The sequence below is a fragment of the Mytilus californianus genome, unplaced genomic scaffold, assembly GCF_021869535.1.
Source record: "Mytilus californianus isolate M0D057914Y unplaced genomic scaffold, xbMytCali1.0.p SCAF_12, whole genome shotgun sequence".
Taxonomy (NCBI): domain Eukaryota; kingdom Metazoa; phylum Mollusca; class Bivalvia; order Mytilida; family Mytilidae; genus Mytilus; species Mytilus californianus.
Window position 1 is genome coordinate 14,128,329 of NW_026262604.1, and position 72,089 is coordinate 14,200,417.

The 72,089-nt window shown below is 32.1% G+C and overlaps 1 protein-coding gene across 1 annotated transcript; it reads right to left on the reverse strand.

Annotated features, from left to right (window-relative positions):
* Nucleotides 1–643: 643 nt before the first annotated feature.
* LOC127721419 (perlucin-like protein) lies at nucleotides 644–11,827 on the reverse strand. Its single transcript, XM_052228142.1, has 5 exons — nucleotides 11,615–11,827; nucleotides 8,316–8,360; nucleotides 7,891–7,985; nucleotides 1,773–1,857; nucleotides 644–926 (listed from the first exon to the last, which is right to left on the reverse strand). The coding sequence occupies exons 1-5, from the start codon at nucleotides 11,790–11,792 to the stop codon at nucleotides 706–708; spliced, it is 624 nt and encodes a 207-aa protein (XP_052084102.1). The 5' UTR covers nucleotides 11,793–11,827; the 3' UTR covers nucleotides 644–705.
* Nucleotides 11,828–72,089: the final 60,262 nt, after the last annotated feature.

Genomic DNA, 72,089 nt, shown 5'->3' on the forward strand with positions numbered 1-72,089 from the left:
CAATATTTGCGACGACCATCTTTTACTGTAGAAAGACTGTTGTAAGAACTTTATAAAGATGTTAAGTGGTACATCGTTCTTCATGTAAATTTCTCTAAAGTGTAGGTATCCAGTTTAATTACGGAAGATTAGCATCGTCCTTCTTATGTTAACTCAAAATGAGAGAAGGACGGATTTATCATTTTCTAAAATCCGCTCATTCGTGAACGATGAAGAGGTAAATGTGGAATTAACAGTTTTGCTATGAATTTTAAAGTCTTTAGTTGGATATTGCAAAATGTGATTTTTGTATTATATAAAATCAATACTGCTGTCTGCTAAAATAACATCAAATTTGTCGCCAAAAGAGGATAATCATCTATATTAAAACTCCGGGCTTTTTGATTGGGTTAGAAACCCGTGTTCTCATCACTCATCGCATATTTGAATGTGTTGCGGAATGAATGACTGAACAGCTTACATCAATAAAATTGTGTTCTGTTTTGCGTTATCTGCATCGCGCTTTACCCATTTTCTGCAAAAATCTACAACTGCATCTATCGTGAAGTTCTTCATCCAGTTGATGTGTTTCGGATTTCTTGTTTAAAGCTAAAACATAATATACAAAAAAGATATTGGTAAAATAACTGACATATTGCTGTGATGATATATAAGGTATTATTATGATATTATTTAAATGCAAAGGTGAGTGAAGCATAATGAGTTTCATTTTTTCTCACAAATATATGATGTTCTTTCTGAACATTGATAATCATTCCATCTGTAGTTAACCGATTTACGCATGTGTACACAATCCTCATTGTTGTCATCGTTAGGTTCACCAGGAAACCAGTCCGTGAAGGTAAGATTTGTATTGTCGGATTCCCATATGAAATTTGATTCTTGCTCAGAATCGTGTGCTCCAATCCAAACAGAATTTGGATTGTCTGAAATGAAATAAAAATGGAACTCAAATATCAGGAAAGCCATGATAAAGTATTGACGAAATGATCAAATTATTATATTTTATCATTAATAGCCACAACGTATTCACCTAAATCTACTCGTCTATCGACTCAATGATTATCAGTTAAGTAACGTCATTAATGCTTGAATTCCGTTCTTAAACAAATTTGCTGAAAGCGACTTTCTACATTTACATAATGTTTGATTCTTTAAGTTTCTTACCGTATGCATTATACTTTACTTTGCCCATTTTTGTAACAGACCAACATGTACAAATATTCTTCAGATTGCGTCCAAACAAAAGTGTAAAGAGACGAGCTTCATCAGATTATCAAAATGGCTGAAATCAGCGACTCTCAAATTAATACCTTAATTCACTTCTTTACTTGAAATGTTTAAAGAGGAGACTGGAATGCAAATTTCCAGTTTTTACAGGGAATAAAAGTATAGTTTTGAACAAAAGTATAGTTTTTAAAGAAATGTATCTTCACCAATATTAAGGAATCTCGCTCCTTTTGTCAAAATTCGACACCCTAGGATCGTAGGGATAGGTGGTATCTCAGTAAAAAAAAGTCCACACGCACTGGTACCTACACAATATTACATTTTTAGTACAAAAAATGCCTTGCATAAGATTGAAATTTTAAGATGGTATTATCTAAATGTTTTGATAGATAAGATGATATGCAGGTATTTTGTATGATTTCACAATGTTCACTACCCTGTTATGAAATCTTCTTTTTTTAAATTGAAAAAAAAAAATTATATTCATACAAATATTCACTGGTGCAGTGCGTTTATTCACTAATATTTTAAATGTAACTCACGGTATTTGATATATGTTTTTAAGAACCAATTTTCAACGGCATTGTCTATTTTTAGAAGAAATCCTCCTTTTCTATGACAGTCATCCTGCAACGCAAAATCAAACATAAATAATTTGACTTCATGTTTTGGAAGGAGGATTGAGGTTATATGTTTTTTTTATCCCCGCCACATTCATAATGTGTCCTTTCCAAGCATGGGCCAGGTAATTAATTGGTTTTTGTCTGCCATACCTGTTTACCGGTTATTGCTGAAGTATTAATGAGGCTGTTGGTTTTCTCTAATAACATGTTTCACAAGTTTTGCTCATATGAAGGTCATCCTGTGATCTGTAGTCTTTTACATCTTTGTCATTTGGTCTTTCGTTGCTAGTTGTCGCATTTGTAATCAATTCGTTTCTTTTTTTTTAAATAAAGGCAAACAATGACACAAATTTATAGATGTAGACCTGGAACTAAGTGCGTAAGTACATTTATCACCTTAAGCATTGCATATCAAAATAAACATGGACACAAAAATTGATGAAAATATAAAATACACGGAAAACAAATGAATAGTATTACGATTGAACGCATCAATCGATGACAATATAGATTAAGATCACATATGAACCGTGTCATATTAATTCACGAATATCCCTACAAGCATTAAAATCTTTGATATATTAGATGTATCTCATAAACAAATCAATTTTGTTTATTATATCCTTAATTAACAATAACAGTTTTGATTACCTTTGGAAAATGCCATATAATTTGAGAAAGGGTTAATATTTATTTTTTTAAATATGGACCCAAAAAGGTAATTAAAGTTTTCATCAGATAAGACAATTGTCATTGTATATTTTTGGAACGTAAATAAAACTGTCTTATTTCCATAATTTGACCCAAAATGTTCGACAAATTGAGATTAAGTAGATGAACAATATTCAGAAAATGAATAGCACTTCATTTAGAAAGCTTTTTACAAATCTGTTATTTATTTATTTATGTATTTATTTATTTATTTAATTATTCATTCATTCTTTCTTTCTTTCATTCAATCATTCATTCATTCATTCATTCATTCATTCATTCATTCATTCATTCATTCATTTATTTATTCATTCATTCATTCATCCATTCATACGTTCGTTCGTTCGTTTGTTCGTTTGTTCGTTCGTTCTTTCGTTCATTCATTCATTCATTTATTTATTTACTAATTATTTATTTATTTATTTATTTATTTATTTATTTATTTATTTATTTATTTATTTATTTATCTATTTATCTATTTATCTATGTATTTATTTATTTACAAGTACTAATGTTTATATTGATGTGGATATATTTTGATTCGCGTACTTATATCAAATGCAGCCATTTTCTGGTCAACAAAAGAGGGTAATAAACGGGGGTATGCATTTATTGTGTTTACCTGATTTCTGAAGTTGTAATATTCAACTGCTCTACGTAAGTAAGTAAAAGAGACGGTTTACAAGTAGAGCCTAAATCAATTGGTCATTATTGTGTTGTAAAAGAAGTCCAACTCAGACAAAACATAGTGCGTTTGGTGTTTTTGTTTACTAAGACTAGCAAAAAAAGTTTTCATTTATGACATTTTTGTAATGTGAATTAAATTCAAACCAACTTAACCCACATTTACTTGTCGTTAAATTACAACTCTAGAATTAATGTGCTACATCAAATGATCAGTGACGATTTCAGAAATCAAAGTGTTAATTTTAGTATTAAGTGACTTCCGGGATATCACGTGTTAAAATACAAGATGTTAGTATAGATTGCGAATATGCACGAAGAAAGGTGATACGTGACATGTCAGATAAATAAGACCCCCTACTTGACAATATGTAATCCAGATATTTCACATCTGTCCAGATGTCTTTAACAAGGAATATTGTTTTTGGTTTTACTATTTGAAAATGCGATATGTTCCCTATTTTTTTAAGTATATATAGATACCAAAAAATATATTTATGACTGTCAATGAGACAAATAACAATGTAAAACAATTTAAAAGGAAAAAAAAAACAACGGCCTGATTAATCTTACAACAATGAACGAACAATAATTTTGGAGGAAAGGCATTGGAAAGGCACATAATGAATGTACCGGGGTTTAGCAAGTTTCCGAGTGGTATTTCTCTTTCTCCCCCCGCCCTAACCTGTGATGGTGGTGAATCAACACTATGTGAGAACAAAACGTAAAAATAATTTAGAAAGGGCATTAATCATCAGATCGGAACTAAAAAAAAAACCAAACCAAACGACACAAAGTTACAATCTAAGAATACTCTTTTTTGCTAAAAACTAGTGCAATGTCATATTTCAAAGACTAAATAGATAGCAATTGAAGTATTTTATTGTTCTACCTCCATGACAAATATGTTGTTGTCCCCGCAGATAAAGCCCCAAACAACATCGTTTTTGTGTGTAAATATCATTACATAAACTGCTTGATAAATGAATTAGGTATTGACAATTCACTTGGAAACTCAACAAATACCCTCACGACACTTACCAAAGAGGAAATCCTGGATAATCATAGGTCTGTTCTATGTTCCTTTGGAATTTCAACCAAAGATGAAGAACTGGATCTTCCATCACTGTATTGGATACCTAAACTACATAATTGCCTTACAAACAACGGTATATTGCTGGGTCTTCCAAGTGCTCCACGAAACCTCTTTCTAAATTATTAACATCTATTTTATCAGCAATCAAAGCCGGGCTCCAAAGTCATTGTGAAACTGCCTATTCTAGAGGTGGCGTGAATCAGATGTGGATACTAAAAAATTCCAAAGATTTTTTAGAGTACATACAATCTAAGACTCTCTCATCTTGCAATAGTATTAACACATTTGACTTTTCTACACTTTACACAAGTATTCCCTATTCCAAACTAAAAGACAAATTGAAAGAGTTGGTATTACTTTGTTTCATTAAAAAGTATGGCGAACGTAGATACAAGTATCTTATCTTGGGGAGGGATAAGTCTTACTTTGCAAAGAATCACTCTGATTCAAACAAAAAATTCTCTGAAACTAACAATATCAAGATGCTTGATTTCTTGATTGACAACATATTTGTTACGTTCGGAGGACGTGTTTTTCAACAGACTGTCGGAATTCCAATGGGAACCAATAGTGCCCCTCTTCTTGCCGACTTGTTTCTTTATTATTATGAGGTGACTTCATACAGGAACTTCTTAGGAAGAAAGAAAAGAAGTTAGCAATATCCTTTAACTCTACGTTCCGCTATATAGATGATGTTCTCACACTGAATAATACAAAATTTGGTGACTATGTTGAACGAATCTATCCCATCAAACTAGAGATAAAGGATACTACAGATACAGTTAAGTCTGCCTCATATCTTGACTTACATCTAGAAATTGACAATGAGGGTCGGTTGAAAACAAAACTTTACGACAAAAGAGATGATTTCAGCTTCCCAATTGTGAACTTTCCATTTCTATGTATCAACATTCCAGCAGCGCCTGCATACGGAGTATATATCTCCCAATTGATACGATATTCCCGGGCTTGTGTTTCCTATCATGATTTTCTTGATAGAGGATTGCTGCTCACAAGGAAGCTATTAAGGCAAGAGTTCCAAATGGTTAAGTTGAAATCATCCATTCGTAAATTTTACGGACGCCATCACGAGTTGGTTGACCGTTATGGAATAACCGTTTCACAGATGATATTGGATATGTTCCTTATGTCGTAACTACAATATCCTCCCCTTTTCACGAATGTGACTTACCGAATTAGACTATTTACCGGATTTGTAATAACATAAGCTACACGACGGTTGCCACATGTGGAGCAGGATCTGCTTACCCTTCCGGAGCACCTGAGATCACCCACAGTTTTGGTGGGGTTCGTGTTGCTTAGTCTTTAGTTTTCTATGTTGTGTCATCTGTACTATTATTTGTCTGTTTGTCTTTTTATTTTTGGCCATGGCGTTGTCAGTTTGTTTTCGACCTATGAGTTTGACTGTCCCTCTGGTATCTTTTGTCCCTCTTTTATCTTATTTATTGTCTTGTATGTCTCAAAATCGAAGTCTTTTAAAAGTACCTCTGTATCAGCCGGGGTCGAACCCAAGACCAATGACACTGCATATCATGGGTCTACAAACTGTGCGAAATGAGAACTTCACAATCACAACTACGTTAACCAACATGAAGAGTCTGTATACCAAACAAATCGATATCCGCTTTCAAACCCATTCTAAAGTAGCAATACACAGGTAGCATTTCAAGCTGAAATTGGGTCTCTAAGTGTAGGAACATGGACAGGCATTTTGAGATGGATAGTGCCATTTTAACATTGATACCCAAACATGTATACATATTTAGAATCCTATTTCTTAGCAGATTTAAAACCACTTAAAAAAGTTAAAACTAAATAACATAAGTTCAGTATCCATGGAAACATATGATTTTAGTTTTCTAATTTTTTCTTCAAAAATGGCTGTGAGACTTAAACCTAAATCTATTCAGACATTTGATGTATAAAAATTGTTGAAATGTATGTTTTTAGTTTTCAAAGTTGATAAATGATATTCAAATTTTAAAATGAACTCAGAATTATTAAGAAAACAAAAGTGACTTTTATCAATGTACATACATGCATTAAATAAATTGAACATGCATTCATAGAAATGATCCTTTTTAAACAAATTGTTATAACTTAAACCTAAAAAACACATCATAGTTACCTGGAATTTAAGTTTGTACGCCAGACGGGCGTTGTCTAAAAAAGACTCATCAGTGACGTTCGAATCAAAAATAAAAATGCCAAATACAGTACGAAGTTGAAGAACATTGAGGACCCTGAATCCAAAAAAAAAAAGCGAGGTATATATTGAGCAAATAGATCTTAATGGTAAAGTTGCAATCTTCTTACGGAGGCAATGTTGATTGGTTGTCCTTCGTGACATGTCTTTATCACCGATCGATTACCACGGATATTTCTACTTGTAAACACATGCAATCCCGATTTATTCCTTTGCTGTGACATCTCCGATTGCGAATTATCACATAATATTTGTTTCCCAAAGCTGCTTGCTAGTGAAGCAGAAACTACTAACCCTCCGGACCACATTAGTTTACCTAAGATACAGATGATGTTCATGTTTCTCAATCTTTGGTTTTCTGATTACTTATTTGGAGAGTTATGTTTTTCTGTCTTTCTCTGATTGGTATTTGATCTCCCCTTGGTATATTCTCCCCTTTTTATTAGCATATCCTTTCACATCTAATACAAAAATCAAAACTGCACAATATGAAAATAAGCGTTTGTAATACTGCAGTGGATATGTTTAATGCATCCGTTATTTTGAATCGATGTCTTAACAATTCAATCGCTGACATTCAAATTTGTGTTGTATTAAACATGAATTTTATTTTTCATTTTCTTTCAGTTAGGGCTATTTATTAAATAACAAAAGTAACCTCTTTCTTCAGTACAGGGGTTTTCGCAGTGCTGTTATTGGTTGGTAAAACAAACGTTAGTTTTTAATCCTATAATGAAACAGCCATTATTCGACGTTTTCACGATAATAGCACACAATAGACATTCAAAGATTTATAAAGAAAATGGAAGTTATATTTGTTGTTGTGTTTCAACTGTGATTTTATTTAATCTTTCGAGAAGCTCGTTGAAAATCAAACTCTCCATTGCTGTGTTGGGAAATAAACATTTGGTGACATGTGATAATGAATATTCGAGTAATGACCTTAACAAAATTATTCTGAAATCTATACCGTTGATAGTGCCCAATTGAGATCAAATTATTTTACTTTCAAATGCACAACTGACTTAAACTATTTGAAATGTAAATTCAGCCGGACGGATGTCTCAAAACAAGAGGTGAGTTTTGCATGTTTTGAGAACAAAATATGTTTTAAGGCCGACGTTTTAAATCACGATGATGATTCGACGAACGATGTATTGATTAAGAAGAAGCAAGGTAGCTTACCTATATATCTTTACAAGAGATGTGGTAGACTATAAATTTTCTTTAGTCTTTCAAAATGTTTGTTTTAATATTACACTTTGAATTTGGCCCATGCTATTCTATATTTATTTATTTTGCAGCACCATAAAACTTACGTTTGCCGCACTCCATGTCTTTCTTGATCTGAAATGAAAGTAATAGCAACTGCCCATATACTGTTCCCGTCCATCCAAACAAGTCCATTTTTTTCCTGCAAGAAATAAAAATTCCAGTGACATCTTCCGAGTAAGTATCTAATTATCGGTTGATATTATACTTAAGGACTTATTATGATTTCGTTGTTAGAGGGTTTCTGCTAATGAGGAAGCTACTCCTTAATGTGTTCTTTACAAGTATAAATCGTCTCTCCAACGCTTTATGGACACATATGGTTGACAATTATGAAACATATTGTTTACAAGTCGAATCAAACAGAAGGAAAATCATAATATTTGGATAAAGCATTATTATTTGACACATATTGTTGTTACGAACAATGAACTTCACTCGAAATCTAAAATTGCGGATAAGTATTTTGTACCTGATTCTCCTGGTCTTCCTTGTTCTCCCTTTTGTCCATTGTCTCCTACAATTTGATTTGAAATATTAAACCAATACAATTATATCAGAATTCCTTAAGCATAGATCATATATATATATATATATATATATATATATATTACGATTGATGAAAACGTAAAACCCTAAATCAAAAGTATCTTTTTATTTATTCAAGATTTGTCAGAGATAAATAAAATATGAAAAACCAAGAAAGGTAATGTTAATAGTCAAAGAAGGATAGACTTTGTTATGTCTAAAAGAACAATAACAAAATCCATGCCAAAAGTAGACAATTTAAGGTTTGGTAATGCTAAAATATAAATATCGACAAGATGCATGTAGGAGCATGAGTGTTCATAACTGTACAGCCTAAATATGAAGTTATGTTTTCATTTCTTATAAACGATATCAATTATAGTACCGACAAACACAATGTAAAGGTCTACATCAATAACTGTTTTACATTGATAACCTTTCAGAATAAGTTTATTCAAAGGATCATTATTTTATGACCGCATCTACATTATCGGGCTCTGTAAACATCATTACCGTAATATCTTCCCTAATTGATGATAAGTTCTTAGGTTAATCATTCTCATATCAATCATTGCAATTTTATCTGATATATATTTTTTTTAATTCAAATAGCATATTAAGAAGTGAGATGTAGTAATTTTGACACCAAACCATAAGCACTTATAATTAAAAATCAACTTAATTACTAAAACATAAGTTATAATCTTCAAAAAAATCAAAGTTTTTACACTATTATATAAATTATTTGATCTCAATTACACAGAATATTGTCTCAATTTTCAAAAGAATATTAAACATGATTGTCAAAAAACAAATATTAAATTAACTTTACATCTATTTTAGTTTCAGAATGTGTAAATTAAACACCACAAAATCAATTAATACGATCGTGGTATTCAGAATTGTTCATTTCTACCTTTTTTTTCCGAATTATCATCATATAATGTGTTATTTAAGTTAAAGTATTCATGTATCTTTGTAAATTTTGTCAAAAGAATGAAAACTTATGAATTGTAAAAATTCTTTTCTTTAAACAATAAAGTAATTTTAGAAAAACTTTATACATTTGTTGAAATCGTCCAAGAGAAAAACTGTATACATTATCAATATTCACATTGTCTGAACTAAGCTAAAATTTATGTTTTAATAGAAACGGAATTTATTCCAGTTTATATGTATATGTACTGTAACACAAAGACGTGCAGCATACAAAATAGAAACATCACTTAAATTAAATAAACTTTTTGACAGACAGACAAAGATAACCAATAAAAACAGGAACTGCATCCCACAATAAGCCTCCTAGATAACAACCAATCTCTAAAAGGATAACAACAACGCCTAAACTTAAAATTTTTGAGGGTACGAACAATGAACTTCACTCGAAATCTAAATTACAGATAATAATTTGTACCTGATTCTCCTGGTCTTCCTTGTTCCCCCTTTTGTACATGGTCTCATACAATTTGAAATTAGGAAGTTGTAAACTTATATTTCGGTATTATCACCACATAATGTATAATATAAGTTAAAGTATTCATGTAGCTTCGTAAATTATGTCAAAAGAATGAAAAAAACTTATACTTTTGAAAAGTTGTTTTTCTTTAAACAATGAATTAATTTTCGGAAACCTATATATATTTGTTGAAATGGTCTAAGAGAAAATCTTCATTAATGAACTCAAATTTACATACATTACTAATTTTCACATTGTGTGAACTATGCTTTACGCCTTAAAGTTTTATATTTATGTGTACTGTAATATAAAGACGTAAAGCATATAAGATAGAAACAGAACTTCAATTACATACAACATTTTGAAATACAAAGATAACCGATAAACACAGGAACATAAAACTACAATAAACTTCTTAGACCAGGTCATTGGATGTAGGAAGTATATTTGGAACGATAAAAGAAAATCATATTCCAACTTTTTTTCGATAATATTATCGATAGGGTATTTTAAGGAATATAGACAAAGCATATTAGCAAAAACGAAAGACAAGAAAAATAAAATTAACCATAGCACGACAAGACAGTGATTAGATGTACAAGTACCGAGCCACATCAAATGAATCACTACAAAAACAAGCAAATATGTCAACAAAGACAAACAAATAGGCATATAGACAAAGCACATTAGCAATAAACGAAAGACAAGAATACAAAAAATTACCATAGCACAACAACACAATGACGGGATGTACAAGTACCGAGCCACGTCAAGTGGATACTGCCAAAAATAGGCTAAACAGTAAAAGTAATAAATTACAAAGACAAATAAAAAAATACTATAACACGTTATTAAGATGATAAACAACGTCAGTACCTAGACACATGTAAACAATCAAAATTGAAAACATTATCATTAATACATCTTTAAAAGTAAAGATAGGTTAAGTTTTGAGTCTGTACCAATGTTGGTCAAGTTTATTTATCAAATACAATGTTGCCTACAATGAGGTTACTTTGTGAGTGATTGGTCTCTTTAGGAGTTGGACAAAATCCCACTCTATACATATGTTGTTTTGTATTTCTTTGTGTGTCCTTGAACCTGGCTAAGTTTTATGTCAAAGTTTATTCCTGGGATACAATGTAACCTATTATCGTGTATCGTGATGTTGAAGTGAATCTTGCAGAGTTAGACTGCATTCAATCCTAAATTAAACACTTATACCTATATTGTAAATGTTATGTAGATATAATGTAAAGACCTGAACCACAGCAAAAAAACATCACTTAACATGATTATATAATGAACATGATATATACAGGTGTACAAACATTAATTCACTGTAAATCGTTTGACATGTATGTGCCTAGTCCATAGTAATGAAGAAGTACACTTGTCTTCGCATTCATATATCACAATGCTTAGGACTATAAATCACAGAGAGAGGTCAAATTTCGGTATTGGTTATTTGTTTTTTTATATATTAATTTCAGAGAAAACTTTACGACAAAAATCGATACATTTAGAACTATGGCTAAGATAAAAATCATTTGCAATAAGGTTCATTTTCATGTCTATTAAAGTGAAAACAGTTCAACTTTTATCCTACTTAATATTTGTTTTGTCTGTATTTTGATGTATCAGCAATACGACTGGCTTTCCATATATTGTTATTTTATCTACCCTGTTTCCTTGTCAGCCAACTGGTTAATAAACGTTTTTAAACTTTGAAACAATAAATGTGTTCCTATAAATTGAAAATAAGTTAAAGATTGAAACATCCTTACCATTGAAATGCATGACAATGAATGCAACTGCAACTGATAAACAAATCAACTGCATTACTGTCATTACCACAAATAATTTATCTCTTGTCCTACTTGCTTTATATAGGTCAGTAAGTTTATCATTCCACACATTAATTGGGATACTATATTCGTGGTTTGATGCATTCAGGTCTTCCATTGGTAGTTCATATACGTTATCAACTTGATCACCCATTTTAAATTAAAAATTTCCGGTAGAATGAACTAAAAATACAGTTACTTGTATACATATTCCTTAAGAGTTTCACCTATCATACCTATATCTAAATACATTTGTTTTAGCTTTAACATGTTTAATTGTAATGAACGTAATATAACACATTTTTATGTCAAATTACACATATTTGAGGGTCTGGATAGGGTCCTTTATTTCTCAATTCTATAAATTTGTAAGCCATTCTTCCTTGTTTATTTTCAACATTATTCTCTATTCTTTATATTGTGCCACCCAATTATTGTCTAGTTTTTATTTGTTTGCTTATTTGTCTTTTTCTTTATTTTGTTTGCCCTTTATTTTTCACTTTTTGCCAGTTATTCTCTATTTTGTAAACCCCTACAGACCCTCATACTTACATTGTGTGTAAATGATCCTTGTGTGAATTATCAATTGTAGTCTTAAAAAGTGCATTCCTCTGACTGAAATACTTGCAAACAGTTCAGCTTCATTTTTAAAAAGATCAGTTTAAAGTGTTGTTAGTTCTTAGTGCTTCTTTGGGTTTATCATCGCCATCCACTAACAATCCTTAATAACTGAAAGCCAAGGACGGATGTATGGATCCCTAAGTACGGGATGATCATTAAAACCAAAAAGTACCTAAATAGAATATCGAAATTCTTAGAAGGTAATGATTGTCTGAATGAATTAGAGCCGTAGTTTCTTATTTTTGTTTAAAAAATTTATCTAACAATGGAGAATTAAGACTTGTCAGTAATGAATCATGCCATTATAGTCCAGTCGATTTGTGGAACAATTGTTCAGATTGTGGTAAAAGCGTCAAACTTTGCAGAGTTTTAGTTTAGGCCATAGCAAACACTTATAGCTTTGGAACCAATTAAGAAAATTAAAATGGCTACTCTGGACGGCCAGTGTAATATGGCCGCCATAAAATCAAAAGAAATCATTTAAAAAAAAATTACAAAAAATAGATGGCTTTACCAATTTTAATAATCTTTGGTATATTAATCACTTATGATAAAGACTATCATCTGAGGACTTCAGATATTGAATTGTAGGCGGCCATCTTGAATGGAGGCCAGTAATTAAAACAAGAATTTCCAACATATCATTATTTGCTTTTTTTAAATTTTCTATTGCATTTATACAAATGTTTTGATGCATTTACAACTCGTTTTGAAAATCATCGTTATATGACTGTGGCTATTTATATTCAATATTCACCAAGTGTTCAAATCAAGCATGCACAAGTGTCAAAATAAATGTATCTAAAACATAATTTTTTTTTATCACAATTTTGCCTTTTTTAACTTTTTATCATAAAAATTACGTATATACAATATAATTTATGACCGTACTTTGTCGAAAAGGATAACAATTGTAGATATTGAAAACACAGGAGTTGAAAGATCTAATGAACAAATTGACTGGAAAGAATTGTGAAACGCCAAGAGAGGACACGTGAGGATTTACAATTCCCAGCAGATACCAAAAAGAACAGACATAGACATTGGCGCTGGTTATCAGTCCTTTGATGATAACATTCAAAGATGTTGCGCATTGAATTAGTTTCTCGCATCACTCAACTTGAAACAGTTGAATGAAGGCCATGGAATTGCAGAAACACTTCAGCGTCACACAACAAAATGTACTAATCCTGTCAAAATAAGTTTTCAGATCTCAAAATATGTCGTCAGGAAAAACGAAAACATATTTCTGAAGTTGAAGATGAGTCACCGATTGAAAATACCAGTAAAATAACCAGACACAGTTGTGGTGAATCAACAAGAACAAGACTGCAGTGAGGGTGATGTATCTAACGATCTTCACTATGCATCGACATTTATGATCGACAAAAGAGTACGTGACTGTGCACTTGAACTACAAACCATTGTTCTCTTAGCAAAAATCAGTGCTGGAGATTTGATATCACAGGAGCCGCGGTAGCATGCTAAATCTTTGTTAAAACTGCTCAACAAGGCAATAAGACAGAATCCGAAGACACAGAAAGAAAGTCGGGAATCTGTTATCCACTGAATTATGCTTGCCGAATTACTAGAATACATCGACGGCTCACAGTCTGGAACATATATTGTGCCAATCTTCGAGCTTGCTGATATCGCTATATTGTACAGCAAACACCTTGAGCAACTCGGAGTTGTCATGGAAGGAATGATTAATACAACGCTTCTGAAAAATTGGATACTAGCTTCCATAGAAGATATGCAAGCACACATGAAAGGTAGCGTCGTTCTCCTGATTTTCAACAAATATGTTGGGGACGTTCTGAAACAGGCTATGTCTTATAGTCGTGACGATGAAGGCATCATCATAGCCAAAGCAGATAGAATAGTTCGAAGAGATATGCTTGATACTAAGAACAGTTTTACAGGGACATTCAATGAAAGCTTTCAACATCAGTTCCGCAAACACAGAGACACGTGGCTCTCAATCTGAGGATTGATAAGTTGTAGTTGTATCCTTTCGACGACGAGTTGCACAATTGAACTGTTGTAGCTGCGAAATGGTTAGTGCTGTGTGCGACTCAACGATATTACTGGACTGTGTCTCTATGTTTGGCCCATCTAGAATCATTCTTACTAAGGAAGCTAATGTCTGTGAAACTGATTCATGTTGACAGCTGTTATTGAATGTCCCTGTAAAGCTATTCTTAGTATCAAGCATATCTCTCCAAACTATTTTAACTGCTTTGGCTATGATGATGCCTTTAATTTCACGCTTTTGAGATGTGACCTGTTTCAAAGCTTCACCAACACCGTCGTTCAAAATCAGGAGAACGAATCAACCTTGCTTGTGTGCTTGCAGATCTGATATGGCAGCTAGTTTCCTAATTTTTTTAGATGCGTTGTATCAATCCTTCCTTTCATGCTTGATGATTGGCACAATACCTTCTCCATACCGTGTGCCGTCGATGTATTCTATTATTTTGGCAAACACAATTCCATGGATAACAGATTCCTGGTTTTCCTCAGTGTCTTTGGATTCTGCCTACTTGCCATGTTGCCAAGTTTTGTAAAAAATTAAGCATGATACTTGGCCTCCTGTGATATTACATCTCCAGCACTTAGTCTGGCTAAGAGAACAGTATCTTGTGAAGAGTGCACAGTCACGTACTCTTTTGTCGATCATAAATGAAAATGCGAAGTGGAGATCGTCAGATAGATCACAACAGAAAAAAATACACTGCAGTCATTGTTCTTGTTAATCCAGCACAGCTTCACTGTGACTGGTTATTTTACTGTTTTTTTTCAATCGGCGACTTATACATTTTCAACTTCAGAAATATGTTTTCGTTTTTCCTTACGAAATATTTTATCCTTTTCGACAAACTGTGGTCATACATTATATTATATATAAACGTAATTTCTGTAGTAAAAAGTTACTTAGGCAAACATGTAAGTATAAGAAATTTTGAATCAGATACCTCTATTTCGTAAACATGTACCTTCATTATGTGACCTCTTGGTGAATATCCAATATAAATAGCAACAGTCATATAACAATTATTTTGCTAAACTAGTTGTAAATGCATAAAAACATTAGTATAGATGCAAATAGCAAATTAACAAAAATAAAGAATAATGATATATTGGAAATTCTTGTTTTCAAAATGGCCACCATTCAAGATGTCTACCAGTGCTTTAATATCTGAAGTCCTCAGATGATAGTCATTTGGTTTCATAAAACGACTGGAGTATATGGAACCCTTCTGATCATCGCTGCAGCAAGCGTATGAGTCCTGTGCTACATTAATAAAATGTGAATGTAAAAGTTAAAACGGTTGCAGAGGACGATGCAAATGTGTTAAAGCAGTATTAAGTTGTTTTACTCTGTGTAAATGTGGAGGACAATGTGATATGATATAAAAGACAGAGACAGCTATTGTGTGGTTTGACAAGACGTTACTACTCATTCATTGTGTGATATTTTTAACGTCAATTGAGAACATTTGAGCAGATGATATCCTCATGACATTACTTGTATGATATGATACCCATTATGTCTGCCATGGAGGTTTTTTGAAAGTTAATTTCAGATAAACTATATCAACCAAATGATTATTTTTATCGAATTATAAATTTGGAGATCTACCTATTTTTTCTTAACTTTGAATTTCAAGATTTTTCAAGATGGCCGCCATTCAATATGGGTAACATTTTCATAAAGTTTGTTCAACAAGGCAATTGGTATAAGCACTGTCACTCTTTTGACCAGGTTTCATGTGAATATCTTTACTAATATAATTTTCATGAATTTGTAAAGTATTTTTTAGAAATCAAACGTCCGCCATCTTAAAAATGGCCGCCTTTCCCGCCAATTTCGACTTTCAGAGTGGGTCCATAGCTGAAAAATTGCTGGTGGACGTTTCATCCCCAGGGTATCAACATCCCAGTAGTCGGCACTTTTGTGCTGACATGAATATATTATTGATGTGTTCATTTTCTGTTAATATACTGTTTATAGAATGTTGAAATATTGAAATATCTAATTTTTGGCTACACCAATGTAAAGAATGTCTTAGTCGTAGTTGGCACAAATTTTCGGAATTTTTGGCTATTAATGCTCTACAACGACGTAATTTGGCTTTGCGACAGTTTCATTCGAGAACTACTAAATAGACTTGTGTAAACGAATACGAGTCTGGCTTAGCAAATTATAAGCCTGGTATCTTTGATAATTTTTTTATACTTTTCCTGGTAGAGTTTAGGATTTATTGACACATAGGCGCATCATTCGTATAGGTGTCTATAGTTGTAGTAACCTTAGCTAGGCATACCTTGACGAGCAATGTTGTATACGGAAAGCCCATGATTCAATATGTTCTTATTCTACCGTGGTTTCTGAATTGTATTTTATACATATATATATATTAGTTAAACAGTGACTAGGAACTCCAGAAATAATACAGTTAATATGAGCTCCAGTTTACCCGCGTATCCGTCATAGTCCAAAGTTAATAGGGAAAATTGTATTCATTGTAGTACTGACCATCCACTGATTACATGTCATTGCAATTCATAACCGGAGACCATAACGTGTAAATACTCGGTTCAGATCACTAAGACTCCATGATCAAGATATGAGTGGGCGTAATTTTTCTTTCAGGCAACCTGGAACAAATCATAGACAGTGATCTGTATGTTCATTTATGGGTTTATTGGCATACTACAATAAGAACTAATTGTTTGAAAAAAATTTGAAAAATTGTTACCAAGACAAGTTGTAAACACCCCTGTTGAAGGGTCATATTCTCCACCTCTATTCACTCTGAAATCATCAAATTTTATCACGGCATCAATTCCGGATAATGTAAAATGTGGTGTGAGTGCTGCACAAAAAACGCTGACTTCCCACATTTACAGACAGAGGCAGCTCTATAATTAAACAATTATATAATTATTTTGTACAAAAAAAAAGACTAAATCTAAATGACTTTCAAAGAACTTTATTCGCTCAATTCTGAGAGAACGACAAGTTGCTTTCATATGGGAGCAGGAGCATTTTTCACTGACGGAAGTTTATGTTATGGTCAATGTCTAATATTGATCACTGGGCAGTGGACAAGACTTAAGATTTTAAGTTTCCGACTTTTAAGATGAGCATTTGATCCAAATGCATTTTTTTAAAGACTTCAATTCATTTCATATGTGTTAGCAATGAGTAAGTGATTAATGATGCAATTTCTTACTGTAACTACTCCTTTTGAAACTGTCAGATGCACTAAATTCCAAACGCAAATATTGTTAAGATTCAGGTGTAAGTTGTTTTAGTGATTTTAAGGACAAGATAGTATGTTCATTGGGTTTTATCTTAGTTAATCATAACCAAGTTCTATAGCAAGACAACACGAACATATAAATGCGTTTGTTTTATTCATGTAGAAAATATCCAGAAAAAGATGTGTGCGCTATCCCCAAAACAACTTCTGCATCAGCAGTATGTCTATGTTTGACGAATACTCGATCTCCAACTGTTAGCTCTATTATAGCACTAATTGTACTCGAGCCTGGAGATGATCCTCTCTGTGAGTAACCTAAGATATACAGCTGATCATTCTTCTTCAGTTGATAATGTACTACGTGATGCCGATTAGCCAAAATCATACAAGAAAAATGATAGAGCCCGTGTGTGGTCGCTGTAAACACGCCTGTTGATGGGTCATATGCTCCACCTCTTTTCACTCTAACATCATCAAATTTTTTTACAGCATCAATTCCGGATAATGTAAAATAAGGTGTGAGTGCTGCCAAAAAAAAAAACGCTGACTTCCCACATGCACAGACAGAGGCAGCTGTATAATTAAACAATTATATAATTATTTTCTACAAATAAAAGAGTACAACAATATGACTCTCACAGGAAGTGTTATGTTATTTGCTCAATTCTAAGAGAACGACCAGTTGCTGTTCAATGGGAGCAGGCGCATTTTTTCAATGACAGAACTTGTCCTATTACTCCTTTAAGCCGGCTTATTCAATTTCAATTTTGTAGGAAATTTTGTAAGTGGGCACTTTTCAAACTATTAGCAAAAGAGCTCTTGAATGCCTACTCAATTTATTTTCTTAATTAACCATATAGAACTTTAATATTAGGAAGACAATATACATTATATCACTGTTAGTCTAGATTTCCGTATACATATGATACAAATTAGTCATATTTTTTAATATTTCAAATTCAAATTCCTTTACATTTTCCCGTTGCCATAGCAACATATTACAAAAACTGCCAAATAAAACTGTTTTATATGATTGGCAACGGTACCTTACTTTGTATTTGAAACGAAAAATAAAATAACTTCCTAGTCACGCTTTTGCTCTAGGTGTCCTGCAAATGTGTGTATTTTTGTAAAAATTTTGTTACGCTCTTTTGACTGTAAATAAGAAATCATCTTTACTTAGATACAAATTTGGACACAGACTTGTGTTGTTTTATGGGACATTTTGATTATGTCTTGTGCAGGGATGGATTCTCTTGGGTGCAAGCAGGCGCATTTACCACTAAAAAAATCTAACATTCTGTGGTGTTGTCTAGTGGGCGAATATGGACACTGTTTTACATTGAAATAGTAATACTGCAGACACATCAGGAAGCCACGAACAATGAAAACAACAAGAATATTGATTTTGTCATGCCTCGACTCCCAAGACAAAACTGAAATTTAAAGGATTTAAATAAAATGAAATCTGATTGAATCTTTGAAAAATGAATAAAAATGAATAAAAAGTAAGAAAAAGAGTCAATACTTCAGAATTTCAAAGAAAAATTTTGAATTGCAATGAACAAATATAGCGTCTGTTTGGCTTTGTGAGTTTCCTCCAATTTTCTTTGTTAAAATTGTGATCATTTGTCATGGAACGCATTAGTAGGCTCTCCATTTTGAATTTGATTTTATCATGCCTAGGTCTCTAAAGGCCAATCTTAAATTAAAAAAATTTAAGTAAAAACAAAAGCTGATCAAAAATTTTGAAATTTGAATTTAATGCAAGATATAAAAATCAATACTTTAATATTTCAGAATATAAGAGAAAGTTTTTGGTAAATATATATATATATATATACGATAACAAAAATGCAATCAAAAGATTAATGGGGATGTTTGGCCTTGCGAGTTTCGTCACTCACACTGCTTGTCAAAATGTTATTATATGCAATGGGACTCATCGGTAGGCTTTGCATATGAGGTGACGTATCAAAAGGCTATTTGAATAGAAAAGTGAAAATGGCACTATTTCACACATTGAGATTAATAGGCATGACTATTTAAACGAATGGAATAACAATTGTATCAAAGCTGCTAAAAATGAATTTTAAGAAATCAAAATGAAATGAAAAAAATGTGTGTTTCTCTCCAAAGAGATGCAAGGTATGTCTATAAATAAAATGTTGTTGAAACATAATGTTCCTAAAAGGGGGCACTTCTATCTACCCCTTTGTTGTAGGGTGAGCAGCTGTACATTCAGTACCGTAAGCTCTTCATACATTTTGAATATTGAAAAAGATAGACCTTAAGCTTTTATACATTATTTCATATAGTTTAAAGACATTTATTTGTCAAATGTTATCCACTTATGACTGGTTTTAATTGCACCTTTCTAAGTGCTAAATAATATTTATTTTAGGGGCTTATTCCTAACACCCATATATAGTAAGTGCACCCCCTTCTTTCTAACTTTTTTAAACTGTTTCTGTAATAAAAAATGTTTGAATAAGATAGCAAAATTACAAGGTTTGCATGCATAATCTCCACATCACCAACAGGTTGGGTGGGTATGATACATGCAAAAGTGTACCATATTTAAATACATCCTACAGCCCCCAGAGATTATACATGTATATCCACTGCATGTAAAGGTCGATTTACATACGTATGTAAATAGATGATAAACATAAATAAAGGCACATATTTAGATAAACTTTACTAAGCTGTGAATATGTTTGTGCTATCTTTGTTGACAATAAATCTTAATATTTTCCCATAAACATCCATGGTGTTGCAGGTAGGCGCGGCCGCCTTTTACCTATCATATAAAACGAGGGTAAATTGTGTTAACTCGATACGATTCTCTATCCTGAACAATCGTTTTGAATTCAATACAAATAAAAAAAAATCGCACCATTATTAAACGTGACCATGCGCTAAATTTTACTAGCATGTGGTATTGTATGGAAATAGTTAAATTTGCAATGGTACGTAAATGTTTATGTTTTTTAGTGCATGCAAATATGACTTTTTAAAATGATTTATAGCTTGAGAAAATATTATTTAAAAGTTGATATTTCGTTTATCTTTTACATGCACTAAATGTATCTTTAATATTGATTTTTTGTTTTAATTTTACAGGTTTTGTGTCAAAGTTAAATTTCAAATTTTGTATAAGTATAAGAAGTATTTCATTTGCATACATATGCAAATATGGTGAGGCATCTTAAGTTTGAACTGGTGACCCGATAAAGCAAATATGTAAGTATTTACATATTTCAGACCAACATAAAGTAATGGGCAACCTAATCATTTGTGATTAATTTTTAAGATATCCAAAGATAATGGCATTATGGAAATTTGCATATATGCGAAACCTTTGTAAATATATAGGAAACATAAACATTTATGTGGTGTGCAAATGATTTGAAAGGTTGTTGTTTGAAATCATTTATATTATTGAAATGAACTGTAAATTTATAGTTATATTTGCATTTAGTTCATTACTTGTTTTCTCTCTAAATACTTGTTTTGTGTACAAATTGCTGTTGGGTAATAGGGTCTGGCAGTTTTGAAAATTAAAGATTTTGTAGCTATGGTGTTGTTTGATTATACATGATATGCATATAGTCATGATTAATCTTTTTTTTTTAATACATAATACAAATATTATCAAATGACTGCTATCTCATCTCACTTAATACACTGGTAACGCGTCAATCCGGGTTTTTAAATACGAAAAATTCTTACTCCTATAATTATTATTACTACTTGTTCAGCTGCGATAAGCGACGAGCGAAAAGTAGTAAAGGCCGAAGGATATGTTCTGGTTTGTTGGTGTTTCTTCCTGGGCTACTTTTTTGACTCCTTGAAAGTTTTATAATTCATGTTATTTAATATGGAAACCAAGGACTATCTATTTTTCAAATCCTTGTATTATCTACAAATATGATCCAAAACATATCATCCCGTCATCAATAACAATCCACGTAAAATATTATTCTGAATTGATCCACATCAGAGCGATTACACAACTCGATGAAAAATGGTTCCTGGTTGTTGGTATTCAACAGTTCGACGTCGGTTAGCGATGTTGAACGTACTTAACAGATACTGTATGCTCTAACATGTCTAGGTCGGACTCGTGCGGTACTATTCGACAGTTATTAAAAGAATGCCCATTTGATTTTAATTCACCCGCGGCTTTTCTACATATAAATCTATAATGCATTTTAGCCAATCAAATTGACGTATTATGTTCACCCAATTGGATACCCGCCCACAAGTTTGATTGTGGGTAAACGCTGCATGCATTCAAGTGATAAATTTAACAGTATCAAACTAATTATAAAGTATCATGCAATGCCTGGTTTTGAAATGTTGTTTTCTTTGAAGTTGTCTGGAGGCAAGTTGTTATATTTTACTTTGAAGTTCTATGAATTGCATGAAACTGAAACAAGTTTAACCATTATTTTTTTATTACTTTTTGTCTTTGGTCGTTTAACCTGGGACATTATGACTAAATATATTAGTCCTAGATGTTGCTAATGGGTTTTAACGCGTTTAAAGCGTTTTTGAACGTATCGATGGTACATGAAAGAATATTTGTAAGAACATTAAATTGAGTAAGAAAATGCATAACTCACATTACATTACGCGAGCAAATCAATTTGTAAAAACTTGTTATGGTTCATTGAGTCAAATATGTTATCAAAATTATTGAGTGGTTGTGTTTGTGATATATTTGCTAACAAATTGCAAGTCAGATTGGACATTTGGGGTTACTGGTTTGAATATACTGAACACCAGTTTTACTTTAAGCTAAATAGAATATTCACTTACTTAAGAAGATTTAACTTCAAGAGGGGGTTATATTGGTATGTTTTTCTTTCAACTGATGGACACAATCAAACCAAATTATTTATCTTCCCAAGTTGAGACAAAATATTACTTCTTTTTGTAAAACAGAATAGTGTGGTCAATGCTGCGACAGCTTATTTATTTTTCGAATTCGTTTTTTTTTGGTCCCTGGGGGAGAGTTGTCTCATTGGCAATTATACACCATCTTCTTATTTTCATATGAAATATTTGCCACTTGACGTAAAACCAAATAATCAATCGATCAAACGTACCATTTACATGCAGACAATACAGAATGATCTAGTAAAGGATGTCACGATAAATCTAAATAGATTCTTAAAGTATACTAGTATACTGTAGACATAGTCTATGAACATCAACTTTAATATCGGTTAACCGGTTAATCGGTCGAAAGATAATCCTAGTAAGCGGTTAGATAAAATTGTTCGATTTGACAAACTATACTAAATAGCTATTTAACATTCATGTATTATATGCGCTATGTCAAATTTAGTGAGTGTGCCAAAGAGCCAACAACCCAATAACATAAAAAAACATATTTTTTTATCTGTGAATATCTAAGTTTTAGACTCAAACAAAATGTTAACAACTGAAATGTACGGGAAATCCAACGGCCTGATTTATAAACAGAACATCTGTTGATGAATAAGAATAATAACATTTTGATGCGACCAAATCGTCTTGGTTAACTACCTTATCAACAAAACTCTTTTTTCTCGGGACAAACAATTCTTTTCAACTAAAATCAAAGTGAAACTATTTTTTTTTCAATGACATACAGGAACAAGAATATTTTTTTGGAACACTCAATCTTGTGGTTTTCTGAGACAAACTATTGTTTTCCCTTCCCTCTTGAAACAAAATATTTTCTTCAAAACACGTATAATCAAATAATTTGTTTAAACAACCACATGCCCCCAACCCCCCCACCAGCACCACACACACATGTGATAATATACCTTCATGTTAAAAAAAATGCAAAAAAAAAAAATATTAACCTGCTACGGGACGGACGAACACACAGGCCAGATAACACTAAATCTCCGTTAATCGTAAAAAGAGTATTGGTATAAGAAAAAGTAATCTAATCTTAATTAACATTATATCACTATAAAAAATCTATGATTCAATACAGGAAAGGTCAGTCGATTATAAGTAAGTTATAGAATTAATCTTGTCGATTGTATTGCAAATGCAATACAATTAAAACTATTTGGGAATATATTCTAAGAAAATCAGTTTCTGGTTTGCTAGCAGTCTACTTTTTCTTTTATTCTCCTGAGAGTTGTTTATACCATGCCATGGAAGTATTATATTGTCAATATAAGACTTCCATGTTTATACCGACTCGGTAGTCCCTTGGAAGCGGTCGGTTTATCCTATGCAGAGTTGAACAAGATTTGAAAAATAGCTGTTTAGTGCGTTTCACTCACAAGGTCAAAATCTATAAGTTGTCAAGTTCTGCTGGTAATTGAATATTAAAGAGTCTATGCATATGCTTTTATAGCCGACTATTCAGTATGGGTTTTTCTCATTGTTGTTCTTTTTTTCTTTCGATTCGAGACCCAAATGATACCAATGCAAATATAAGGTAAAAGTTTAAGTCAGCCTTTTCCCGCCTTTTAAAAAAAATTTAAATATCTCGAAAAGGAGCTCCATAACCTATCAATATTTTTAGCTTATTTTGTTCCTTAAATAATAATGCTCTTCCGACTTATAGTATCAATTCTAGATTTTTTTTATTTCACCTAAAGATTTTTGGCGCAAATGAAATGCCGATTGACGCAAATGCAAAGCGCCGATCGAAAGCCATCGCTATCCATAACAAAAATATGTGTATCCAAAAGTCAATCGATACCTTTACTTCCAACATATTTTTATAGTGGTTAACATTTATACATTTTTGGGAAAAATACTAAAAATTTGGCTTCGGCGTTTTGAAGCCTGTTGAGGAATAAGCCATAACAGTATAAGAACCTTAAAGTTCATACATTGGGCGCTGATTCTATGAATTTAAGTGAAGATTGAAAGACTTTAAGAATGGCAGTTGTGTAAATAAAATCAGGGGAATTTGGCCCTACTCCTTTAGAAAATATTATGTTGATTTACGCAATAAAACGAGTGTTATAAAATACTTATTATATAATAATGTGGTGTGTGTGTGTGAAAGGAAACCTGCCTGTGATTTTTAGCACTGGACATTAAACACTTATCCAGTATTTATTTATATAAAAGTTAAGCTGTATGAAATCTATATGCATATCATGTGAAATGCCAATTTATTCTATGAATTTTTATTTGATGGTAACATTCACTCTGATCAGTTTCATGTCTCACATATATAAACGAGGGTTCTCAAAAGCACGGTATTGGTTACATTTACTTGAGTTTCTTTTTCAATATAGTTTTTAGAAAATATGTATGCAAATACATTACAGGGAGATTACAACGTCTTGTTTTATTTTTATTTCCAATTTTTGTATTCTCATATTCTTTCGTCCGTATTTTCTACACAGCAGGACAAGTAAGTTAAATTATTGAAACATTATAATTTGACTATAATAGTTCCATGGCTCAATTAAGATTTTTTCGCATAATTATGTTAATATTTTTTGTTAACTTCTAAATCGTACAAGATTGTGTACACAGAGGTGTGAATTTCATAAAACAACAAAGTGATATCCCACTGTTATATACTAACATCAAAAACTTAAAACAGAATTTTCATCAGAACATGCAGAGATGCTTAACAATTAACACCCGTGTGAAACAATCAGTAAAATCACGTCGTCTGGTTACGTAATGACATTACCCATATCTGAAAAATACTAATGGTTTTATGGACACAACGAATGAAATACAAGATTTTAAAGTCTCCATTATTAATATATATCTTCCTTTTTCTCTATATTTATTGTGATTTTACATTTGTCCTACATGCAAAAATTATTCTTGACTTGCTATTATTGAATAAACAATACAAAAACTGCTTAAAACGTATGAACATTAAACATTAGATGACCAAGTTGTGAGTTGATTTCCGGATTTTTCAATTAAAAAATATCTTGTATTTTCTTTCTTTTTACGAAATCTTGATACCTTTAGGTTCTGTATATCATGTAAATAAAACTCAAAACAAGTGGATTTATGTCAAAATTATAGTGAAGTTTTGTCTTAATAGTGAACCCTATGTTTATCTAAATATAATATTGTCAAAATGTTTTCTCTGCAATGTGTATTTTTGGGAGTAAATACCATTTATTTAAATCATGGAAGTAAAATGAAAGTCAAAATAATACTTCCATGTTGAAATGCACGGCAATCTTTGGAAACCATGAAATAGAACAAACACCGAAAGTATTGCATGTAATAAAAAAGTCATGTATGAGTACATAATAGTGAATAATCGACCAAAAGAAAGAGAGAAAAATATAGAAAAGAAAATTGATAATAGCTTATTTCAAATTGGTTTTATTGTAGTACGTTTTTCTATATGAACTGGATTTTGAATAAGACAGCATATTCATTTGAAAAAGTGAAGTTCGCCGCGCTAAACGTCAATTGGCCTGAGTGAATATCAGTTAGTGCATTGTACTTAAAACATGCAAACAAATAGAAAAACTTTAAACGTATTTGGCTTGAATATCAATATGTATTAAATACATGCAAACGATTTGGATATGTTTATTCAAGAATGTAAAACACATTATGAGGGTCTGGATTGGGGGTTCTTCATTTCTGTAAAAAAATTTATGCCATTTTTCTCTTTTCTTTATAAATTTTGCCTGTTATTCTCTATTCTTTCTATTTTAGCACCTCGTTATTCTCTATTCTTTATTTTTTTTTTTTTGCCATTTTTTCTCGATTCTTTTTTTTTTGCCCTTTATTCTGTACATTTTGTCCATTATTCTCTATTCTGTAAACAACATCCACACCCTCATTCATAAGGCAGTCTGTCATATATTTAAAGGTCATATTTATCGGATCAGTTTTACATATTATCAATTCTTACATACACGAATGCTTGCAAAAAAAATAGGAAAACTTTTCAAAGCAAAGCTATGCAAAGACTTGCAAAACATTTGATTATGTTTATTTATGTATGTAAAATATATGTAAAAGGCGGCCTGTCTTAATTTTTTAAGGCCATAATGCTATAAATCTATCAGCCGAGAATTTGCGTATACATTTTTCAATACGTATATACATGCAAAGACATGGGAAACTTTTTTATACATTTTACCCACGTTTTAGAGATTATGCAAATACGATATCTACTTTGTTTGTGTTTGATTGTGTTTGTAAATTTAATGTAAAAGACGGCCTTTCATATTTTTAAATAGGACGACAAAACAACTATTTTGGTTAATATTTATATATATTTCGGAAGCTATATGAACATTTGCAAAGATATGGGAAAGCTTTGTATATATCTAACACACTATGCGAATAGAAAGCAAATACAAGTGTCTACTTTGCTTATATTTTACGATGTTTGTAATTTTAATGTAAAAGGCGGCCGTTCATATATTTAAATAGGACGACAAAACAACTAATTTAGATTAATATTTAAATATATTTCGGAAGCTATATGAACATTTGCAAAGATATGGGAAAGCTTTGCATATATCAAACGCACTATGCGAATAAAACGCAAATACAAGTGTCTACTTTGCTTATGTTTTACGATGTTTGTAAATTTAATGTAAAAGGCAGCCTTTCATATCTTTAAATAGGACGACAAAACAACTAATTTAAATTAATATTTAAATATATTTCGGAAGCTATATGAACATTTGCAAAGACATGGGAAAGCTTTGCATATATCTAACACACTATGCGAATAAAACGCAAATACAAGTGTCTACTTTGCCTATGTTTACGATGTTTTAAAATTTAATGTAAAAGGCGGCCTTTCATATATTTAGATAGGACGACAAATTAACCAATTAAGGTTAACATTTCAATACGTTTCAATACTTTATAAATGTAAGTAAATAAGATCGTTTACTTTACTTACATTTAACTTTGTTTGAAAGTGAAGGAAAGATTAGCATAATTTTTGCAATTTCTTTGCATATATAGTGTACGAATGCAAACGTATCATGTATTTATTTTCCAAATAATGGGTATTGAGATATATGGTGCAACAAAATGCCTATCTTTGCCTTGCATTTATATACACGAGTAAAGAAATGCAAATCAACTTTTTCGTGCAGTGATCAAAGGTTTATAGGGGTCTCCGTGGCTAAGCCATCAACGTAATTCATCTGCAGTTATCTTTAGCCTGTTATCATTGAGATTGTAACCTTTTGCAGGTGCATTAGATTTCTATCCTAGGATTGCCAGTTTTCCTGGCAAAATCTTTTGTTCTCTCTTGGTAATCTGGCTTCTTCTGACAAATTAAATGCAACCTTGATAAAGCCAAGAGGGTTAAACACCATAAATCAATCAACCAATCAATGTACACAATCATTGTACATTTTCTTACAAGTATTTATGTACATATATCAGAGTCAATTCCATGAAATTGTATCACTAGAGAAATAGCAAAATATAGTAATATACATGTATGATGTATGTACTTTTAAATTCAAATTTGAATAACGCACTTTACTTGGTTGTCCCCGAGAACCATGCAGCACTATGTGTTGATACTTTTTGCTATCTGAACAGATTTTATAATGAAATGTATTATACGTGTGTTTCTATAATTTAAGGGAAATTTGCTATTTTTAAATTCCACGTTGCTACACATGTACACGAGAAAAAAAAACTGCAGCACACATACATGTATCACACACCCTGGCCAGACAGTATTTACAATTAGGGAATCTTTGACCTTTGGTCAATAGCAAAGGTATCTCAAATTAGAAGGGTTTTGCACTTATTTTTTCAGCTAAATCAAACAAAATGACATATCACTAACTTTATATTAAGGACAGAACTCAAGGATAATATGAAAAATAGAGTTAAGATGTTTTATGAAATCTTGCTATATCTGACTTACTATATTCTCTGGAATTTTTGGATGACGCCAAACATTTCACTTAGTTATCTGTCCATCAAGTTACAATTCACAGTAGCAAAATGGAGCCCTACTGGACCTTTGAAGCGATATTAATACAGAATTTTCAAAGTCACAATTCTGAATATATCATGAACTGTAACATTATGACAAAAAGCAATCTGAATTGAATCATAAAATGCAAATTAAAAATTGCCTTTCATTTGAAATATTTGCAAAAAGCGCACCCCCATGAAACAACAGGAAATTATAAATGCAATACTTTAGAAGGTCTTAAGGGAATGTTGTATTACTCAACCAATATGCAAGTTTGTATGCAAAGTAGGAAACACCAATGAGTGACATACATTGTACATGTACATTTTTGTAATATATGCTGGATTCTAATGATCATTATCTTTCTGTAAAGGAATTTCTTTCAAGGCAACATGTCATCCATGATGGTTTCATATTTAGGTTATGGGGATATATTTCGTAGCTGCTTCCTTAACAATTGCAGTTTTAAATCTGTATTTAAGAAAAGAATCCTCTGTATCCAACATGCAGGTTCAAACCATAAAAATTACCTGGCAAGAAAAGTATAATTACTTAAACATGTTTAACCCTGCAACATATGTTATGTGTCTGTCCAATTCAATGGTTGTCATTGATTCCGTGTGTTATATTTGTTTTTTTGTTAAAGTTTATGGCATAATTTTATGCCATTGACTTTCTGTTTTTAATTATTAATATTTTGTCATGTTATGGCCTTTTTATAGCAGACCCTAATAAACCCTACGCACCGTTTAATGTTCCTTGATGTTGTTGTGTTGTATACATATATATTTATGTACTGGTATAATGATATATGATTGGTCAATTGTTGTTTAATAGGAAATAAGGAATCAATGCTTGAAATGGGGTAAACATTTGGCCTGAAAACTGACAGCCTATAGAACCTCAAACATTACTTGCAAGCATTCCTTAACGTGAAGAGAGTGTTGCACTCTCTCTGTGCAAACCTTCAGATTTAGCATCCTCATTGTGACCGCACATTCATGATATATGAATTCAAAAACCAAATATCATTTGCATTTACTAATATAAAATATAAAGAGGGCAAATGAACCCAGGGTTGACAGACTCTGTAGGCGAATGGTTGTAGAGAAAAATATTATGTTTGGCGAACAATCCCTGAATGCCTGGTTCGTTTATACTAACGTTCGTAAAATAGTTCTAGAATATGCACAGACAAATTTCGGGGACTATTTTCAAGAAAAAGATTTAGTTTACACAATTGGTTTGATTTTTGATGGAAGGTTGGAAAAGGAATCAAATTATACGAATTAGTAAATTGATGGCAGAAATGTGAATCTGTTTGGTTAGCCTATTTGTTGAAAAGGAGATACTTGAAAGGGTAATCATAAATCAAAGATGGGAGATAAGGTGACCAACCAAAAACTGAGAACCGGATGTAAAATACAGGGTACATTATTTATTTTGTGCCTGTCCAATGTCAGGAATCTGTAATTCAGTTATAACTATCTATTCTACCAACTCAAATTGACGATTACATATACTGTTTTGCTTGCACGGGAGGTAACTTGTGACACGAGAAAGTGTTCTGCAGATTATCTCTGACACCTATCATTTTCTACAAAAATTATGATCTACTAATAAAATGTGGGATCATAAAGGACATGTCAAATGTTCGAGAGAATATGATCATCAACAACCAGTGACGATGAACTGGAAAGTACATCTTTTGCGGTGCCAATAGTTTGCCGGTAGAGATGCGCCAGCCGGGCTAGAACTTTACCGGACCCGAGACGATAACGTTAACTTCTGAACTCAGAAATGCAACTTGGACCTTGGTCGAAGCTGACAATTAGAATCGATCTGGCGGCAACGTTCCCTCAACTACAAGGACACAGACCGTCGCAATTATGTGTAACATATTCGACGATACTATCGACAGCCCTACGTTCAAAGAAACAATGTATTGTGGCATCGTTAGATCTCTCATCTGAAACAAATGTACAGTACTATTAAGGTTATGAGTCAAGAAAAAAAATATCGACGGTCGGATCAACTAGCCAATAATCTATAGCTTCACAAACCCGTCCGACATAAGTACAAAAAACTTCAATTGATAGTTAGTGTTTTGAATGAGACTTAGCCAACAAAATTCGTTGACATGTGTGCATTGGCCATATACATCAAGGGATATACGTTCATCTAGTCAGTTGCTCTTGAACAATGATGTCGAAAGTTCATCCACAAAGACCGACTAGAAGTCGAGTATCGTCAAAGTTGTAACTAAGGAATGAATAAAAAATCTTCAATTACTTCTTATCAAAATCTACGTGTACGTACATCGATGATTTGAAGGAGCTCGTCAGTACAAAACTATTATATACTAATATTAGACATTAAAAAACGATATCTTATAGAATAAAAACATCGCCTAGAATTAACATTTTTGGGGGTACGAACAATGAACTTCACTCGAAATCTGAAATTGCGGATAACTAGTGTGTACCCAATTCTCCTGGTCTTCCTTGTTCTCTTACAAACTGATATGAAATATTCAACCAATACATTTATATGAGAACTTGCAATTCCTTAAGCATAGATTATATAATTTTTATTTACGAAATTATGAAAAACTAGAAACCTAAATCAAAAGTATGTTCAAGGTTTGTCATAGATAAATGAAATATGAGAAACTAAGATAGGTACTGTTCAAACACATCCTAAATTGTTTATACCCCGTCCGAAAAAAAGTTGTTTCTGACCAATTTTAGTGTAAAGTGAAAAGTTACTTTTGAGCTAAAACATACTAGTTAGTGTATGCCTTTAAAAATGTCGGAAACATGGGAAGTCCCAAAATCTATCAGTTTTAGAGAAAGATTTACGACATAAATCGATACATTTAGAACTATAATCTAAGATAAAATCATTTGCAATAAGGTTCATTTTCATTTCTATTAAAGTGAAAACAGTATAATTTGTATCCTTTTTGTTTTTCTGTGTTTGGATGTATCAGCCTGTCTGCAATACGATTTTCTTTCTATATATTGTAAATTTATCTACTCAGTTCACTTTTCAGCCAAATGATTATACTTATTTAAACTTTAAACAAAATAAATGTTGTCCTATAAATTGAAAATATGTTTAAAATTGAAAATCCTTACCATAGACGAAATGCACGACAATGAATGCAACTGACACTGATAAACAAATCAACTGCATTACTGACAGTAGCACAAATAATTGTTCTCTTTTCCTACTTGCTTTTAAAAGGTTATCAAGTTTATCATCACACACTTTAGTTAGGGTACTATAATCGTTGTTTGATGCATTATGGTTTTCCATCGTAAGTTCATATACGTTATCAACTTGTTCACCAATTTCTAATTAAAAAGTACCTTTAGAATGAACTAAACATACATTAACTTGTATACATATTCCTTAAGAGTAACACCTATATTTGATCAAATATTTTTTAGCTTTAACATGTTTGATTGTAATGAACGTAATGTAACAAATCTTTATGTCAAATTACACATATTTGAGGGTCGGGGGGGGGGGGGGGGGGGGGGGGGGGGGGTCCTTTATTTCTTTATTCTTTAAATCTGTATACCAGTTTCTTTGTTTATTTTCAACATTATTCTTTTTTTTTTCATCATTTTTAACGCCCCATTATTCTCTATTCTTTTAACATAACACTTTTAAGAGTTCTTTTTTTCGAAGCGCTTTTCCTGGTTTTCCATCGTCATTAACTCTCAACCCTTAATAACTAAATGCCAAAGAGGAATGGAAGCCTGATTACGGGAGGAGCTTCAAGACTGAAAAACACCTTGCAAGAATTTCATTTAACAGCGGAGAATTTGAGAAAAGTGGGTTATAAGTCATGGCAGTACTGACGTCCTGATTACTGAGCTAAAGACACATTCACAGACAAACAGTTCACAAGCAATGCTTTCGATCCATTGCTAGTAAATGAAAAAAAAAGCCCGTTGTAAATTGTTTCACGTACTTAAATTACCTCCAACCTGCAACCTCAAACCAAATTATAAAAAAGATATAGGTGACCCGCCATGACATTTCCAGGCTAACGGAGGTATAACGTCAATGTTGGAAAATCACGATTCTATGAACGTTACGTCAAATTTTACTTTTGCGAAAGAAAGTTTAACTATAATTATATCTTGGTACTTGGCATTCCCATTCCACAATTTCCAAGTGATTAAAAAAATGCAATATCCCATACGTTTTTATTTAATTTCTCTTCATTGGAAATGCTCTGTGCCTAATATTCACAGGCATGTTTATAAATTATAAATTGTTTCATACACCAGTGCGTACGTTCATGCAGTTTGGTGAAATTTGTTCTCTGTTCAAGAGCTATTAATGTTCTTCTATCATCAAAATAAAATCATATTTATAATGTCATACTGTGGACTACTAAACAACTATTATGCTTAATCCACTAATCTGGTCTTAATGCACCATTTCAGAAGAAAATAGAAAAAAGGGACGAAAGATACCAGAGGGACAGTCAAACTCATAGATCGAAAACAAACTGACATCGTCATGGCCAAAAATAAAAAGACAAACAGACAAATAATAGTACAGATGACACAACATAGAAAACTAAAGACTTAGCAACACGAACCCCACCAAAAACTGGGGGTGATCTCAGGTGCTCCGGAAGGGTAAGCAGATCCTGCTCCACATGTGGCACCCGTCGAGTTGCTTATGTTATTACAAATCCGGTAAATAGTCTAATTCGGTAAGTCACATTCGTAAAAAGGGGAAGGGTATTGTAGTAACGACATAAGGAACATATCCGACATCATCTGTGAAACGGTTATTCCATAACGGTCAACCAACTCGTGATGGCGTCCGTAAAATTTACGAAGGGATGACTTCAACTTCACCATTTGGAACTCTTGGCTTAATAGCTTCCTTGCGAGCAGCAATCCTCTATCAAGGAAATCATGATAGGAAACACAAGCCCGGGAATATCGTATCAATTGGGAGATATATACTCCGTATGCAGGCGCTGCTGGAATGTTGCTACATAGAAATGGAAAGTTCACAATTGGGAAGCTGAAATCATCTCTTTTGTCGTAAAGTTTTGTTTTCAACCGACCCTCATTGTCAATTTCTAGATGTAAGTCAAGATATGAGGCAGACTTAACTGTATCTGTAGTATTCTTTATCTCTAGTTCGATGGGATAGATTCGTTCAACATAGTCACCAAATTTTGTATTATTTAGTGAGTGAACATCATCTTTATAGCGGAACGTAGAGTTAAAGGATATTGCTAACTTCTTATCTCTCTTCCTAAGAAGCTCCTGTATGAAGTCAGCCTCATAATAATAAAGAAACAAGTCGGCAAGAAGAGGGGCACAATTGGTTCCCATTGGAATTCCGACAGTCTGTTGAAAAACACGTCCTCCAAACGTAACAAATATGTTGTCAATCAAGAAATCAAGCATCTTGATAATGTCAGTTTCAGAGAATTTTTTGTTTGAATCAGAGTGATTCTTTACAAAGTAGGATTTATCCCTCCCCAATACAAGATACTTGTATCTACGTTCGCCATTCTTTTTAATGAAACAAAGTAATACCAATAATAGTAATAGAAGCGATTCGTATTTTATAAGCAAAAAAGCTAGCATGGTGATTAAAGGGATATAGAACATTTGAACGGAAAACTTCGCTATATATAGTTACGTATTCAAACAATAAACATGCACACATTTGAAAGCGGAATTATCATGAAAGATAAACGAGCTTTTGCGTCCAAATACAAAATTCTTTGTTACCTCGGTTAGTCATACGATACAAAGACCAAGGCATTGCGCATAGTTAACAAAGTCAAACATTAAAACAAGCAGGAACAAATTTTGTTTAGTTGTATATTTTTGTATTTTATTTCTATCACAACTATGGAAATATCATCTGTATATCAATAGTGACACACTTTTCGAATCCTTATGCATGAAAGTAAGGTTGACCATGTACGTTTAAATCTTTTTCAAATTCTATACGAATATGAATAAAACCGTTATCCTGACGTGGGGTATACATCAGTGAGACAGCAACATAACAACACAGAAAATCTAAAAGCAATACGTTAACATGTATGCGTCGCAGTCAACAAAAAAGTGCAAATAACCATCGTGCTAAATAATGAAAACTGAATTGTAACATTAGTAACAAAATGCACATTGCTAGTTGTAGGCATACATTACAATATATTTTTCAAATAATTTAAAAAGTGTACTATTTGGGAACAGAAGCCCATAGAATACTTTATGAATAAAGTGTTTGAATATCTGTGGCGGCCATTAAATTCCATTCATGACGAAATACAAAAAGCCTCGTAAGACATTTATTTAAAAGAATCCATCAAAATACCAAATACAGCTAAATTAAAAGTATGCGTGGAGTATTTCGAAAAGTTTTCAACATTGAACTTATAATTATGACCATATCAATGATAAATTATTTTATGTCCCATTCCGTAAATGACGTAGGTTATATGTGGAATCATCAGTTAATGTGAACTCAAATGTCATTAGTACAACAACATATTTAACGTGAAGAGAGGTTTAAGCACCCGATTTTCAACCGTGGGATTATTAATAGGGTTAGAAACATGTGGCCTCATTGCACATTATCGATTTTGAATGCCTGACCCTAGAGCTGTAATACATTCATATAAGGTTTCTTTTTTTGTGTCATCTGGATCGCGGTTTACACATCTGCTGGCAGAGTGTTCAACTACATTCATCAGTATAGTAAAGTTATCGTCTTGTTGATTGGTTTTGGGATTTTAATAAAGCGGGCCTTTGGCTAAAACAGAATACAAAAAACACTAGTGTCAAAACGACTGACCATTGCTGAATTGGTACATTCGCGCTTTCACTATATATATTGTTTAAGGGAATACGTTACATTTGCAGTTGAGTTAAAGACGTGGCTAACGTCAAATGTTATTTTTCGCGATGGCAAAATGTGACTTATTTGGAAAACGAGTATTTTGCAACTGATTTAAATCATTTATTTGAAAACTAGTTCATAGACCTCTTCTTTTCTAAATGATATTTGGCTAAATAATGTAGGAAGATGATTTGTACTAAATTTTTAATGAACAAATCTCCGATGATTTTTTTTAAATTATATAACGTACACCATTTCTTTTCTAAAATTATGAAGATTAAATAAGAATGGAATTATGTCCAAAGAATTTTTACACAAACTAAGACTAACTTACGTGTATGTGAAGATGATATTCCAAAGGCTTTACCAAAAATGGAATGTGCTTATGTTTTGAAATAAAAAGGATAGGTAAGTCTATCCAAGGAAAAAAATGTAAGAACAAGCCTTGGAAATTTTGAGTGAACATCTCAATTTTCGACCAAGTTTATCTGTAAAAGTAGCACATTAGGTTTTTTTTTTATTACATATTTAAATTGAGAAGTGAAAAAAAGTTGAATGCAAATTTTCGTAAAGTATCACAGTGAGCTCAAAGCTTTAGTGTATGCCCTTATATGCAAATGTGTGCAAAATATAATGCATTTCACTGTTTTTCACAAATATATGATACTTTAACTGAACATTCAGCAACCTTCCATCTGTACTCACTCGAGTTAAGCATGTGTACAAAATCCACTATGAGTCTAAACCTAAACATTCTAGGTTGGACAGGAAACCAGTCAGTAAAGATAATAGAGGAATTGTCAGATTCCCTTACGAAGTGAGATTCTAGTTTAGGAATTTCCAAAATGGCTACCGTTACCATGGAAACATGCAAACAAGGTCAAAATGCTCCAGAAACCTTAAAGTAGCATTTCCTCTCTTAAAATGGTAGGTCAAATCCCATGAAACGTTGATGGTATGTTCCCTCCATTGTACCAATATGGCATCTGTCATTAAATTTTTGGAATGGTCTCTGTTACCATGGAAACAAGCAAAGATGTCAAAAATTTCAAAAATTTCAAAATGCTCCAAAGCTGTTTAAAAGTCTTAAATCGATTAAGCGAAAACAAATCCGGGTCCCAAACAAAAACCGAGGGAAACACATCAACTACACGAGGGAAACAACGGAACAACAGAAACACTGAACTGCAAAAAAAAACAAACGCCAACATACATAGAAACGGACTATCTGATAACAACTGCCATAAACATGACTTGGTACAGGACATTTTAAGAAAAATGGTGGATTGAACCTGGTTTCATGGCTAGCCAAACTTCCCGCTTATATGGCAATGTTATAAATACCGCTAAAATGACAACATTACGTGACAGGAATACAGTACAAATAAACACAAGAACACTCAGGACACAGAAATACATAAATATATTATATAATAGTACATTACAACATGTAAACCACAGAATAAGAACGAACACCTCCCATGATTTAGGACAGTACACCAGCACACCACAAATGAATTATAAAGTGTGCGTCATACGAATGTATCAAAACGTGACGTATTTTTTGTGACGTTTATATTATCACAGGTAAATTTCTAAAAATAGAATAGATTTGTTTTATTGTCGACACGTACAAGAATATAAACTTGGAATTGAGTTTGTAATTGTGTTATTTTATGTATTTTCTAACCATGACAATCATAGTAAAATGGAATTGTGTTTGTAATGGTGTTATAATTTGTATTGTCTAACAATGTCGGTTTTTCTTCTATATCAAAACTGTGTATAAACAAAAAAATCCTGTACATATAAGTTATAGTTGCTTTAAACTAAAAACCATATAAATGAAATAGCTGATTAATTATCTTAACTTTTACATACATATAGAAAATAAAAATAAAATAACTGTAATAAGGCAAAATCATATGAGACCAAACAGTAAACACACTTGTTTTTCACTTGAAAACAAACAACATAAAACAAAAACACTGTAAATGAACCATGAGTTACTCGACTATACTGACAAATATGCTATCATGTACCCATTCTTGTGTTCCGTGTTTATGTTGATGCTAATTGCTAGATGTGTTATGTGTACTTCCAAAAACGTATGTACTGAGTATCCGATCTTCATCTTAAAATTTGTGTCAAATTTTGCATGTTTTTAAAATTTTATCAAAAAGTGACACGATTCAAAATTTTGAAAGTATGAATGTTTTTGATCGTCATTTGTTTTTTTAATGGCGTTATTTCCCTTCAATTTTAGTCGATTGTATGAAAAGAAAAATATACACTTTAATAAAACTAATATAAACATAAATTACACCTTCAAATATCAGAGAAAAATCTGTACTCGATTGTCTTAATAGCAAAAGTGTATACTGACAAAGCCATCGCTCTGATGTTTTCTACGAATAAAAGGATATAGATATACACCAATGAAACAGCAAAGCAAGACCTCGAAAACAAGATACATGTATCTTGGTGTCAATAATTTCAGGTTTGAATACAAATATAATTAAACACGCACACATTCTCTTAGCATATCAATGTTTACACCCAGGCTTGGCAACGCTCATTTTACGTAGATCGAAATAAAAAATTATGTTATGACCAGAATGATTTTGCTAGATCTAGACCATTTATGCAATTGTACTGTTGATGTTAAGTGGCAAGTTGGTGGTAAGTAAAATTTTCATTCTTTACGACAGAAAAAAAACCCAGCTGATCTGCAAGGTACACCATCTATTTGCCACTATACAGCATTTACTGTGTTACAACCCTAGATAAAGCTGACGAGGAAAGGCATAACTCGAATAACAGAAGTTATTTTTTTATACATGGCTTAGTTATTCGAGCAGTTTATGTCGCTGGACACAGTGCAAGTGGTATTGTCCCAATGTCACAAGGCAGGGGTTAGGATTCCTGTGAGGGATGAAAAACAATTGTTGGGCAAAATTTTAGACGAAGTGTATATGAATAATGCTGTCAGCCCTGTATAACCGATGGAGAACGTCTGTCGTAAAGTTGTCTTATATTAAGACGTATATATATGCATAAATATACACTTTCTTTTGTAAGTTCGCTTTTATATTGTAAATTCAATTTCTGATTACAAATGTACAGTATCGCACATCATGTAACAATTGGTTACTTAAAGACGATTGTCATATTTTTTGATATATTAAATAGATGAAGGTAAACATATAAGTATATCACAAAATAGTTTATTGGAGAAAGCTTTTTAAAGACCAACTGTTCTCATCATGAACTTAGCCATTTTAGGGATATGTTTGTTTGCAGTCGAAATACTTCGCAATTCTTAAATCTTATGTATCATGATCTGCAATTGTTTATCGTTATTAATCGATAGCTTTGAATGTTTATAGATGTAAATATGTTTTATTCTGATGTATAATTTGCTACATAGATATAAGAAGATGTGGTATGAGTGCAAATGAGACAACTCTCCATCCAAGTCACAATTTGTAAAAGTAACCATTATAGGTCAGAGTACGGCCTTCAACACAGAGTCTTGGCACACACCGAAAAGCAAGATATAAAGGGCCACAAAAATTACTTGTGTAAAACCATTCAAGCAGGAAAATCAACGGTCTAATCTATATAAAAAACGAGGAACACTTATGAACTACATCAACAAACGACAACCACTGAACATCAGGTTCATGACTTAGGACAGGTGCAAACAAATGCAGCGTATTTAAACGTTTTAATAGGCGCCAACCTTCACCCTACCTGAAACAATAGTGTAACATCACAACATAGAAAGACACACTATAAAATATCAATTGAAATGTCTTAACTCAATCAAAAGACATATTAACATAAACAAGTGAACATACACTGAACGAATAAATTTGATCTATGATACAATGTAAATACAAAATTAATAAAACAAGGGGGTTAGATGTAAAACAATATCAGAAAGACAACCATAACCTTGGACAAAATGCCGCCAAATAAAATAACGTACACAGGTAAATAAAAATAATTTTTTTGTAAGGTATACATGGAGTACGGAAATAATTTTTACAAAATAAATAATTTTGTTGTTCCTAATACAAGAAACAATATGAAAATTTATCATCATACTAAACACTTATCAAAGGTGGAATATATTAAAAATAGTGAGACTAGATATAACACTGAATAAGTAAACATTAAATAACAAAAATACATTATAAATTGTATCAACAGGTCAAATTTACACGAAAGTACGATTTGAGAGTACTCGCAGTTACTGATATCTCGTTAAAAGCCAAAAACAATTAATAACAAAAAAATCATGCATCAGAGACTAAAATCAACTAAAAAACATCCCAGGGATTTTTTGTTTTAACGTCATGGACAGTCAAAGAAGACATGATTTGTGCAATTCCAAAATAAAAGTATCGACAGGCAGTAGGATAATTAGGAGTTCACCTGTTAATAAATATGTATAATGTAATATATAGACAGAGTAATCTCTATATAGAAAATGAACGTGGATGTGCATTTATACATCCCCAAAAAACGTTTGAAAAGATTACAAATTAAGTATGTTTTAATTTGCTGATGATAAAATCGATATTTGTGCCAATGTAAACTATATTCAAAGATCTAATTACAACATTGGTAAGATAACCTTTACTGATAAGTTTGTTTAAAGGTTCGATGAGTTTACACAGATCACATAGTGATTTCCGCGCTTTTAGTACAATATTACAGTACATGCCTATAAGCTGTATTTCTTTTAAAAATAAAGTATCATAATTATTTGCTATATACTCTTGCTGGTGTAATTTATGATCGAAAAAACATGGACGTACTGAAGGTAAATCAATCGTATTTAACTTTTGATTTGGGAATAAGGATAGAAATATTCCAGATGACAGTGATCGAAAATTCAAATCAATTTCAGAGGTTGTTAACGGTGTCACTCCAATTCATTTATATATGTAAGCGTCAAATTTATTACCTTACATCAGATATGTATCCACTGACGTCATGACATTCAAAACTGTAGCCCTTTGTTAATTCAAATCTGTGTCCTTTTTATAAGGTAGTCTTTCAGTAATATGACGTGACTTGGGAAAGGCACCAAACCCTCACCTGACCTTTAACTGCGGTATAACAATACAGCATTAAAACACACAGTAAAGGTTAACCAGAAAGGGCTTGACTCATCAGAAAGGTTCTTATGAAAAAACAATCAAAGAGTTAAAGACACAAAACATCTATCAAACAGTACTCGCAGTTACCCAAACTTATGTTGGATTTTGTGTTTAAGGTTGACTGTCATAGAAAAAGAGGATTCCTTGTAAAAATTGACAATGTCGTTGACAATTGGTTTTTGAAAACATATGTAAAAACAAATGAGTAAGGTTTCAAATATCAGTAAAAAAAGCATTGTACAAGTAAATACTATACAATTTCGGTATATATGTAACCTAAGAATCATTCAGTTCAACGGTTGAAGTGAATATCAGTTTTTATTTTCTTCAAAGGTCAATTAAATCAAATATTTACCAACACAAAAGACAGTAACGGTTTAAACAGCATTCCGTGAAACCAATGTGTTAATAAAGATTATTTACCAAATACAATTGTTACAACACATCAATCATATTCCGATAATTTTACATGAAGAATCACGTGACGTTTAGCGCGGTGACTATCATTTTTCTCAGATAGATATGTTTTTTTTTCAAAATCCAATTTATATAGAAAAACCTACTGAAACAATACCAATATGGAAAATAAATTTCATGATTTTGTTTTGAATTCCAAAGTGAAGATCACATATAAGGGTTATAAATATAGTGAAACTAAAAAAATAAAATCACAGTAATATACCTGCATATTATCTAAGTTAGCCTTTAAGCAGGTATCCTACATAATAGAAATTTCAAGTAAAGGTGTTAAAAAGAATTCGAAAATTTGTGAGTCGCTGTATCAGCCGTTTTAAACGCTTGTAAAGATATTCTTGTCATTTTTGTGTGGACGAAACATAAAGATGAGTTCATCAATGTTCTTTTACAAGAATGATCAATATGAACTATTCTACATACTAAAAGAAACTAAAATATCAAACAATTTATAAATATATAAAGACAATTCAAGCTAATTATTTAAGAAAGGCATCCAAGCATAGATAGATGTATCACAATTGATAATTATTGAATTGGGTTAAATGAATAGGATAAGATACTAAATTGATCATTGTTGGCTTAAGTTACATTTATTAAATACTGCATCAATCCAGTCTGACAAAAAAAAGTATAAACAATTATCTGGAAAATAACTATTCATTTAAGTATTTCTTGTTAATGTTTATTAACACAGCACTTCCTGTACGTTCCACGCAGCCTATATCTATATTATAAATGACTTGTAAACGTATTAAAAGAAACATGCACATAATGTCATTTAGTTTCGTTTATATTTGGATTATGATAATTTTGTTGTTCAAGTTTATGTTTTTGCTTGGACCCATATGATTGTAATTGTAAAAGATTAATAAATAAGTATTATAAATGACTGTAGACGGTGTAAAGTGCCATTTTGACAAGAGATTTATTACAAACCTAGCCATACAGAGATCTATATATGGTTTTCTTCGATAGATGGATTACAAAATAGATTAATTCATTCAAATTTATCTTCAACGGAATTTTTTACGTAATATGATATATTCTTTCAAACTATAGTCAAGGATGATTGACCTTTATTTCTCCCTGTTTTAAAAAGAGATATCACAAACATTTTCGAAAAAAATCAAATTCCTCTTAACACTATTTTTGTCAGTATTTTTTTAAGATAGATAAACAAGAAACATAATCATGATGAATTATTTCCCCCATTGAATCTGTTCTCAAGATGCTCGTAACTCATTTGAAAAATCGTGGACCTCTCTTGATTTACCATTATTGAGAGCATGTTCGTATCTCATAGGCAAACTCGCTGAACTCTCTTTATTTCGCCATTATTCATAGTATCAGATGTATTGTCTACCAATAGTTTTGAAAGACAGCAGCAAAGATGCTTTAGTTAATTAGTTGAATTACGCACGATGAAATGAAATGAATTCAATAACACATATTATCACATATTTTGTACTGATATGTACGTTTTTGCATGGCCAATAATAGCCGGAAGTCAAGGTTGGTTATCAGCCCTAGGGGCCAATATCGATATCAGCCCTTGAAATCCATATCGAGCCCCCGAGTTTAACTTCCGGTAACCTGTCAATCAAAAACTATTTGTAAACAAGTTGTCATCCGAAGCAGTTAGACGATCAGGAGAGGTTTCTCACAGATCAAATGACGATGTATGTAATACAAGAAATGAAAAATGAGAACACAATGAAAAGAAATTTAGAAATTTACGAATCTGCTGTAGTAGAAAAAATGTAAAAAATCAACAGTGGAAATCACAAAAGTTCCCGTAAAATTTGGACGTCATAAAGAATTTAGAAAATATATGACGTCACAATGAAAAAGCGATTGTTGTATGACATCGAAAGTTCAAGCGGAACATATTTCCAAATCATGGTAGCGATATGGTGTATTCTTCGTCAGCATTAATTGGAAATGTAACACTTTTTAAAGTCGTTTAATATTTACAATTCTGGGAATTAATATATTTATTGTTAATTATTTGTTAAACTTTTCACAAAACTTTGTTTACTCACTGGGATACGAACTTTGTTAACTCACTGTGATACATTTTTTAAATTTTTTTCGTTAAATGTTTTTTTGAATTTTTGTTGAAAATATCAAACATAATTTGGTATATACTATCATTTTTCTCTTGCTTGAAAATATGTGATAAATAGATTATTACATGTCATTTGCCATATGGTCCGTGGTATCAGCCCAAGACCCATATCAAGCCCTCGGGCTAAAGCCCTCTGGCTTGATATGGGAGTCTAGGGCTGATACCAGGGCCAATATGGAAAATGCCGTGTAATAATCTATAACTATATAGTTTATTATAAGCAGAGTGTAGACTTATCCTTATATGTATCAAGAATACATCTCACTCCATAGAAAAACAACCTTCCATTAGTTCTTTACATTCATACAAAAAATCATTTATTGAATATAAAAGTCATTTTTAATAGGTGATTGCAATTCAAAGTAAACATATTAAAATGATCAGACAAACGACAGTCAACTTCAGCGCCAAGGAAAAACAAATAAAATACGAATGTCCATCTCAGGGGAAGAGGAGGGGGACTATAATCCTATTGTTGACGGGTTGAGCAGCCTAGGAATTCAGTACCCCTCCCTTTTCACATATTTTTAATAAAAAAAACATCATATTCTATGATGACATAAAAAAAGTTAAGATTTGTCAAATACAATATGAAATTATGATTGTGGTTTTGATCGCATCTTAAAAAATTCGGAATATTTCAAATACTTTATCATGTATTTATTTTCAATTTCTTAAACTTTATTTGATATTTAATGAAGCCTTAAAAAGTTGAACTATTCGAGCAGCAAATCACTACCCGTCATTAAATATTGAGTGTCTCCCATCCCCGAGCAGTCGATTGTACCTTAAAATTAAATTGGCAACTAAAGATTGTTAAGCAATCACCATACCCAAATTAGCCCCTCTTCTTGCCGACTTGTTTCTTTATTATTATGAGGCTGACTTCATACAGAAACTTCTCAGGAAGAAAGATAAGAAGTTAGCAATATTCTTTAACTCTACGTTCCGCTATATAGATGATGTTCTCTCACTTAATAATACAAAATTTGGTGACTATGTTGAACGAATCTATCCCATCGAACTAGAGATAAAGGATACTACAGATACAGTTAAGTCTGCCTCATATCTTGACTTACATCTAGAAATTGAAAATGAGGGTCGGTTGAAAACAAAACTTTACGACAAAAGAGATGATTTCAGCTTCCCAATTGTGAACTTTCCATTTCTATGTAGCAACATTCCAGCAGCGCCTGCATACAGAGTATATATCTCCCAATTGATACGATATTCCCGGGCTTGTGTTTCCTATCATGATTTCCTTGATAGAGGATTGCTGCTCACAAGGAAGCTATTAAGCCAAGAGTTCCAAATGGTGAAGTTGAAATCATCCCTTCGTAAATTTTACGGACGCCATCACGAGTTGGTTGACCGTTATAAAATAACCGTTTCACAGATGATATCCTTATGCCGTAACTACTATTTACCTGATTTGTAATAACATAAGCAACACGACGGGTGCCAAATGTGGAGCAGGATCTGCTTACCCTTCCGGAGCACATGAGATCACCCCCAGTTTTTGGTGGGGTTCGTGTTGCTTAGTCTTTAGTCATCTGTACTATTATTTGTCTGTTTGTCTTTTTATTTTTGGCCATGGCGTTGTCAGTTAATTTTCGATCTATGAGTTTGACTGTCCCTCTGGTATCTTTCGTCCCTCTTTTAAATGATTGGTGAACTACGTTTTTTCAAAGGAAAATTTGTTTCTACGAAAGCTCATACTGGAGGCACCTGTGGTGTCTCTGATTGATAGATGAGTATTTAACGCCACTTTCAGCACTATTGTGTTATTTCGTGGCGGTCAGTTTGTATTGGTGGAGGAAGTCTGAGTGCCCGGAAAGAACCACCGATTTTTGTTAGGAAAACTGACATACCGTGTCTCTGATAAAAATCGGTTATAAGTCCCATTCGGATACATCTTTGAAAATAAAATCGATATTCCCGTACCTAAATCATATTTAGATCAGCTTTAGTACTAAGAAAACTTATTCCACCAAATCGATAATTTTGTGAACAGTTAAAATGATACCTACATATTGTATTCCATATGCGCGTGAAAATTGTCTGCCGGAAAAACGGAACGCATTGTACCTTAATTTTGAATACATTTATTGCAGATATAGTTCATTGAAACGAAATTAACATGAATACATTTTATATGCAGATATTACCCTCGAGGTTGATTGTGTCAAATTTGAGCCAATGATAGTTTTATAATAAAAATTTATTTTTGTTATGAAAAATCGAATATGTTATTATAGTATGATTCATGTCGTGCAATTTTGTCGTTTCGCCTGTAGGGTACGCTCACATAATCATTTATCAGATTAATGTATTTTTATTTTACCTTATTTGCATTTGTTTGTTGTGCGCAATATGCTACGTCAATTTTTGACGATGCATTTTATCATATATACACTTTCCCACTTGTATATTGTACCTGACAGCACACTTTATATTTGTATTGGACAAAATATTGCATGTTGTCGGTTAAATATGGATAAAACAGGTAATTTGCTAGCAAGAGAATGTGGCAAGTTGGAATCTGATCCTTTATCTTATTCATTTTGCACATGTAAGTTTTATAATTTACTGATATAATATTGAAATTATCGGTTTTCCTTTGCTATAAAACTCATTAACCGTAAAAGATAGGGATCGTTGCTGCAGAATATAATCAAACAGTCAATATTAAAATTAAAATCTCTTTGGTTTGCCGTGTTTCTTTTTCCTGGTTGCACCAATGCGTGAACCCTTCCTTTGCTTTCTTTATGTATACTAATGTTTTCTTTTATTTGTTTTGCTTTCATCAAATAAAATCTGCATTAATCGTTTCATATCTTATTGAGTAAAACTTGTTTTATGTTTGTATGTGGTGAGACTGTAATGAAATATTGAAATATTGAATCTGGAAAATTGCAATTCAGACCAGAGATATCATTTTAGGCTGATGGAAATATAATGTCATTGTGAGGAAAACATCGATAACTATTTACGTTCCGTAAATTTTTGTTTGGAAGCATATAAGTTTATTTCTATATTGCACTTAAAGTCTGTATTCATTTGAGCATTTAATTATCAGAAAAAAAACTTTACAGAACATATCACCGACGAAAAAATTAAGTTCAATCATTTATATTTTACTTCTTTAAATCTCCTTCTCATAAACATGAAAATTTTAGTAAATCACTATTGTCTACTGTTAATTCATTTTTAGTGAGGTATATCTAATATGCAATGATCTGATTATATTGTGAGGCAATTGGGTAGAATCCCAAAAGCATTTTAAAGAAGTTTTGTTTTATAATTTGTAGGAAAAGTATGTTGCCAAAAAGAATGTGGAAAAGAATTCATCATCCCTATTGTAAGTTATGATTTGTTTGAATGAATGACAAAAAGTCAGTTATTGGCAAATAAGTTCTGAATTATATATTTGTATTGCATAACTAACCTAGAACATCGTCTTATATTATATTTCTTTTGAATGCTAGTATGCGATGTATCGATCTTTCTTGCGTTACGGTGAAATTATTTTTCAAGGTCTTATATATTACCTTTTAATATAATCATCTGTGACGTACTAGCCCAATATATTTTTTTTAAAAATAGTATTAACAAAAAAAATCAAAACAGTGAAATACTGTTTTTTGCCATTCATCAATTTCAAGTCTGAATCAAATGATGTATTTGTGACATAATAAAATGCAGTTAAAATGATATGTTACCTTCTTTTCAATGTTTTTTTATTAATGTGGATAACTCTACTTATTCTGATGTAATTATTTAAATTTGAAACAAGATGAAAAAGTAGGCTCATCCCTTAAAATGTACAACTTTTCCTATATAAACAGTGTGTGTCTACATGTACTAGTATTCGTCTTTATGTTGATTCCTAACTTACAATGGGTAAGTGTTTGGGTGTAAAAGAGATGCATTTCAGTGCATTCGTATTATTTGTCTACGAATTTTGCTTTGTGAAAGGTTTTATACCCTAATAAGTATTATTTTTTCTATAGCAGCTGAAACCCAGACCTGTAGTATGTCCGCCAATTCAGAAATTCAACAAACTGATTTGTAGTCGTCTTGGTGTAGATTCTTACCGTCAAGTTGATTCAGACTGTAAAAGAAGTAAGTACAAATATTAGTAGTCATTCATGTTACTTCATAATGCATAATAACTAAAACACATAAAATAGGAAAAAAGAAACTAAAGCCCGTTGCAAAAAGAAAGGCCAAAAGTTAATTCAAGGAGAAATGTTCCGTCAAGACATATCAAATTCGAGACAATTTCTGGTTGTTTAGGTACATTCTTTATCTGTTGTATCTTTATACTTAATGTAGATTAACTGTATGCCGCCGTCTTGAATTGTTAAATAGCAGTGTAGTTCTTTGTTGAAATCTGCAAATTTTGAGACAGACTGTTTACTTAAATAAATAAAATAATTTATTTATTGTATTATCAAGACTGTTTTAACAACTACTACATAGTTGTTTTTTTAATGTCCGATTCAAATTTTCAACTAAGCCATATCAGGGGAAATAACTCGTATAGTAACAATTCTATAAAGGAATGGTTATGTAATATTCATATTTTCCTGCAGCAAGAAAAAAGGTTTAGGGACATTTTTTATTTCTATTTTCTGAAGGCAAATTATAAAACCTATCTTCTCATATTTTTATTTCAAAAATCTATCTCATAGATTTCTAACTGTTCACAGAAAAGATTTTTTTCATGAATAATCTATGCTAAATTGGACTATTTTGCAACACTTTTAGCTTGAAAGACAGCACGGTGACCCATACGTTTTATGATATTTTTTACGAAAACCATGGTAAAATCTATATTTCAGCAAAGAGTTAGAAAACTCTAGATGAGGAAAAAGTCAGTGATAATCCACCTTAAGTGAACCACTGAAACACCAGATAAATGATTTCTCTCATTATCTGCCCATATCTTATTAAATTTCAAGCTGTTTTATTGTTATCATTCCTAAATTCATTTTAATGATTGATTACTTCGTGGACATCATGAATACACCAGAAACAAAACCCAATAATAAGTAAGAAATGGAAGACTACATTAAGTCATTTATAGACGGTATTATTCTATATGACCGTTTTAAATCCATTTCAACAAACTTAGAATTAATATACATAATTGTTTTGCCCGTTTGACGTTAAATAACTATTAAATGATGGTTTCTTTTAAAAAAGTCATATAAACATACCAGATCTTAGAGAATATGACAAAGCAGTACTTTTTTTAACTCTAATTTGATTTTTCATTGTTGTGAATTCAATAGTATTAAAATGCAAAGTTCATCTGAAATAGATGAAAAAGTACACGAGGGAATTATGTCGAATTCAAAAAATTCAGATTAAATTGACTATCTCGTTTGCAAATCTATTTGGAGGAGAAATAAATCAATCATATCTCTAAGCATTTTCAAATGAATGTTATTTACATATTTTCCTTAATGAAATAGGCATATACAAATTTATAAATACTTACGAAACAAGAGTTTATTATTCTTTTCTGAGCACCTACATTCGTTGATTAATGTTCCATCTTTTAAAAGGCTAACTTTTTCTCAGTAGTGCTGTTTTTTAACTGTTTGATTTGTGTTTTTGCTTTTCTCATTGTGTTTATTCGATCTTTTGTTCTCTTTTGATCCCTCACTTGGTATCATCCTATAATTGAGCAGAAATCGTCTAAGAAAACGTTAAAAACAATATGTTACTTCCACTGTATGACTGTATTTGAACAAAATAGATAGATGATACCAAAGAAACATGCTAGGTCGTAGAAAAACTGACATCGCTATAACAAAACAAAACAAAAAACGACGAAAACACAAGCAGCAGTCCACAAAAAATACATACAAATGTAGAAACGAAAGACTGGGCAATATTTACCTTACCAAAAACTCGGAGGTGGTCTCAGGTGCTCCGGAATACTCAGTATATCCTCCTCCACATGTGTCAACCATCATGTTTATATAATATAACATTGATACGTTAAAAAAATTGGTTAGGCATCTACAATAAGGGATTAATAAATGTCTCTTGTTCAACACGTGCTTCCTTGTGTATAACAGCTTAAACTTTTTGTTTTTCTTTGGGTCAAACCCAATATTTTTTATGATTAGATTGTACTTTTCCCAGGACTGACCTTTTCTAGCTTCGATGTACAATTTGTAATGCTAGCAAACTTTTTTGATACCTAAAAAAATATAATTTCAGTTCAAGAATTGATTTTCCTTTTATTGATTGATGTTTAGCTAATATTTTAATAATTTGATTTCAGGAAATCAAAAATGTTGTAAAAAACGGTTTGTGGAGATTTTCATTGCAATGATCCAATAAGGTTTTTTATTTCTGTTACACAAAACTTCAGTGAAGAAACAAAAGACCTAAAAGATGACAACACAATTGCAAACAGAAAAAAAAACCCCGACGAAGTGTAAAAAAAGCTCTAAATAAGACTGAGCAAAAAGAACAGAATTTAATTTACTCTGGTGACCGAAAGTGTCAACAGTACCTGTATATAAGTGACCCCTAATAAGTTTTTCCGCTGAAATACGGCGAGAAATCATATACGGTAAAGAGACAAGACACAATAGCGGATCGGTAAAGGTATCTTATGTGACCCGTGAGCATAACAAAATTCACCAATCATCGATCATGTAAATAAATAGAATCTAACCCGTAAACTTGACCGAATGTAAACATGTTAATCTTTTACATTGTGAAAAAGAGATTGTAGATACTAAAAGAAACATTCAAAACTTAAAGAGGTAATGACAGTGACGTCATAACAAAGTGTAAACGACGAAACGGCAAACAACAGTCCACATAACACTTCTTATGAAACTAATAAAACCAGAATTGATCTCGGGAAAGAGGGACACTGATATCAGTAGAACGGACATTAAAAAAAAAGACTACCACAAAATATAACGCTGAAAACTAAAGCACAGCAAAATCAAGCTCTTTCTGACAAATTAAAGGATTAAAGCATTTGTTCCAAAAGAGTAAGCAGTTACTTCTTACTTAGTGGTACTTTTCGTGTTGCACATGTTAAAGGAAATCATATAATCATAAGCTTGCCTTTATGTTACGGCCGAGAAAAGTGGAATACTACTGATTAATGACAACAATACAACTGAATGGAAAGAATACACGAAAACTAGGGGATTAAATTGAAAAGATTCATATTTTTTTATCACAAATATCGTATTGTGTGCAGTTAATATTCAGAAAACTTAAATAAAATAAAAATAAAATGACAGACGTCTTGTGCATGCAGTATAGAAAACTATCGAGTTTTGCATTTTTACTATCACTTGGTCGATACAATTGTCATTGTACTAAGTACCGTATACCAAGCAGTTAAATCTTCCTAGTAGTATAGATACGAGTTACTATAAAAAAAAAAAAAAAAGAAGTCAAATAACAATAATACCGATCTCCAGGGAAAATTAAAATCGGAAAGTCCCTTATCAAATGGCAAAATCAAAAGCAGGAACACATCAAACGATGGAAAACAACTGTCATATTCCTAACTTAGTACAGGCGTTTCCTTATGTAGAAAATGGTGGATTAAACCTGGTTTTATAGCTAGCTAAACCGCTCACTTGTATGACAGTCACATAAAATTCCACACTATAACAACAATGTGTGAACAAACAAAAAAACAGACATGATATGTAAAAATTTCAAACTAGGGGTACAGCAGTCAACATTGTGTTATAATCTTAATCAGTATAAAAACAAACAAATATGTCAACAAAGAAAAATAAATGGCATAAAGACAAAGCATATAAGTAAGGAATGAAAGACAAGAATACAAAAATGACCAGAGCACAACAACACAATGGCGGGATGCATAAGTACCGAACCACGCCAAAAGGATATTACCAAAAATGGACCAAACAGTAAAGGTTAATAATTTTCAAAGACATATAAAAGAACACTATAACACGTAATTAAGATGATAAACAACGTCAGTACCTAGAATTTATACTTCAAGACCATCATGTATTATTTTTGAAGTTGATACTGAATATTTATCAACAAGGTCTTGGTATCTTCTGATGAACTTTTTTTTAGAAAAAAGACGAGACGTTCTTTGACAAAACCCTGGTTCATCAACCTTCTGCTCAGACATAGGTGACGTTTTATAAAGTCTGAGTAGCAGCTTCAAGCTCTTGAATACCGAATGAGTTGGGAAATGTATATCCCATATGCAGACGAAGTTGGCATATTGCTTTTAAGGTGGGGGAAATTCATAATTTCAAAATTAAAATCGTCTCGTTTGTCATAGAATCTGGTACTGAGATGACCGCTTATGTCGTATTGGAGGTATAAGTCTAAAAATTACGCGGAGAAAGCCGTACCTATTGTTTCTTTCATTTCTAGTTCTGGAGGATATATTAATGAAACCCAATCAGAAAAGTTTGGATTGTTCATGGGAAGAACATCATCAATATATCTGAATGTTAAATTAAATGATCTGGCTTCTTTTGATCTTCTTGTTTTTGACAGGTGTCCGAAGGAACTCCAACTCATATGAAAATAAAAAGAGGTCGGCAAGGAGAGGCGCACAGTTCGTTTCCATAGAAATGCCGACAATTTGTTGAAAACGTCTACCTCCAAACTCCACAAATATGTTGTCAATAAGAAACTCCAGTATACTGATCACTTGTTCCTTTGTGTAGAATGCTTTACCTTTTTGTTCACTATTAAAAAAATATGTCGTATGGTATCCCCCCCAACAAAAAGACCCCCCCCCCCCCCAAACAAACAAAAAACCAACACTTTTATATCAAAATTTCTTGCAAAAATTGAATGGTTATTTGAAAAGTATTTGGTAAAAATTTCTTATTTTATTTCAAATGCATCTATTTTATCGTTAAAGAAAATGAAAATTCTTTTTTCCAATCTTCTTTGTAATTAAAAAAAGAGTTATTTTAAATGTTTAAATTGCTATCTCTAAATCCACCTGTACTCTTTAAAAACAGAAATAAAATTATGTTTCAGTAAAAAAGAAGAAATACAGTTTCTAATCTATTCGGTAATCGAGAAACATGGATTTTGATAAAATTAAAACAACAGAAGTTTACCGATGTAAATAATTCAAATCCATCAAAATACGGACCTTACTTAATCTCTTTTATGAAAAAAAACTTTGGATTTGACACGAAACAGTGTACTATCTATGTGCTTTGGACAGACGGACTAGGAGCGATTACTTGACCTGCCTTCGCCTTTTGTGTTACAATCACATTAATCTATTAATGAGATACAAATCATGTTAAAAAAAGCATCAAAATAAAGCGGAGGGAACCTTATTAACTTCAAAATGAGCAAGACCGGATGCGCCGTCAGGGTAAGCTTCTCCAGCAGTGCATACTGTATCCATTTCATAAAATGTTTTGGAAACTTGAGGTGACATGGTTACTAAAGCATGTTAACAGGAAAAATAGTGATGAAAAGTTGATTGGTTTACTTCCGGTGAAGGTTATTTTATTATATGCAATCAAATGTTGTGTGATGTTTTTTACTGTAGTATTGGAAAGTATAAAACTTTACTCATGCCAAGTATTTTTTTATTTGAAATTAAGATAATTCTACACACCTTTTTGAAAAACGCCAATTTAACACAGACTAATACTGAAAATTAAATTGTGGTACATGTATTACTCTAAATACAGGGATATTAAACATGTTCAATCCTTCACATGGAACATCGTGCTAGACAAACAAAGTCTGTGGCATGTTTTTTAGATAAAAATTCAAAAAAAAAAGAGCTAGACAAAGCAACATACCTGTTATGTAGCGCTGTCTCTGCATTTTCAATTTGTTACTTGTTTTTTTATTGATCCAATTTAAGAAATGAAAGACGACGTAAACGTCAGAAATAGTTTTTCTCATATCTTGCATTCCTTTCTATCACAGGTAATAGCGTCGTCATACCGAGGGGCGTTTACCACAGTAATTTTGTCATAAGCTGGTCCAGGTGTTCATCGATTGGTTGTGGCGCTCCCTTGAATGATTTCCTTATTTCTCTACAAATAAGCATACAGAAAATGAATACATTGTTTGATTCAATGTTTTACGTCAAACTTTTAATATTTGAATTGTGGTAGTTGACAATTAATGCATGTGAAGCATCATATCGGAGTTGTATTGATTTTGACAAATATTGGTAAAGAATACACTTTTGCTTTGCGTGGTGTAGCAACACTTTATTTTGAATAATCCAGATCAAAATTAAATGCTTTGGTTGCGCAATTTTATCCTTTGATATAAATAAAGGCAACAGTAGTATACCGCTGTCCGAAACTCATAAATCGATAGAGATAAAAACAAATCTGGGTTACAAACTAAAACTGTAGGAAACGCATCAAATATAAGAGGAGAACAACGACACAACAAAAACACAACATTAGAATGTAACACGCACAGAAACGAACTATAATATAACAATGGCCATTTTCCTGACTTTGTACAGGACATTTTAAGAAAAAAATGGTGGGTTGAACCTGGTTTTGTGGCATGCTAAACCTCCCGCTTTTATGGCAACGTCAAACACAACACCAAAACGACAACATCACATGACAGGACCACAATACAAATAAATGGGAGAACATATAGGACAAAGAAACACACGAATAATAGCTAACAAAAGGTCCTAGGCTTAAAATACAATACGCCAGACGTGCGTCTCGTCCACACAAGACCAACCAGTGACGCTCAAATGAAAAAAGTTTGAAAGCCAAAACAAGTACAAAGCTGAAGATCACCGAGGACCAAAACTTAGAAAAATTTGCGCCTAACTCGGCCAGGGTTTTCAGCCTGGGACAAGAACATCCTTATTATTTAGAATAATTTATAATTTTGCAAACAGTAAATTTTATAAAATGACTATATGATAGATAAACATGATAAAACCGAAGTGAGGACTAACTACAGAAAAACCGAAGTGGGGACTAACTACAGAATAAAAAGGGATACATTACATAAAACAACTTAATCCAACACATAAAAATACACATATATAAGTTCTGAATTCCAAGACCTAAAGCTTAGACCTTTTGTCGTGGAATAATTTGAATCCGATTTGTCAAAACATCTACCTCTGTCAGTAAAAAACAAAACTGAGACGCTTAACTCCAAATACCAACACACAAACATAACAAATATACATGTTTTGTTCTTTTAAACCTTCACTTGCCAAATAAAAACATAAGTCGGAGGTTTCTTCTGTACAAATGTCTATAAGTATGTTATGATATTGTAACTATCATGTTTATTTATCTCGGCCTAATTTGTTTTGTGTGACCTTATCACAAGTATAATATGTTTACATAATACTTATAGTTGTTTACAAAATAATGTTATAGCTGTGCAGTTTAGAAATCACTGGAACAATCATAGATACTGATGAAATGATTAGAACTTTCTATTTGACTTGCATAATAATTCTAGGAGGATCATAATCTACGATGTGTAATTTAAACTTCTACCGTATTCTAGAAGTTTCCGTTCTAAAGTTTTCTAGGAGGTTCTCTTCTACAGTGTTCTACAGATTTCATTGACAACTATATATATACAGACACTAAAGTTAGACTTTCAGATAAGCCATTAATATTCTCAGAAGTTCTGTGGAGTTGTTACATTGACATTTTTATTTACGTTAACTACACCATACTAGATTGGACACATTCTATACAGTTAAGAGAAGAATTCCGGATAAAGAAAAGACAAAAGATCGGACATGTATTTTAACAGTTAGGTTGAGATTTCAATTTGTATAATACTTCTTGTAAACTTGTGTATAATACATCTTGTTAAATTTTATTATTGATTTGTGTCTTTTGTTGGCTACAATTTAAAGGTGATTTCTGGCCGTAACAGAAATTGAGGGCTCGTCCGGGAGAACGTTAGTATTAGATTAATTTTTTTTCTGTATTTTATTGAATTAGAGTTAGCCAACAAAATTCTACAAAATGGCATTTGATGCTGGCAAAATTTTCAAAACGCCAGACCTGAAAGGGTTTGATAAACTAAAGAAAACAGAATTTGTGTTGCTTGCCAAAAATCTACAAATAGATTTTAGAGTATCTATGAGAAAACAAATTATAAAAAATTTGGTAATAGACAATTTAGTTGACTCAGAAATTTTTGGTAAAGAGGCTCTTGAACTCAAGGTCGAAAATGTGGATGCTATCAAATTAAAACAGCTTGAATTAGAACATGAACTTAAATTAAAACAATTGGAAAACGAAGTTAAATTATAACAATTAGAAAATGAAGTTGAATTGAAACAATTGGAAAAAGAAGAAAGACAGACAGAACTTGAAATGAAGGAAAGGTTAGAGATGGAGAAAAGAAAAGAAAAAGAAGATGAATTTAGATTAAAACAGGCAGAACTTGAAATGAAGGAAACGTTAGAGATGGATAAAAGAAAAGAAAAAGAAGATGAATTTAAATTAAAACATGCAGGCAGAACTTGAAATGAGGGAAAGGCTAGAGATGGAGAAAATAAAAATTGAAATGGTTAAAGAAGAAAGCAACACTAACGTAGTGTCAAAATCAGAACATTTTGATGCAGCAAAAAATATACGTTTGGTTCCCAAATTTTGTGAAAAAACAGTTGATAATTTTTTTCCACAGTTTGAAAAAAATTGCTCAAAATTTGAAATGGCCTGATCCTTATTGGACTACAATACTGCAAAGTGTTTATGAGGGCAAGGCCGCTGAAATTTACTCAGCACTTTCATCAGAAAAAGATTCTGATTATTACACGGTAAAACAGGAAGTTTTGAAAGCGTATGAGCTAGTGCCAGAAGCATTTAGACAGAACATTAGGTCTTATAAAAAGTTTGAATCACAAACTTATGTTGAATATGCTAGAGAAAAAGAAGATTTATTTGATAAATGGCTTACGTCAAAGAAAATAGGTAACAATTTTGATAGTATAAAACAATTGGTGTTATTAGAAGAGTTCAAGAAGTGTGTTCATGTAGACTTAAAAACACATTTAGATGACAAAACTGTTAAGACATTACAAGATGCAGCTGTTATTTCGGATAATTATACCCTTTCACATAAAACATAAAAGAAGTTTCAAAGGTCAAAATTTTAATACTTCGAGCGAAAATTTAAAAAAATCAAAGTACTGAGCGTACTGCTGTAAGCCTGTTGCACAGAATAAGAGTCAATCTAGTAATAATATGTCTAGTCCAAAATTTGATCCTTTTGAGAAGAAGTCACTGTTACTACCACCAAGACGGCATTTTAATGCGGAAGTGGAGGCCCATGATGCTATCCCAGAGGAGGAATGGAGAGTGGTTTACCAAGTGGTGGTGCCAAAAGTTTATAGGCAAGAAATTATTGGTCTTGCCCACGACACCCCCTTGGCTGGACATTTAGGTATAAGGAAGACTTGCCTTAAGATCTTGCAGCATTTCGACTGGCCCAGACTTACGGATGATGTCACACAATACTGTAAATCATGCCATATATGCCAGGTTGTTTGCAAGCCTAACCAGAAAATACCACCAGCACCACTTCTGCCAATTCCAGCCTTTGAAGAACCTTTCAGCCGAGTACTCATTGATTGCGTTGGACCTTTACCGAAGACCAAGACTGGAAATGCGTATTTATTGACGATCATGTGTACATCCACTCGCTTTCCTGAGGCTATTCCTTTAAGGAATATCAAGACACAAACTATTGTCAAAGCTCTTATCAATTTTTTCACGTTAGCTGGACTTCCTAAGTCTATACAGTCCGACAAGGGTTCAAATTTCATGTCAGGTTTATTTCAGCAGGTCGGTTACCAGTTAGGGATTGCTCAGTATAGGTCAAGTGCTTATCATTCAGAATATAAAGGTGCCTTAGAGCGTTTCCATCAAACATTGAAGAACATGATTAGAACTTTTTGTCTTCAATTTGACAGGGACTGGGATGATGGTGTTCACTTTCTACTTTTTGCGGTCCGAGAGGCTGTTCATGAATCCCTTGGTTTTAGCCCCTTTGAGTTGGTATTTGGTCATACTGTAAGGGGACCTTTGAAATTTGTTAAGGAAAAATGGCTTACTGAACACACTGACTTGAATCTTCTAGACTATATATCTAGATTTAAAGAAAAATTGTATACTGCTTGTCAAATTGCTCAGAAAAACTTAAAAACTGTTCAGAATAAGATGAAAATATGGTATGATAAAGATGCCAGGTTTAACATGTTTAAAGCTGATTTCTGGCCGTAACAAGTATTTTAATATCTCCTTGGAATACCCATATATTTGTATAATTATAATGCAGCTGTGATACGTAACCAATCTTACCTTTGGATTTTTTCGATTGAACTGTTTCACATTTTGCCATGTCTGGACTTTTATTGATACTATGTCGAATTAGTTTTGATCACTATTAAAGGTTGAAAGGGGACCTATAGTTGCTTACATCAACGTCATTTTGTATCTGGTGAGTAGTTGTATCATTGGCAATCACACCACATCTTCTAATTTTTATATTGTCATCTTTGGTAGTTTATATTTCATCAAGTACTTTACTTCTTACATTGCCTCTTCTCTAAATATTCATGAATATATCAAATGAGTCACAATATAAATATAAATACATTTTGCACTTTTTACAGAACCTAGTTGCCCACCTGTCTGTTTAGTATTTTATTACATTAGTCCCTTTTGGAAATGTACTGGACGATAACAACTGTCCAACTTGTACATGTGAAAACAGGTAATAAAGTTATGGATTAGTTTTGAAATGAGACATTTATTACCAAATGAAATTAACCTTATTATGTATGTTTTAGATTTGCCGCGTAGTTAGAGATAATCATTTTATGAACCAATATTGAACAGATATAATGGATATAATACATCACGTTACCGTGCATTTGTCAGTAGTGACAGAAAATATAGACACAACGTGTCTTCGGTAACAATATACTGACGACATATATGAAAAGATAATAAAGCAACATTGGTATACCTCAATAAAAGACAAGTATATGAATTAAGAAAGTGGGGAATACGTCAATGAAACAGTAGACACACAACATTTGTCAAAATCAATCTTTCATTGTCCAATGTATATAAATTAATTCGTGAACTATTAAAGATTTAGCAATCATGAAATTTTACAAAATAGAACATTTATGATGTAAAACCAAAGACAAACACTAACGAGGTATTTGACTAAAGACATATTCAAGAACAAGTGGCGACAGATACGTGAGTATTTTAAACGATCTCGGGAATACAAGTTGTATGTAAAAAAAGGACATGTTTTGATTAAAGTCCATAATACGTGTTTTAACACAAAACATAATACTGAATATTTCATCCGATACTGAAAATAAGCTAAAAGTGATGATCCACGTGATATATAAATCGAGATGTTTTGAACGGCGGCTAAACTAAAGTGAATATGACAACGTTCTGAATAAAGCCAGGAGACAGGGTCGTGTGCAGTGACAGATTTTCATTAACACGGAAATTCAATAACAAATGAAAGAAACCTAAAAGAAAATCATATATATACCAGTTATACCTTCAGAGATACAGTTAATTAAAAAACCTCGGCGAGTTCTCACCTAATTTCATCGAAATCCGAAATCTCGCCTATTTGAAGTATCGTTTACTCTGCCATTAGGGCATTCAATACAGTTACATGGGAAGTAAGGACGTCGTAACGTCAAATTGTATCATACTGGACAAAAATGCATTTTCCGACTGATTTTAATCATTGGCTAGGAAACGAGTAGAAAATGAACCCTCTTTTTTAAAATAACTTTTGAATTGATTATGTATGGGGATTATTTGTACTGATTTTTATGAAGAAATCACCGATGATTTTTTGAAATGAGATACATATACAACTGTCTAAAACAAGTATTTTTTTTTCAGTTGCGAAAATTTAATAGAAATAAATTATTTTCAGAAAATTGCAACATAAATTTAAAGAGAATTCATATAAAGAAAAAGAGAGGCGAAAGAAACCAAAGGGACATTCAAACTAATAAGTCGAAAATAAACTGACAACGTCATGGCTAAAAAAGAAAAAGACCAACAGACAAACAATAGTACACAAAACAAAATATAGAAAACGAAAGACTGAGCAACACGAACCGCACCAAAAACTGGGGGTGATCTCAGGTGCTCCAGAAGGGTAAGCAGATTTTGCTCCACATGTGGCATCCGTCGTGTTGCTCATGTTAGTACAAACCCGGTAATTAGTCTAATTCGGTAGATCACATTCGTGAAAAGGGAACGGGATTGTAGTTACGACATAAGGAATATATCCGCTATCATCTGTGAAACGGATATTCCGTAACGGTCAACCAACTCGTGATGGCGTCCGTAAAATTTACGAAGGGATGATTTCAACTTCACCATTTGTAACTCTTGGTTTAATAGCTTCCTTGTTAGCAGCAAACCTCTATCAAGGAAATCATGATAGGAAGCACAAACCCTGGAGTATCGTATCAACTGGGAGATATATACTCCGTATGCAGGCGCTGCTGGAATGTTGCTACATAAAAATGGAAATTTCACAATTGGGAAGCTGAAATCATCTCTTTTGTCATACAGATATAACAAATGCTTTAACAAACAATCTGCTTGTATTTGATTTTTGAAGCGAAAACGTTATATATGTCTGTCCAAAGGATAGAAATGTCAAAAAAACCGTTATTTGGAATAGATGTTTAAAATTTCGACCCAATTTATCTCTAAAGGTACCACAAGAAGTATAATGTTTATCAAGTATTTGAATTGTTAAGTTAAAAAATAGGTTATGTGCAAATAGTCGTTTAAAAATCACGGTGTGATCAACACTGTATCGTATGCACTCAAAGGGGCTTTCTCTCGTATTTACATTGAAGTCAATTCAAGTTACCAACATATATGATGTTCCTTTGGCACCGTCTTGCGGTGTTTATATATCTCAACTCGTTCGCTATGCTCGTGTCTATAGTAACGTTTTGGATTTCAATGAGCGGAATCTATGTATAACTAGTAAATTTGTAAGTCTAGGATCTCGTTACCACAAATTATTTACAACCTTTACTAAATCTTCCATAGATATAAAGATTTGGTATGCAAGTTTGGCTGTACCTGTAGAAACCTTATTTGAAACAAAATAGCACATTCTAAATTTTACGATGATGTTGTTAATGAGCCTGGAAATTAAGTTACGATCCGAGTAAACTTATCGATCTTTTAAATAAACTTTCTCTAAAAAGGTTACCTATTCAACACTGTAATTAAATCCTTGAATATTGTGTTATTGGTATACATATTGATTTTTTTATCAGTAAAATAAAATCATACTAAATATTACACATATGTACTTTCACGCTACTACAATCTGTCGATACTTATATTTTGCCTTTTTGGCATTGCACAAGGTCATGTTTTTCTCTGACTGTTAATGACGTCTTTACGTGGATATTTGATGTGTACTGATTGATGTTTTAGTCTTAAATATATGATTTTTGTTTAGTTGTTATTGGCTTTTAACTAGCTGTCAGTAACTGCGAGTAATCTCAAATCTGTACTTAGTGTCTTTTTTGTTGTTAGGGACGAGGGATAGATATATATACCCTGCCACGTCCTGTCTGTGTTTTTGTTTGATGTTTTTGTTCGTATCGATCTGATTAGTTATTGATTTTTATAGTTTGTTCTTATGTTGTGATGTTGCATGTTTAACCGTTGCAAGCTCATATCATTACTTTTGTTGTCCTTTTTCATGATGTGCAGGTAATGTTAAACCATAATCAACAATCAGATGTGGTTCTGCTCAACAAAGATGTCCCCTCTATATCAATGTAATACACCTCCAACAGCTGGTGATGGAGTGTGTTGTCCTTATGGTATGCTTTACATTGCATTATAACTATCAATTACACTTTGTTTGTAAATGTCCACATTTTGAGATTGATAAATATAACAATAAGATAAAGTTAAAAATTCTTCAGCTAAGGTTGACCATTGCCAATTTCGGTATTTCTGTTGAGGTTTTTTTTGTGGTTATTTTTGCACTCCAAAATTTGGTATTTTGGGCTTTCAAAACTATTCGATGCGTACATGATTAATATGAAAATATGAAGATGTGGTATGATTGCCAATGAGACAACTTTCCACCAGAGACCAAATGAAGTAGAAGCAAACATATATATGTCATCGTACGGTCGTCAACAGTTAGCAAAATCCATATCGCATAGAAAGTTATAAAAGTCCCGAAATGACACACGTAAAAACCATTCAAACGAGAAATCTATCGGCCTGACTTATATACAAAACAATAAACAAAACAAAAATATTATAAACACTAACAAACGACAGCCAGTAAATTACAGGCTCCTTATTTGGGACAGGCACATACAAGAGAGGCGAAAGATAACAAAGTGATATTCAAACTCGTAAGTCGAAGAAAACAAACTGACAATGCCGTAGCAAAAAAACGAAAACGACGAAAAGACAAGCAGTACACAAGACACAAAGCTCAAAGAATTTAATCGAAAAATTTTGTAAATTTCTTAATGCGGCATGGAAGTTAAGATTACAAATTATAATTGCCTAACAGTTGTAGTTCTGTACTTTTGCTAAATGTATGACTTTATTGTGTTGTTCTCTGTTTACTGTCATTATTATCATTATATATTATGTTATTTTGCTATAGCATTATGTTTGCTTCTGCAATAAAATATTCATTCATTCAATAAAGAAAAAACAGAGTAACAAAACAATAATTGCGACGTCAATTAAAAACTATAAGGTTACACTGTATAAAAATGCAAACTTACAAAAAGGTCCTTAACAGGTGAATGTTATCTTACAAATATGCGAAAACCTTAGTATGCTACATGTATACAACAAAACATGAATATACTTTGTTTTGTACATGTTAGTAAAAGTCGCATGTAATTATTGGTACAATGTTTGTAGCTAAACATAAGGAAGAGTAAAGAGTAGAATATATAGCAAGCGCTTTACACGGTAGTATGATTGTACAAGGTAGTCATTACTTGACATGGATTATGTTATGAATGAATACGTTTTGTACGGATTCTGAAACATACTCTGAAACCGGTAAATCTTCAGAACATTATTTTTGTTATATTCGTGTATATTTTATGCATCTTTGTCTAGAATGTTTACATTTTATCTTTTTTTTTTTGTTTCTCAGTATGTCCACAAGTAAAATGCAGCAAACCATGTCCATATGGTTATACCGCCAATGCGTGTCAGACATGTCAATGCCTACATGGTGAGTTAATTCCGAAATAAATGAGTTTTAGATTTGTCTGGAGAAGGGGGATTGGGAGATAAAAAAAAATTGACAAGTAGATAACCAATAACAATGTTATAATATCCCAACAAAAACATCAATAGTGTTGAGGTGCTGCCTTATTGACCTTAATTCCGTATCTCCAGACATATACTCTCTGTGAATAGATTTAAAGAAAGAATAACGCTTCGTACTAGTATATATGTAACACGTTTGTGTTCATATTTCTACATACATACGTGTTTTTGTTAACACTAATTTATGAACTCTACGTGTAGTACATCGGAAATTTCCATTTAAAAACAAGATTATCTTGGCATATATAAATAGTTCTACACATAGCTTTTTGTAGTGTTGTAAAAGTAAATCTTTAAAACGATGCATATTTGAATAGAATGATCCCATTTTTCTTTTTTGAAAATGTTGCTACATTTTCATGTCACTCACTGCTTACTATGAAATAAATTTCTTCGTACCACATCTGTATTGAAGCGTCATTTTCCCATATAACATAAGCACAACAAAGTAAATCCTTAGGTATATCAAGTTGTGGAAGAAAATAGCAAAATTAGAGAAAAAAGGACGTCAAAACCATAGAACTAGTCAGTATTATCCTGGTCTTCTCTAAAGGAAAATAGAGTCAAATGAAGATCGTATACTTGGAAATGATCAAAACTCATTCCGTATAGTCAGTTATAATAAAAGACCCCCTTTTCATTTATGCTTTAGAAATCTTTCGTTTAACTGCTATTTATGCATGTTATTTATGCAGCAGTTTGAAGATATAAAATCCAAGAAGATGACACCCATTACTTATTAATTTGAATTATTTTTGTAAAATATTCTTAATATGAAACTCTCTCAGCCAGATATCTACAAAGTTCTTCACCTGCACAATAAGTCCATCGTCGAAATACATTGATTCAATATTCGTCCTACTTTTCGTACTACATCATGTACATAGATCACCGTTTCCCTTTTTTTAAAGAATTTGATACGTCAGGTTACCGATGCTTATGATAAATATCTATTAAGCAGTTCCTTATTCTTTTACGTTAACTTTACTACTTTATGTTCTGTTGAATAATTCCTAGGTTTATATGTACTTATTGTTCTCAGCAGAAACAAGTATTATGTATATATTGCAATCACCTTGTCTTTCCGGTCAACAAATACCTTTGTCACACTTTATTCAGAAACTACTAAATATAATGACTTAATATTTGGTCAGCAGCTAGATGGCGATGAGTTGATACGGTAAAAACTTCCTGTTTGACAATACATTGATTTTTTCGTCACATTTTTCTCCGTTAGTACTGATCAGAATGAACTTACATTTGGTAAGCACCTAAACAGTGATGTGTTTTAATGAGTATGCATGTTTTGGATCTGTCTGACACTTACTTTCTGTTTTCCGATACTCTGAATTACAAGTTGGGGTATGCTAAGCTAATAAAGCGTGCATTCTTGTTGTAATTATTGCCTATCAATACTTTTTTCTTTTGTTTAGAAAAAAAGCCAGCATCAGACAAATGTCTAAGAGACGAATACCCATAAGTCAAGGTGTTATGTTCGACGAAGCTGTAAAGAAGATTCATCTTGTCGTGGGAATCAGAAATGTTGTAAGCAAGGATGTCAATTTTAGTGTGTTGATCCTGTTTACTGATCAAATCTACAGAAATAAACATTATACAATTGTGTTGTAAATTATTCCAATTACGTAAAATAAAGTAAAACGCGTCTTATCTGTTAGCCTTCTTATTGCCAGTGCCATGGAGATGATTACATAAATGAGACATAAACACAAAATAAAGAACTAGACAATTTTGAAATAATTTCAAATAGTCTCTTCGAAAGTTATTCAATATTGTCTCGATGCGGGAAACAACAGCCAAACAAAACACCAAAAACATAGGAAAATCGATCTTTGCTACAACAAATTTAACATTTCACCCTTTTCTGTCGTTTGTGTTGTTTGGTTGGTTTATATATACATGTAGAATGTTTTCTTAACCAATTATTGAAGCGGTAACTTTATTTTGTAACATGTTCATGATGTTTGTTTAGTCAAACTTGTTATTCCTTCGAATGCTGGAGTCTCGCTTGACAGTCTCCAGAATGAACAAAAACATGACAAACCGTACAGTTCCGTTCCTTCACTGTAACGTGTTTAATGGTTGGCTGATCATAGGATAAAAAGAAAGGAACATGGTCTAAGATTAAGATAATGTAACTTTTTTAGATATGATTCGCCTGACTGACAGGGAATCTGTAATCCCTGAACATTGTACATTTGCGAACAAGGTCAAAATAAAAATTATGTTCGTTTTTTTTTTCTGAAAAAAAAAAAAGAAAAACTAAAGTTATCCATCCATTAGAACTTTTAACTCACAAATCGCAGCAAAAACTAAAAGTAATCACATTTGATAAAATTCCTTAATTGATTTAAATGTAGGTTGCTTGAACCTGTATTTTTTAATAAATTGAAAATATAAACTTTATAATGATTCATGAAACAGCCAGATGTTCATGAAAAGGATATGCTTCAAATTTAATCATCAAAGTTTTACAGCCGATTGCCGCAATATAAACAGTATCTGCCTCCATTGTTTGTTAACAATTTAAAAATTAAAAGGTATTACGATTGCCATTGAGACACGTTTCCACGAGAAACCAAATGACGTAGAAATCAGCAACTTAAGATCACCGTATGACATTCAACAATAAGTAAAACCCACACCCATAATCCATTAACCTATAAAAGGCTCCTACATGACCAATGTAAAACATTTGAAGGAGATGACTTATGTACAGAACAATAAATGAAACATCAATATGAAAATCAACAACAAACGACAACCACTGAATTACAGGCTCCTGATTATTAAAGGCACATACTGAAAAGTAAAATCACAAAAATACTGAACTCCGAGGAAAATTCAAAAAAGAAAGTCCCCAATCAAATGGCAAAATCAAAAAAACAAACACATCAAACGAATGGATAACAACTGTCATATTCCTGACTTGGTACAGGCATTTTCTTATGTAGAAAATGGTGGATTGAACCTGGTTTTAAAGCTACCTAAACCTCTTACTTGTATGACAGTCGCATCATATTCCATTATACTGACAACGATGTGTGAACAAAACAAACAAAAAGAATAGGTAAAAATGTCACAAATAGGGGTTAATATTCCAATTCGGTAGATCACATTAGTGAAAAGGGAACGGGATTGAAGTTACGACATAAGGAACATATCCGATATCATCTGTGAAACGGATATTCCATAACGGTCAACCAACTCAAGATGGCGTCCGTAAAATTTACAAAGTGATGATTTCAACTTCACCATTTGGAACTCTTGGTTTAAAAATGAAAATTCACTATTGGGAAGCTGAAATCATCTCTTTTGTCGTAAAGTTTTGTTTTCAACCGACCCTCATAGTCAATTTCTAGATATAAGTCATAATCAAGAGCTCAAACACATCAAACGAATGGATAACAACTGTCATATTCCTGACTTGGTACAGGCATTTTCTTATGTAGAAAATGGTGGATTGAACCTGTTTTTATAGCTAGCTAAACCTCTCACTTGTATGACAATCGCATCAAATTCCATTATATTGACAACGATGCGTGAACAAAACAAACAGACACAATAGGTAAAAATGTCAAAACTAGGGGTAAATAGTCTAATTCGGTAGATCACATTCGTGAAAAGGGAACGGGATTGAAGTTACGACATAAGGAACATATCCGATATCATCTGTGAAACTGATATTCCATAACGGTCAACCAACTCGTGATGGCGTCCGTAAAATTAACAAAGTGATGATTTCAACTTCACCATTTGGAACTCTTGGTTTAAAAATAAATATTCACTATTGGGAAGCTGAAATCATCTCTTTTGTCGTAAAGTTTTGTTTTCAATCGACCCTCATAGTAAATTTCTAGATATAAGTCATAATCAAAAGCTCAAACACATCAAACAAATGGATAACAACTGTCATATACCTGACTTGGTACAGGCATTTTCTTATGTAGAAAAGGGTGGCTTGAACCTGGTTTTATAGCTAGCTAAACCTCTCACTTGTATGACAGTTGCATCATATTCCATTATATTGACAACGATGCGTGAACAAAACAAACAGACACAATAGGTAAAAATGTCAAAAATAGGCGTACAGCAGTCAACATTGTGTTATATCTTAATCACTATAAAAACAAACAAATGTAACGAAGAATCACAAAAAGGCATACATGAGAGTGGCGAGGTTAAGCATTTTAGCAGGAACACAACTCTCCCTTGACCTAGGACAGTAGTGTAACAGCACAACATAAGATCAAAATCAGCCGAATTTGGCGTGACTCATCAGATTAATACAAAACATAAAAACTGCTAACGAAAACACTTAAGACACAAAGTATTGATGTATGGATACTTGCAGTTACTAGAGCCAATTGAAAGCCAATACAAACTAATAAAACCATGTATCATATACAAAATATCAACATATAAAGACATCTTAAACAATCTAAGTAAACATGACCTTGTTAAATGCCAAAATATAAATATCGACAGGACATAGCTAGTAAGTGTTGATAACTGTATAACAATACAAATTTTGTTGTTTCAATTTATTGAAAACAAAATCAATGTTATTACCGATGAAAACAATGTTCAATGATTGTATTACAGTTTTGAATTGATAACATTTTAGAATTAAATTATTCAAAAGATCTACAAGCTTACATGGATCGTATATGAATTTACTGGCTAGATAATCAACATCAACATCACCGTAAAAATAGGATTCGATTTCCCTTTTGTAATTTCTTTTACAGGTACAGAAAAAGTCCTAAGCCAAATATGTGTATCATTGAAAAAAATTAGTAAGGTTTAAAGTAATTTGCGATAACGAAATATCTTACCTGATAATTTACCAGTGATAATACTTTACGTTCAATGAAATCTAAAACGTTAACATATGTATAAACACAATAAGATTAGGCAAAAGGAACATCATCGCCCGAAAAAGGAAATCTAATAATAGGGAACACACAATCGTCCTTCTTGTCAGATATGTTGGCAGTATATTAAGAGACGTCTTTATTTTTTAATAACCTTGAGTGTTGTTGAATTTATTAATCATGTGTGTTTGTTCACTTTCAACATGTTCAACTGGTATAACTTAATAATTTTCGCCTAATAGGAAGTCATATTAATGTCTAATTAATCAAAGAATACTATATTAGATATAATCCAAGCAAATATTCATAAAAACATATTATATTTTTATGTATGGATATTAATTTAAAAAGAGGACACTCACAATTCATACATGGTTGCTGAGAAAAAGAGAAACCTACAACGCCATTGCAAAATAAACGGAAACAAAACGATGAAAAGACAAGCATTATAACAATCTGAGAAAGTTACATTTTCCTTTATAAAATATATGCAGAGTGAACAACGATTACATTTGTATTCCGATAAATAACATTGATTCGTTTTCGTCTTTTTTTTTGGTGTACTGATAGAACAATTTAGTTATTTTGTCTCTTTAAATTTATCAATGAGCCATTTGTGTAGTTCCTGTACATTGAAAGTGAAGTACATACCGTTATGTTGCTCTTGAAACCATGAAAGTTAAGGAGATTTATTAAGAATAAATGTTCACATAACATCAGACGGAAATTAATATTACGCGAGTTAGCATTACATTGTACAGTCACTACAAGCAGTTGATTTTGTCGAAAAAGATACTTTATTACAAGTGCCCTTGTTAAATTTACCAATGTTCAAATCCCATAAACAGATAAGGAAGATACAAATCAAAAACTAAGTACTCACTTTGAAACAGGAAGAAGAATATATCTTAAAATTACACTCTGAATCCATAAATTGTTAATTTCATTTACTACTTTCTCTGAAGTTCAGGATTTAAACAAAATAAAAGTGTTTTTTTTTTAACTCGGATGCAAGAAGCTTATATGCTTGATATACCTAAAAAGAGGAAGAAATCTATAGGAGAGTCATAAAACTTCCCTTTTTACAGGATGCATTCCTTCAAAATGATAACTTACAATTTAGCAAAGACATAATTGCATCTATTCATTTACATCTACAAATGATATATCATTTACATTAAACTGATTCAAATCACTTCAGAAAAGTCTATGAAAAAAGTATTGTCCTATAATGTCAAAATGTGAATCATAAGTTTGAAATCAAAATATATATCTTTTCACCGTAGATATTTAATGGCGAACAATTTTACCCTACTATGATTATGGGAAAATACGATTTACTTTTTGATTTATCATGGTTGGTTATATATAGAAACAATTTTAAAATATTTGAAAAGAACCGACAAAAATAAGTACTTCAAAAGGAAATGTAAAACTTTTGTTCTTATGAAACCACCGTCTTTGTTAATATCAAACAAAAGAGATTGAATTAAATGATAAAATGGAAGAAGACTCTTATTTGCGTAGCATACGAACGAAAAGTAAATCAAGTAGCTCTATTCTAATATATAACGACAGTATAAACACAACGTATTTTTCTTATTTGAATGCCTACCATATCTTTAAAATATTTATGTCGACTAAAATCAGTACTTATTGCAGTTGTTAGAATTCTTCTCTTTACCGATAAATCTATAGTCCCTAAAATAAATTGCGACAGAGAAAACGAATCAGAAAACAGTTTTACCTTTTCTTTGATTGAAATTTATATGAAAATCAAAATCATCTTAACTCAATTCAGGACTTCTTATTTTTGCCAACAATTAGAGTGGTAGCTAGAATTTGCAAGACGTATACTTAACACTAGGCCAAAAAAATTTAATACCATCGGTAATAAGAAATTAACATATCTTTACGGGACAGGCAACAGTTACTTGAAAATAACTATTGTTACTTTAAAGATTTTCCTGTCAATCGTCCAAAACAGTATATATTTCACGCATTAACACGGTGAACAATGATCAGCAAAGACCCATCGAAACAACATCTGATACACAAATTCAATAATACTTTTAGATATTTGGATGATATTTTGGCTCTCAATAATGACGACCTCAGTATGTATACTTAAGAAATTTATCCTGTTGAACTTACTTTAAATAAAGCTAATACTAACAATGACCACTGCCCGTTTCTCGATCTTGATATCTATATCATTAACGGAAAGCTTAATACTAAAATATATGATAAAAGAGATGATTTTTAATTTCCTATCGTTAATTATCCATTTTTAGATGGTGACGTTCCCTTGTCACCATCTTACGGTGTTTATATATCTCAACTTGTACGATTCGCTCGTGTATGTAACAATGTTTTAGATTTTAACGAGAGAAATTTATGTATTACTGAAAAATTATTACACCAGGGTTTTCGATATCACAAACTAGTCAAAACATTTACTAAATTTTATCATCGGTATAAGGACATCATTCGTAAATACAGCTCAACATGCAGACTTCTTATACGTTCAGGTATTTCACATCCAATTTTGTATGGAAATATTCTTTATAAAGCACAAAAATGTCAGTATTCACCTCTGAAGCTAACAAAACCTATAAATAGACTTATTAAGAAAGGATATAGTTACGATACTGTTGTCAGGTCATTAAAGATTGCATATTTTGGCGTTAATATTGATTCACTTATAGGATCTTTGCATCGGCACTAAACACATTTATTTAAAAACCAGTTGTTGGCATGACACGGGTTATGTTCTTCTCATATATGTTATGATGGTATGATACTAAACCCCTAACGGGAAGGATTGTGCCTGATATTCATATGATGAAGACATAATCTTTCAATCAGTTTAATTGAAGTCTGGAGCTGGCATGTCAGTTAACTGCTAGTAGTCTGTTGTTATTTATGTATTATTGTCATTTTGTTTTTTTTCTTTGGTTACATCTTCTGACATCAGACTCGGACTTCTCTTGAACTGAATTTTGATGTGCGTATTGTTATGCGTTTACTTTTCTACATTGGCTAGAGGAATAGGGGGAGGGTTGAGATCTCATAAACATGTTTAACCCCGCCGCATTGTTGCGCCTGTCCCAAGTCAGGAGCCTCTAGCCTTTGTTAGTCTTGTATTATTTTTAATTTTAGTTTCTTGTGTACAATTTGGAGTTTAGTATGGCGTTCATTATCACTGAACTAGTATATATATTTGTTTAGGGGCCAGCTGAAGGACGCCTCCGGGTGCGGAAATTTCTCGCTGCATTGAAGACCTGTTGGTGACCTTCTGCTGTTGTCTGTTCTATGGTCGGGTTGTTGTCTCTTTGACACATTCCCCATTTCCATTCTCAATTTTAATAAATGTAAAAGGTTTTCCAATGTGTTTATTTGGTCGTTTAACTTTTTTATTCGAGCGTCACTAATGAGTCTTTTGTATACGAAAAGCACATCTTCCTTACAAAATTTTTAACCTGGTAACACTGATGTAATAAATTATAACCACTGCATTGATGCCACAGCTGGTGGAGGATTCCTCCCCGAGGATATCACCAGTCTAGTAGTCAGCACTTCTGTGTCGACATGAATTATCATTGATATGGTCATACTTAGAAATTAACTGTTAATAAAACTTTGAATTTATCGAAATACACAGGATTTTCCACCCAAGAAATATTATACCTACGACATATTTTGGCAAAACCTTTCGGATTTTTTGGTCCTTAATGCTCTTTAATTTCGTTCTTTATTGAGTGTTTGTATTTATTGTTTTTCATTCGTGCGTCACTGATGAGTATTTTATAGACGAAATGCGCGTCTTGCATACTAAATTTTAATCTTGGTATCTATGGTGTGTTTATCTAAAATAAATGTTTGTTTGTTGTTTCACATTTTATTACTTATTGTAATCATTTTCAGTTAAAAAATAGTATTTTTTTCTTTTATTATCTATTACAAAAACTGTAAAACAATGTAGAGAAACGTCGGCAGAAAATTTCAATCTAGCAGTTTTTATACATATTAATGAATTATGCCCCTTAATCGTCACTAGAATAAATAATCCATTGTTATATTCTCTTTAAATGCATATATTTTCTAAACTAACCAAATATTGACTACTTACTTTTTTTAATTTCGACATATGACAGCTAAACAGTTCTTTTTGCCGATGATGGTACTTAGACTGTTATATGAACTGTCCTGGTCAACCGTTTTTGTAGCAACAAGCATAGTTGTAGTGCATAAATGATATCAAAATGTAGTAAACATTACATTATTGATTCTGTATTACGCAAATGTTAAACACAAAGATATTTTTGTCGTTGAGTCAATTTTAATTGAATGTTAATAAAAAAAAAAACAAAACAAAAAAACAGAAAAAACATTTAAGTATATATACGTCATTTTTTGGTGAAATTACCTTTGATTAGTTGAATGTTTACCTTTGTTCTAGCCAGAAGTTTTCAATGTTTTCATTCGCAACCTATAAAAAGTATGTGTTATACTATTTATATAACGAAATACAAGAATTCGTCCGTTCTTGACATTTGTCCTGAATTAGTTGGCCGTTGCCCCATACGAATATTTGACGACAGGGAAGTA

Coding starts and splice junctions, on each gene's coding strand:
- LOC127721419 (XM_052228142.1), bottom strand. CDS start 11,792: ATGGAAGACCTGAATGCATCAAACCACGAATATAGTATCCCAATTAAT. Junction 8,361..11,614: donor CATTGTCATGCATTTCAATG/GTAAGGATGTTT, acceptor ATCAAATTGTAG/GAGACAATGGACAAAAGGGA. Junction 1,858..7,890: donor AGACATGGAGTGCGGCAAAC/GTAAGTTTTATG, acceptor TTTGCGTTGCAG/GATGACTGTCATAGAAAAGG.